Source organism: Halichoeres trimaculatus, unplaced genomic scaffold (assembly GCF_033239565.1).
Source record: "Halichoeres trimaculatus isolate MK-OKI-2021-1 unplaced genomic scaffold, fHalTri1.1 fHalTri1_scaffold_10, whole genome shotgun sequence".
Classification (NCBI taxonomy): domain Eukaryota; kingdom Metazoa; phylum Chordata; class Actinopteri; order Labriformes; family Labridae; genus Halichoeres; species Halichoeres trimaculatus.
This window is the reverse complement of record NW_027437187.1, coordinates 13,901,533-13,952,105: the sequence shown is the minus strand read 5'-3', so window position 1 is coordinate 13,952,105 and position 50,573 is coordinate 13,901,533. Positions and strand designations below refer to the sequence as shown.

At 40.1% G+C, this 50,573-nt stretch overlaps 1 protein-coding gene across 2 annotated transcripts; it reads left to right on the top strand.

Annotated features, from left to right (window-relative positions):
- The first annotated feature begins 2,204 nt into the window (after window positions 1–2,204).
- Window positions 2,205–26,414, top strand: trhr2 (thyrotropin releasing hormone receptor 2). 2 transcript variants are annotated; one of them, XM_074677590.1, is made up of 6 exons: window positions 2,205–2,340; window positions 6,791–7,475; window positions 9,798–9,930; window positions 10,170–10,321; window positions 11,955–12,078; window positions 25,488–26,414. In XM_074677590.1, the coding sequence occupies exons 2-6, from the start codon at window positions 7,093–7,095 to the stop codon at window positions 26,055–26,057; spliced, it is 1,362 nt and encodes a 453-aa protein (XP_074533691.1). In that variant the 5' UTR covers window positions 2,205–2,340; window positions 6,791–7,092; the 3' UTR covers window positions 26,058–26,414. The 2 variants fall into 2 exon arrangements, with proteins under 2 accessions (XP_074533691.1, XP_074533692.1); XM_074677591.1 differs by having other exon boundaries at window positions 2,205–2,345.
- The last annotated feature ends 24,159 nt before the right edge of the window (window positions 26,415–50,573 follow it).

The window sequence follows — 50,573 nt, the reverse complement described above, 5'->3', positions numbered from 1 at the left end:
GATAGTTAAAAACCACAAAACACACTGACGACACACCTCCCCATGTGCAATAAATCAATGTGCAGTATTTAATCAGCACTTAAACATTTTAGTATCAGCTTTATAGTATTTTATCTGTCTGTTTGTGCTGTCTGTTCTCATCTTTGTTGACTGCTCCATTAGCCTTAATTGCCCCTCAGGGATAAACAAGGATCACTCAGGTCCATCAGTGGCTGTTCCCTTGCCACCACAGTTTTAAGAATCTATGAAGGAATCGGACCACATCACAAAGATTATTATTTTTTAACCATGAAAAAATAAAGATGGCAAAGGCTTTGTTAAGTGTGCCTTCAGACTGCTTTTGCCACAAGTGTTATCAGAATTATCATCCAATGTTTGGACCTTAATACCTTTATCAGTGAATACTAGTAACACTAAACAGCAATATTTAATTCCCCTGAATTCCCTTGGAGAGGGTCACATGAGTTTAAAATGTTATCCAACAACAAAAATAAATAGATTAAAAAAAAAAAGACAATTAAACAAGCAATTATATTCAGTGGCCCTCATACAGCAAGGGACCATGTTCGGTAATGTATTTATTAAATGTTTATCATTATCCCCTCATCCCCTCATGATACTTGGTTTCCCAACTCAGTTCACACTGATCACAGTTCACATGACATGTTTTTTTTTTCTGAATTGATTTATCTCAACACATACAACCATAGATATGAATTACATTTACATCATCCGTGTACATACATCACGATGTTGTGTTACATGAACGTGCATGAATGGAACACATCAAGTAAGTATCAGGGATCTGTCTCCTCTGTTGCGGCCTACACCCACATGTACAGAACAGAAAAGAGATGTAAGACATCACTTTGTTCACAGGAGGGCGCCAAAATACAAGCACAAATTCTTAATCTAGTTTGAAAGTGAGAAGTACGCTCTAAATACAATAGAACAGCCTTTACTGTCATTGCACTGTTAAGGTATAATGACATTTAGGTTGCTCCCATTGAGCCTTCATGCACCATGTATAAATGTGAATTTGCAATATACAAAATATAAAAATATGTGAGAATATAAAAATTGGCAGGCTTTGAGTGAGTGTGTGTATCAGTGGATGTTTGTAGTTCGTTTGACCCGGTGGAAAAAGTTGTTTGTCAGTCTGCTGGTGTCGACTTTGTTGACCTGTAGCGTCTCTGGAAGGGTAACAGATCAAACAGGGGGTAAGCACTGGAGAAGGCCAGAAGGCAGCTTCATGTCCAGGTTGTCCTATTGTGGATGTGCAGGAAGTGTAACTGATGCTGAACTTTCTTCACTATGGTCTTGATGTTGCACGTCCAGCAATGATCAGCTTTGAACAGGGTCCAGAGAAGGGAAACAATTTGACCATTCCTGGAATACAGAGAAGTTGCTGAAAAGCTACCCATATGCATTGAATCAGATTAAAACCTACGATAACAAGCTGGCAGCTGAATGTGCATGTTCATTAATGCCATATTTCTAAGTTTAAAATTTCAAGTTTTTGCCCTTTTTCTTACATCTATGTTGACATCAAATATTCCCTCAAGGAAATGCTCCAAGGTGCCAAATCATTCAGTGAGCGACTCAGTTACACAGAGGTACGGTTAAATGAATTATATATATAGCCTAAAACTTACCAAAATATTTTCTGTTTTCTTTTACTTCGTTAGTGTTATAGATGGTAGATTTTGAACTTTTTGGTATTACATAAGTAAGGTTAATGCATCAGGTACACTACATCATAAATTTCATAATAATGGCCTAAAGGTACTGTGGTTTTTATCTCAAGTCAACATTAATGAAGGTTGCAGTGGTTTATTTTTATTATTATTATTAATCTATTTTCTTTCTTTCTTTCTTTCTTTCTTTCTTTCTTTCTTTCTTTCTTTCTTTCTTTCTTTCTTTCTTTCTTTCTTTCTTTCTTTCAAAAACAAACAAACAAACAAACAAATATCTAAATATAGTCATAATTTAAAGTCTAAACAATTATGGGCTAAACTGACAAGCGTTATAAGTCCCCAAGGAGGCTCTACCTCATTCCCCCCCACATTAAGTTTTAATTGACAGCTAAAACAAACTTCTCAGTCGGGGGTATCGCGCTTTTATTCTGAAGGCACAGGTGCTACTTCCTCTGCACGTGGGTGTAGATTTGACGGAGCTCTGCGAGAGGCAGCCGGACGCTGTGATGTACAATCTTCAGACAACAGCATGAGTGTGCTACCGACCCAGCTTTCACCAGCGACTGATGAGAAACACGGAGGAAAAATTTAGAAACTTATTTTGTGAGGAGGGAAGGGATCCTGTGGAGATCCAAAGACAGAGGTGAGGTGAGAATTTATATAAATATATATTTAGATTTTTAGAAATTGAAAGTTAACAATAAAAGCTATAAAATGAATAAGCCTATGTAAATATTATGTGAGAAAAGCGCATTTTCAATATGGTATTTTAAATTATGGTACGCAAGAAAATGAAACTGCCTTGACTTAATTGCCCCACAGAAATTATGGAATTATTTGTGGTCTTGTTGTATTGTTATATCAAGTGAGTTTAATGTCATAGTATATTGTGGGATGCACTGATATTTCCTCCGTAGAGCTGCATTTCTGAACGAAATTTAGTCTTTAAAATGCAAGTCATCATCATTATCATTATCATTATAATGATAATAATAATGATAATAATAATAATAATAATAATAATAATAATAATTATTATTATTATTATTATTAGCCTATTATTAGCAGAAGCAGTTGTAGTAGTAGTAGTCGTAGTAGTAGTAGTAGCATTTTTACTATTAGTCATGGGAAAGTCAGATGTAAGTCAATACAAAGCCGGATCAATAAAAGTCATCATCAAGCGTCCTCCTGACTCATGTAAAATTTACATTTCAAGTTTGGATGATTTTATTTTAACCATCAATATCTATTAGTCCCTGTCTTCCACTTTCAGTGGTTGATTTTTTTAAACTGACAGGGCTTTACACCAATGCCACTGATGCCACCCTGCTGTTAACCACTGACCCGTGTGTAAGAAAGCAGGTCTAGACATTTTACCTGTTCTGGTTAAACATATTTTGCGTATCTGATTACCCCAATTCTACCTCTTAACAATCAAACCGAAATTCTTTTCATCATGTGTCCAGTAAAACTACTCGGGAAGGAAATTTAGCATTAGTAAGAAGCTGTAGAGCTCATTTGAGGACTGAGGACTGAGTAAAAGTATCTAAGGGCTTAAAAATGAAAGCATCACTTTAAACTTTGATGGGTGAAAACAGAGATGAGTGTTCTCATAAAATCTGTTGCAACTTATTTGTGTGGGCCTTTTTTTAGATTACCAAAATCACCCTGTAGCACAGTTTGACTGTAGCATAATCTGTTGAGATATATAAATTGTGACCAATGGTGTTCTATGAAGTACAAATAGATATTTCTACACATGAAGAAAGTCAGTCCTATGTTAAACCCAAAATCTAAACATAACCTGTTGGGGTTACCGCAGCATGTCAGGTTTTGATGTAAGAGACTGATGTGATAATGAAAATTAGTTGACAGTTAACAGCATGTGAATCTGTCTCCTACATACATTCACTGCAGGCAGAGTTTGAGGTTTTTTTTAAAAATTTATTTAGGAAGAGTGCCCTCCTCTGGACAACACATTTTATGCCATTCCCAAATTACCCTAGTACTTTCTGCTCTGCCTATTTGTTTAGTCTTTGCATGCAAATTTCATTTACTGTCTGTGTTTTAGTAGCAGGAGGGTGTTGTTGTATGCAGTTAGATGTATTTTTATAAACTGATTTGGCTGTACCCTGTTACGCCTGATTGCAGGGTTGGTCAGAAAACTCACAGCATGTTTATTTCCTCTCTTAATGCATGGGCAACTTTTAACATTGTCATAATCCACAAAACCCCTTGTTCTGATAGTCACGAGTCTAATAACTTGTGTAAGGGTAAGTTGTTAGGATTGGGCTGGGGTTAGCATTCAGGGATAGGGTTTGGGTTAAGGTTGGTGTTCAAAGGATCAGGGTTGGAGTTAGTTGGTGTATTGCATGCCACCCTCAGATCTCATCCTATTTCCTGCCCTACCAACTATCCCTAGAGGTAGAGAAGCCCCTCTATAATTTTAATTTTTTTTTGTGCATTTTTCTTGCAATGCTTTCATAGGTTGCAGCAACTCCCAGCAATGACAAAAAGGGCACAAAACTTGATGCTGAATCCATTGTTTTTAAGTTGACTGCAGAAGCAGCTCTGTGTTCTCTGGTGTACACCTGCTAGTCCTGCAACGAAACACCATCCCCTTCTACCTCAGTCACGATTACCTTATCGTTGGAAACGCTGAGAAGATCAGCCCAGCTGGATTTTGGATGTGAAATGTAAAGGAGAGTTGTAGCAGCTTGATTGAGAGCAGAGCAGTTAAATTAAGTCACTTTTCATTTCACGTCCACCTCAATTTATTAGAGGCAGCCCTCAGGAGGAAAGATGAGACAAAAGAGCAAGAGACGCCTCGTAGAGCTTCACAGGCTTGCTGACTGGTTAATTAGCTTCCAGCAGAAGAAGAAACCTCAAACACAAGGCACAGGATTCTGTGGATTATAAAAATGGTTAACATTGCCCTCTTACAACCTTAGACAGTCTGAAGCATTAATAAATAGTCTTAATCAGAATATCTTCCATGTATGAGGAATATGGCTGTGGCTCTAACAGAAATGCTTTTGGAGGCATTATTAGTGCATAATGAGTAGAAGATAAACCCTGAATTTATTCTTGTGTTTAGCCAGAATATTAGATTTAAATGGGCTTAATGCACTAGTTGAGAGTTTTTCTGCCTTGAGTTCAGTGTCAGGATCTATTTGTTACACTGCATGCTCAGATGCACAAAAGTGGCTCATTTGAATTTTTTCCTGTTTACATCTCTCCACATCACGTCTTAATAAAGTTTCCTCAGGCACCTTTTCCGCTCTGGCTCTCAGTCTGACGCTAGCAGACTGACAAGGAAACAATAGGGTGCTTCTTAAGATCCTTAGGAAAAAATAATCTGTTTTTGTTGGATTAAGTTAAAAACAATAAACAGTAACAACAGGGGGCACCAGGCTGTGGAGCCTTGCTTGGAGTCATTCTGCAAGCTTTGAGGGGGAAAGCTTTTAGTAGGGAACCCCCTGTGAAGGACCCCGTAGGACGTGAAGTTAGGCAGTTTTCTTAAGAGCTGTCTTTTGCATGCTCAATATTTTTCTTTTGTTTCCTCAGACTTACTGATAGATTTATACTACCAAGCCAACACGCCAGGTTCCAGGGTCAGGATTGTTGATTGACAATGAAATCACTTTACTACAAACAAGCAGCAATGGGAACCTAAGTATTGCTGAAAGACTCCCCCTCTGTGACCACGATATTATTTATGCCTCACACTATAATGTGTGATGGAGGATGAGAAATGGCCCAAAAGAAAAATCATACAGATGAAGTATTTTTATTTCCAGACTTAACTGAGATCTCTATAATGCCATATCATAACCCCAAAACTTAGTTGTTTGGTATTTATCAGCTGTGCCAGTGTAATTTGATGAAATATTTATTCCCTGTTGAGTCATGGTTTATTTTGTTCACTAAGGATAGATAAATGAGTGTGTTTGCTTCTATCACACAAGCATGAAAAACCCAAATACTGCCAAAAATCCTCTTAGCAACATAACCATATCCATATAACACGCTAAAAGAGAAAGCGAAAGAAATGAACAGAAAAAGAAAAAAATATTAGAAGGATAAGAAGAGAGAGGATCCAACATTGAATGTCTTTTGCCAGCAGGTGTATTTTTGAGCTACAGGCTGCACTGAAATCTTAAAAGGAAAATGTGTTTGGTCAATCTGCTTCTTCCTAAAGAGATTTTTTTAATGGCACAACATGTTTTTTCTTTTAATCAGAAAACAAATAAGGATGCTGTTGAAACATGCCAGAAATGGCTTCTTTTCTGTTTTTGATAAACGCAAACCTTTTTTTAAAAAATCCCATAAACAGCCATGTCATTGCTCCTTTAGACAAAAGATGCAATTTTAGGTGACAAAAAAACATGGGAAACTTTACTCTTCTTGCTACCTGGAAATGAGGGTTATTTGTGCAAAGAAGAGTCTATTGCAACATTTCTGGCAGCTGGATGGACTGATCTACTGATTCAATTCCAAGAGCAGTTATGCACATTAGTTATTGAAACCTTAAGGCACATAAATGATTGGCTGACTTGCTGCTGAAATTATTGCACCCACATTGAAATTACAAGCTAATGGTGTGTACAAAAGGCTTTAAGGTTCAAAATCAGCCAACACACTCTTGGCCTCTTTGCACCAGAGAAGGATTAGTATAAGAGTAGATTTCAAAAATTTTTTTAAAAAATATCCCCCAATGACCTCGTTTGTGGCACCTTAAATGTTACATATTCTGACAGCAGATGCTCAGTGTTTTGAACATGGCTTAACACCAGTGTTGGGCAAATTACCTTGAAAAAAGTAATTACTTATAATTACTCGTTGCTTTACCCCCTAAAATAATTGAATTAGTAATTTAATTACTCGTTTATAAATACAATTAGATAGAAGGGAAAGTAAATCTTGTGTTAATTTTTTGAAAAACCTTCAACTTTGCAAAAGAAGCCAGATAAACCTGAAACAAACTCTGTCTTAACCTGTTTGACTTTGATATATTAAAGTCCAAACCCAAAGGTTATTTCCAATTCATATCCTAGCTCATCCAATTAATTGTGCTCATTTTCTGTTTCTAGGTGACTCAACAGAGACCTCAGAGGTGGAACTATGCTATTCTTTTTCAATTTGCTAGGAGACAGGTCAACACAATAAAAGAACATAGTGAGACAATTATTAGTGGTTTCATTTCTGTCGTGATAATTCAGACGGACTCAGCTTTAGATGAAAGCTAATGTTCCGAATGGAGAAAGAAAAAAACAGTACAGACAATACAGCAACAATACAGAGTAATGCCTCTCATTACTCAGCTTTATTTAAGTAGATTTAACCTGTGATTTACAAACAACTGGGATACAAAACAGGCAATCTGTTAGCAGACATGACAGACAACGTCAGCTCCAGAATCGACACCCCAACCAACATCTCCCTGAGTCCCAGCGTCACCGTCTCAGAGTCCTTGGAGTACAAGACAGTGTCCGTGTTCCTGGTATTGCTGGTGTGCTTTGTGGGCATCGTGGGAAACATCATGGTGGTTTTGGTGGTCCTTACAACACGCCACATGAGGACGCCCACCAACTGTTACCTGGTCAGCCTGGCAATCGCCGACCTGACGGTGCTGGTGGCGGCAGGGTTGCCAAACATAGCAGACAGTCTGACGGGAACTTGGGTGTTTGGCCATGCTGGCTGCTTGGGGATCACCTACCTGCAGTACCTGGGCATCAACGTGTCCTCCTGCTCCATCACTGCCTTCACGGTGGAGAGGTAAGGATTAACAACAGCCATTAACAACTTTTCCTCTTAATTGAGTGGTTAATGTTCATTGATGAGCTTTGACTTCAAACTGAACCAAACTGGATACTCAAAACAACACTGTTGTCATGTAACTGCTGTAAATGAAGCCCCAAACACAATTAATCTCCTACAAAGATTGGATATCTAGCATTTAGCTTGTTGTGATCAATACAAATAATGGGGTTGTATTGTTATAGGTGAAAGAACAGACAGGAGGAAAGGACACAGATACTGACAGTACAGGCAGACTGGTGATGCACCAAGATAAAGTTTCCAAACAAAAGACATCTGGCTTGATTTTGAAGGTTGGCATCTGGGTACAATGGGGACAGGAAACAGATGTGCAGGTAGGATGAGGGCAGACAGGTCCACAAAACAAAAACTCGAGGTTTGAAGCTTATCACAGAGGCACACATTAGAAAGAACTGGCAACCAAACATAGGACATAGCCCGGTGTCTGTGAAGTGATGGTGATGACGCAGACCCAGAGAGCATGTTAATGTTAGGTGACAGCAAGGTTGCTATAACTCAGATCAGGTGTGTGACTCTGAAAATGAAGAAAAGTTTCCCACCGTCAGGTTGAGAAGTCGAGCTGCAGGAGAAAAAAAGAGGGGTAGACAGTGGTTTGAAAGAAGAAAGCAGGAAAGTGAAAGTCAGAACTTTGAATATCATCCAAGATACACAAGAGCAGATGCACTTAATATAGAATAAACTATAGAGGGAGCAGATCTATTATAGATTGTTTTATTATACTATTTACATATTTCATCAGGCGTTCGTGTCCAATTGTGGGATTTTTTTCAGGGTCAATATCACGATTGATATGTCGTATATGATGTTGGTATCCAGTAAGTAAAAATGTATCATGACTTTAAATTCTCCTGTATCGCTTAAGTGTAATTCAGCCTAGGGTCCAGAGGGGGTGTTGTTTACGTTAGGTTAACAATGTCTGGTCTCAGCTATGGCAATTCATCTAATCCTGAGCTCTCACATTAACCATTGCCAACTTACAAAATGTATTTTTGCAAGAATCTTACCAACCTTACCAACCTGCTGTCTCGACCTTTTAATGGAAACGTCTTAGGGTGGCAACAGAGGATGTTGATAAGTTACAATATGGCATGGTACCCTATGATTTGTTATGATACAATATGTTAAATTATATTATATGACACAGTATAATACAGTGCGAGACATTACATTATAGAGCAAAAGATTTCAATGAAGTACGATACAATATAATGTGATGTTTTAAGTTTTATTATAATACAATATGTCGTTATTATCACATTTAACACATTACAACACAATCCATTACAACACAACACAATACAATATAACACAATACAGTACAATAAAATGTGATACAGTTGATATGATATGGTGTGATACAATCCACAACCCATGATTACAGTAATATTTTGATACAGTGACTCTGAAATATTTTAAAATTCCAAAAAAATAATGAAAAGATACAAGAAATCTGATTTTCCGAAAAAGGAAACTAGCCCCTCATAGTACAGGAGTGGTGTCTCTGCTAAAAGTAATTAAAGTTGTGCTGTAGTGGGTCAAATTGGAAGGGGAACTAACTTAAACTGCAGTATTATGTTTTAATTTAGAACACTGGTAGTTTGCACGGACAATACCATAATTATATGGAACAAGTCAGGATGACTTTATATGTACAGTGATATTCTGTCAATCCCCTTGTTTTAAGATAGTCTAGTCTTGAGATAAATGATCACTTGCATTAATGAAAATAAATAATAACAAATAATGAAAATAGTTGTCTAACGAGGTAAAAGTAGTTCGAGGAAATGCTCAAACACTTCACACTGTCACAACAAACCCCTGTGGTAATTCTTGAAATTATTACAAGAGGACACCAATGCGTGTTTATGTGTGTATGATAAAACTAACTGTCAACAGATGTTCAGGGAAAAACATGCCCCTGCTACATCTTTCTTACATTACTGTAATATTTTGAATATCTTAATCATCAAGTCATTCAAACAAAGAAGAAAAATGGTAATTGAACTAATAAACATTGTTAAGGAGCCTATTAAAAGATGCCCAGGAAATTCTTCACATATTAGATTCATCTGCCTTTCTTCTCTCTAAGCAATCAGAGAAACAGAGATAACAAATAAATCCCTTGCACAGCCCTGGTAATAATCTAAAGAACTGACTCGCTGTGTTTTTAATTATCTCAGCAGCTGCTGGAATGAATAAATGTCTATCCTGAATGTACAGTTCAACCATGTGAATTCCTAATTGCCTGTTTGCATGCAGGTACATAGCTATCTGCCATCCAATGAAGGCTCAGACCATGTGCACAGTGTCCAGGGCGAAGCGGATCATTGCCGGGGTCTGGATCTTCACCTGCATCTACTGCATGCTCTGGTTTTTCCTGGTTGATATTCAGGTTAGAGAGCATTAACTTTGTTATATTCTTGTATTACTCACTTATTCTGCAAGGGCCATGGATGAGAGTAGAGAAAAAAAAATCTTTGTCATTCTGTGGTTTCTGCTGTAAAAACCTGAGAGGAGTCCAAAGTGCTTTTGTACATGAGAAATAATAGTCCAATGAAAGCTTATTTTATGTGAGCTTATGAACAAGACCATGTTGTTACAGCGTCTTTATGATGACTGTTATTTTTTCAGGTCAGCCAGGATGGACATGTGCAGTGTGGCTACAGAGTGAAACGTGAGCTCTACCTACCCATCTACCTCATCGACTTCGCCATTTTTTACGTCATCCCGCTGCTCCTTGCTATTGTGCTGTATGGCCTCATAGCCCGGATCCTCTACCTCAGGTACAGCAACAGAGTCTTAAACCATATGAGTGTAGAGGAAAACTTGATCAGGTATAATGAACTAGAAAAATGGTTTAATATGTTGCTTGTGACTTGCTAAGTTGACTTCATACCTCACAGAAATAGGCAGATGCATGCTTATAGTTGTTACATCACAACCCCAGCGGCTCATTCAAGCCTGGAACCATCAACCAGTTCAAGGTGAATGGGTTTGACGATGCCACTACAGCCATTGGTTCCTGAAGTTTAATAAAACTATACTGTTACCAAGCAACACAAATATCCCCCTGCACTCCAGCTACTTAATATTCTGCTCATTTATCTGTTGATTCATATTTAATAAGCCAGTGAAGTAAGAATCTGTTTACTTTTCCTTTTTGGGTCTGTCTCATTCAGAGGTATCAGTTTGATCAAACAAAGAGCATTTGCTGGGAGGCTAATTGCTAATTTCATGACTAAGTGAATCCTGTTGTGGTTTATTGAGTTATGGAAGCAAAGCTGACCAGCTTCTACTCCAAAGGCAAGAAGAGTGAAGCCCAGTTTGTTGTGAGTTAAAAGAAAGGAAACTAAGTGAGATAAATCTGTAAAAGGACATGATTTAGTAGCCTAAAGTCCATGTTGGTACATCGCCCTGGCATCTGTGCAATAATGGTAACAATTTTTTTTCTCTTTCTCATACGGCGCCCTCCATTTCCCTCTGTACTGAGTCATCTGTCCTATATACAGAGCAACATGCTGGATGTTCTTTTCTCATTTACTGGATACCCTCTTGTGAAACAGCAAAGAAGCAGATACCCCAAAGCTCTAAATTTGGTGTGCCCCATTGTTTATGTGGTTTAAATACACACATACTGGCTGATAGGGATGGGACAGTATCGGTATTGGGCCAATACCAGCCTTATTTCAAGGTATCAGTGCTTATGAAGGCTGCCTGTACCAGCAGGTGATACTCAAGACAAAAATATCTGACGTTGACCAAGTCCTCTTTTCCAGTGATTGGCGCTACACTGCTACTGTTTGACACCATGGCAAATGTGCATCAGGTCCTGTTGAGGCCGTATAAATAAACCAGGAAAATACGTACAATTTTAACAGTTGTAAGTTTTAGTTTTGCACTTCTGTTAATTTGTTAAAAACAAATCATAAACTCAGAAAGACTTGTTTGGGTTTTATTTTGAACTTAACTGCAGAGTGACTGTGCTGTCTCTGTTCAAAATGATCTGTCACTGATAATTGAAATTTTATGTATCAAAAGTACAAATGGTACCGGTAGTGGGTATCAGTGAGTACTAAAGAGGGAGTACTTGTACTGGTATTGGCCTGAAAAAAAGTGGTATTGAAAATCCCTACTGGCCAACATAGACATTAAGGTGAAGTTCATTTCATCAGACCTCAAGTCCAAGTTGAGTCACAAGTGTAGAAAATCAGGACTTAAGAACTGGACTGGAGTTTAACAACACTGGTTATCAGGCTCTTCATTGTGTTGCTTTTGTTGTTATAGCTGATGGCATAAAGTTCAGCCACCAGGAGTCAGGTACTGAAGATAGGGAGGTAATAAGACTGTAAATCTACAAACCACCAGCCCTCAGTGCCTAAGGTGATGAATGCTCTGACCTGCTCTCTCTGCCTGCAGCCCTCTGCCCAGCCACCCGGACACCAGTGCCACCACCCTGCGGCGGAGCTGTCGGGAAGCCTCTGAAGCAGGCAAGGGGGGACGCCCTGGTCGGCCAAAGAGCGCGCTTTCTTCCAGGAAACAGGTGTGTCTCACTTGCTCTCCCACTCCCATTGACCCCCTCTGTGCTCTTCTTTCTTGCTCTTATCTATCAAATAATTGCAGTGCGATAGCCTGGTCACCTCTTTGGTTGTGTGGGCTCTGATGGGAATATGGAGGCCATGATTCCCTTTTAACAGCGCTGATGATGTTGTTGCCTCAGAGAAGTGTCCTCTTGTCAGTTTGTCAGCTCCCTGTCCTGGCTCTTACAAGGCCCTGGAGGTAATAGTGGTGGTAATGGCTTCTTTTCCTCAGGCTGAGCAGTCATAGATGCTTCTCTGAGAAACTTGCTCTCATCCAGATTGCACTGAATGCTCTGCAGTGTTGCTTTGTCTATGTGCTCTTGAACAGAGAAAACATTCTCACTGGCTTTTTTAGTCTTAAAAGCATTTACCTTTGAGTGCCATGAAAGAGGGTTATGTCAGGGTTCCTTTAGCCCAGAAGGGTTTCGTTTTCTGTCTGCATTTTGTTTGTTAAAAGGTACATGAAAACTAAAAAGCAACTGGTTCTCTGTAACACCAAGCTTTTTTGTGTCTTTTATACACATGGTTTGTGAAAATACTAATTTGTTCACATATCTGAACAACAGAATAAGAGATAGAGACTTATTTACACCCTCACCCACACACAAGTCCCACTGTATACATTACTCTATCCATCATTACACGTCAAAATATCTTTAAGTTGCACAAAATGATCACTTGTAAATTTTGATCATCAGCAGGTGTTAAAGTGGCGTTGCCCTCATAAAACCTCCAACACATCTTTGCTAGATTTTTATATTTCTCTGTTGTTTGATTTGAAGAACAGAGAGATTTGGGAAGTATGCGTTAGCCAACCTTCTACCCCTTGTAGAATAACATCACTGTCAAGAGAGTTTCCAATTACACAGCCAGACTCTCATTTAGGCTCTGAGCTCTGCTGGTACCTGGGCTTTAATACGTTACAGCAACATGTTTCTGGGTGCCAGTTCTCATAAAATCCCACTATCTTTCTGTTTCTGAGCTGGGGGATCTCACCGACATGCTGTCAATCAGCAAGTCTTCCCTGTAACTAACAAACCTCAAAGCATGACCTTTACAGGAGGGTGGTGACCTTTCAAGAAACTGGTTTGCACTTTCAGTTTGCTGTCTGATCCCTGGGAACAATTTATGTCGAGTATTGGAAATGCTGTTAAAATGTTCTGTATCTCACTTAGCAATGTACAAGAAAACCTTTTTAATCACACATATTGAATGCATGCATCACTAAATTGTACTGATTCTGTAAAACCTGCAAATTACAGGCTGTCAAGATTAATAGAGATGTGAACTGGAAAGAGTCACTTTGCATGTTTTTTTTAATCATAAATTTTAATTTATTAGAGGCAGGTCTTATGATGTACTCATCTATCTGTGCTGCATTTCAACAGCCCACCCTGAGGCTTCCTGTACATTCTTACCAGCTCTGCTGCTGTTGCTTAGATTACAGGACAGGGTTTTAGTCCACTTTGCCTTTTCAGAGATGTTTTTAAGGCCCTGTATCATCAGGGTGCTCTCATACCTGTGCTTTGTTACTGCAATTGTTTTCTCAAATTGCCAAGACCAGCATGGCACAGGAACTAATGTTCATGCAACAGTGTCAACCAAATTAAAGAGCAGAGCACCATCCTCTCAGCTTGTGTTTTTGCTTCAGTGACAACATGCAGAGATGATTACTCCTCCTTGATACCACCTGTGTGTTCAGGTCCTGCCAGGCAATGGCTTCGATTTTGAATAATGTAACTGTTCAATCACAGCTCAGTATTCAGACAGTGGAGCTTACACAGTAGCTACGGTTACATGAGGAGTTTTCTGTCTTTCTGAATGGAATCTTTCCGATTGACTTTTCCGAAAACAATAGTATACATGGAAAGGAACAATCCAATCTCTGGTCTACAAGCGCCGCTATAATCAAACAGAATAGTCAATGGAGCATGCGCAGAAAAACGTAAACATCACAAGATTTATCAAAGCTGGAGGATGACAGTTTGTTCATCACGGTGTTGCAATACTCCATATTGCGAGTTTGTCGTCTGTCCTGTCTTGAAATTATGTTCATTTCTTTCAAAGTTTGGATCAAAAACAAACTTTCCGCAGCAGTCCAGTGCTGACTGCTCGCCGCCATTTTTAAAATTGAGGAACGTCTCTAGTTGCGTCTTACGTCATATCTGAGCATGCGCTGAAAGAACGCACCCTGACAACTTTCCATTTGAGTGGATACATGAAACCTCAATTGGTGTGGGGAAAGGAATATTCCACCCCTGTGAAACCGATTAGATTTCCATCTAGATTGGCACTTTTCGTTTGGAATGAGGTGTACACAAAGGTTAAATTCTTTCTGTTTGAGCAAATAAACCGAATGCAAGCAGAATATTTGGGCGCGTGTAAACGTGACTACTGTTGCTAGCCAGTACTGATTGAGAACAACAGCTGTCAAAATACCTATTAGCAAAGATTAGACTGTGTTTTTGAGTTATATATGTTTTCATATGGCTGCTTTCTTCAGGAAATCATGATAAAGAATAACAAAAAATGCTTTGATGGGCAAATAATTTGAGAAGATTCCTTGTTTGTTTCACTTGTGATTCTCTGATGCATAAACTACAGACGACTGAGAGGACTAAGCGTGCTCTTCTTAACGAAATATATCATGACATACTCCTCCAAAGCACTTTTTTCCTGCATTATCTGCCTTTAATAAGTCCGGTTAGGGTTGAAACAAGTGAAGAACAAAATGTCAGAGGGGTTAAAAGTAGTCAAAAGCTCCTCACCAAACCTGGGACTCATATGGTAGTATTGTTTGGTTACTGTTTTGGACATAACTAAACTGTTGGGTGCTGCTGGTCTTGTGGTTTAATCCCCCCACCCGGTATACAAAAGTTATAGCTCTTGTAGAAGCTGTCTGACTCAAAGTTTGATCCCCGGCCTTGACTATTTGCTGCTTGTCTCCCCTCACTCTCTACACTCCACACTTCCTGTATCTCTTTCCTACAAAACAAAATAAAGGAGTATAAGAAGTCAAACTTGAATGAAAAACCTATTGTCTGTCCAGATCCTTCCGGTAATGTGATAAATCTAAGGTCAGCCTAAGTCACAAGCACGTTTCAGATGGCACACTTTAAATGAGATGATCTACCAGTTCAACTTTAAAGGTCCCATATTCTGCTCCTTTTCTGAAGTTTAATATGGATCATTGATGTCTTCATGAAATGGTAGTAACATGTTTTGGTCCAAAAAGCCAATAAATCAAGCACAGCAGCATTGTTTCCAGGCTCTCATAGCCCCTCTGTTCAGAACGCTCTGATTTAGTGGGCGTGACCTTCATATGTAAATGAGCCACCGCTGATACCGCCCCGCTCTTCCGCGTCACTGAGAGCGGCGCCATGAGCTCCGAGTGCACAATGTTAGGAAAACAGCGAAGATCGTTTACGGTAACATTACAGACTAAAACAACAGGCTAACTGCAGCTAAAGTTAGCATCCTGAAGCTAACACAGGGGCAGGGGGGACACTGAGGAAAAGCTCTTACATCTGCTCCACAGCACACAGCATTTAAAATACTCACATTTCCAGGGTCCGAGGTTTGTTGGCGGATGGTTGGTAATGCGCCTGGATTCAGGACCAGCCTATTCGTTAGCCCTCTGTTGTACTGTCCAAAGTTGGAAAAGAAGTCGGCCGTGAAGTGACTAGCACACACATGCACAGATTTACTGAGTGTAGCTGGAACATTTCCCTCATAAATGAACTCTAGCCACTTAGTCTTGTCTTCTTCTGAGATGGGAAGCTTGTGCATGGAACTATGTGGGTGTTTACAGCCAAAAACAGAGCAGTGATGGCTCTTTAACTTTGGCATTCTCCTCCTGGGGAGGGAAGTGGGCGGGAGGGGGTTCAGGGGTATCTGCTCCGGTGGACCATTGAGGTCAGACTTGCTCCTGATTGGTCAAAAAAGGGAATTGCTGTCATCGGCAAATCCCCAAATTCCAAACAGCTCATTTTAGGTCAGGATTTTACATTCACAAGCACTACTTAGTACAGGTTTTGTCATTAAATGTCACATTTTGTGGGCTGGGAGAAAAGCCAAAGACCCACAAATTTCACTAAAAGACTTAATAAAGGGATTTTTGCATAATATGGGACCTTTGAAAGCTCTTTTTTTAAACTTATGAGTCAGACCTTATAAGTATAAATGAAAATCATTCACACTTTGAAATTAGCTAAAAAAAAAAAAAAAAATGACACTTAATCTGTTAAATCTTTGATGCACTACCATCCTTTAGACCTTTTGCTGTGTATTATTTCCGTGTCACTGTGTTGATAATCAGGCCCAGGAGAGTCCAAACCCTCATGTGAGTACAGACAGGAGATCTTAATCTCATACGTTCAAGGGGCTCCATCTAGGAGCTGAACATTTGCATAATGTGATTTGGGATTTACATTGAAGTGTGATCAGCAGCGCAGATGATTTTACTCACAGTTCTTGAAGAGGCACTTCAGACTCTTTCATTCATCTTTTGATAGGCTGCCTCAATCTGATGGGAGTTTGATAAACTTGTGTATGCTAAAGAATGGCACTTCTGTGATTGGAGATTAACACAGTGTGGTGGGAGATTGTATCGTTGTGAAATCTGAGAGTTTTTTCATGCCTCTGATCTCCTCAAGTGCAAAGGAGAAATGTGGAAGCTTGTTTCCCCGGGCAGTTTGTTTGTCTCAGTGGGGTGAACTGTGTGCCTATAACTAGAATCAGACTTGTGGGATGCTGTGTCGAGCGAATAGTCTTATTCCCTTATAATGCCACAGTCAAGTATCTGCTGGATAATTATAGTCATAATATGCATGCTCAAAATGTCAACCACTGCTTTTCCTCCGATTATCACTGTGCTGAGGTAATTGGATTGCTCTCCTCCCCACCTAATCATGTTCAATTAAAGGCTTTGTTGTGCTGAGTTGTCCTTTTTTATTTGCTTGCTGAGGTAGCGCTCACCGGCTTAACACTTCAGGCATGGACACCAAGCCTTATCTCGATTAATTTTTGCTAAAGATAGGCATGAGTAGGTGTTAGCCTTTGTTTTTTAAGTCTGTCTCTGCAGGTATGGAAAATGAAAACCAGCTGTGCAAATAGAAACCAAGCTTTGGCTGAAGTGTAGCTGCAGAGTTGAGGTGTGTTGTAAACTTTGAAATGGCTGCGGCTGGAGGGTCAGGCAGGAAAGCAGGCAGGCAGACGGTGAGTAGCATTACTGCACTGATAAGAATAATCACTCGAGTCTTACAGGCTGACTGACTCTATTTTCTCCACGCTGTATCGCAGGGGTTCAGAAATGTCTGAGCTGTTTCCATGGTCACAAGGTGGTGGTGGGGTGGCATGAGGAGGAGAGTCAAGGCATCTCAGAGTGTGTAGTACACACAGAAGCACACACACACACAGACCTGCAACATGTTGACTAGGAGGTTAAATGTCAATGCGATTCATTCTGGTCGGTTGGTTGGCTTCTGTTTGAATGTTTCAGTGTTATGTTTCTATAACTGTATTTGCCTCCAAGGAAAGGTTATAAAAGATTGTTTGGAATTTTTGAAATCATCGTCAAAGAAGCCCCTTCACTTAAAAAACGTGTGTTAAAACACATTTTTCATTGAAGGCAGTTTAAACATCTTAGGCAGCTACAAACGTTGTCAGTTTTGAAACTGATCATTATCAAGTCTGCTTCCCACATACAGGCAGAAATATGTATCTGTCTTTCAATGAATAATTTGTCATCACAACCATCATCATACAGCAGCATAATTATCATCTCTGTATGACTGGATGTCAATGACAGTTCAGAGATGACAGGACTGTACCACTTGGTGGTTCAGTTGCATTCAGCAAGCATTTTACGGCGTTTCCACAGACTAATCCTGGGACAGATCCCCAAATAGCTGAGAGGAGCCATCCCACCTTTTGGGACCCTTTTGTTGGGGTGCCAGACTAAACCGATCTGATCCCAGAGGGTGGAGCTACAACACTGCAGCCGTTGACTGGTCGATACAATTGCTACTTAACGTGCAACACTGGCTGTATTTCTCCTCACAGCCCATAGCCTTCTCTGAAACGAAGCTTGATTGTGCTTTGTAACAAAGAGCCACATGGAAATCCCAAAGAAAGCAAACTCCTGGATGTCTACCAAAGTTGCTCTTTTTTTTTACTGTGCCACGTTTTTCTTCTTCCTTGGATTTATTAGCCAGGTACACTGTGTCGTGCTGCTATAGCATCACGCTATTCTGTAACTGATGCATCTATAGGCATCCAGCTTACACGCTGCCTTCCCTGAAGGAGCATTATTGGCTGTGGGAACCCAAACAGGACCAGGCTTAACCGCACCAGCTAGTACTGATCTAAACGCTTGGTGCTTGGTGGAAACGGGCTAAATAGCCCTCATAAAAACAGCGATAACTGTGTCCATCAAACACATGCTGTAGTTAAGTGAGGAGTTCTATTATTAATTTAAACAGGACATAAAATCCCTTAAAGTTGTTTTTCTGAGTAGTTTATGATCACGGCTTAATCAATCTTCCTGCCAACAAGTCATGCTGCCATTGCTGTTTCCTCTGTGACAGTCATTCTCACCTTATAATTGGATTGAGTGAGCAGGTTAACTAGTCCAACTTTATAGACTTACACCAACTACTTCCTCAACTTGACTGTTGATTTGTCACAAACAGGGCTGAATCTAACTGGTACAACTTTAGGTCAGTCATGTCATGTTAAAAGGGGAGTCATGTGTCTTCACTCGGTCTTTCTCCTTTGTAGACAGTCATTATTTTTATACTATATATTCTTAGTAAAATGTACATGCTATTTTTTAAGCTTATATTAAATTTTTGTTATGACACTTGTGTTTATATATTTTTTAATTGCTTATATGTTGCTTACATGTTGCTTATATACTTGCTTATGGGAGTAGCTGTAACAAAAAAGGGATTCCTTACAGTATTTCTGATTCAGATTCTGACAGGATGTGTGACTGAGAAGTTTTTATTTTTATTTTATTTTTTTAATCAATATGAATTTTCTTTGCATTGACCATCTATGGATGAATGTGGGAGTGTAGATGGTGGAATACAGTAATGATAATGGTAATGCACCAGTACTTCTATGGTGCTTTTCTAGTATCTTAGACAACTCAAAGTGCTTTACACTGCTAGTCACACTAACCCATCCACATACTGATGGTAAAGACTTCTAATGGTTTAACTAACATGGACACATCCATCCATACACCACTGACCAACAGTGAGCAATTCAGGGTTCAGTGTCTTACTCAAGGACACTTCGGCATGTAACTGCAGGAGCTGGAATCAACCCCCCGGCTGACCAGTTGAGAGGTGACGACTCTACCACTGAGCCACAGGCTGTTAGGAATCATTACCTTTTATTATTATTATTATTATTATTATTATTATTATTATTATTATTATTATTATTATTATTATTAATATTAATATTATTATTATTATTTTGTACACACTTCTAGTATAGATTCTATCACTCTTTTATTAATGAGACCTCTGGTGATTGGCTGTTATGATCACTGTTGCTCATTAATGCAGCTCTTTTCTCTTTTCTGATCTGTTTCTGAATGTTTTGGAAAGTGTAAAGAAGTTCAGTTACAGCATTAAATACCTGGTGGTGGACTGTAGTTCGCCCTAAATCCTGGATATCTTGTAAACTCTGATTACTGAAAGCAGCTTCTTCATGGCCTTGAGACACTCTTCTGCCAGACAAAGAACTTCACTTTCAATAGGCAACTTGGGAAAAGCTCATGGGCAAGACGTCCTTATACAAAGATTGCTGAGTCGCAGTTGTGTATAGACCAGCTGGAGGAACCAGTCTCAGACCCTAACGGAATCAAGGACATTGTCTGTGATCCTGAGCTGTACTTGGGGGGGTTTTAAGCACTTAAGAAACCTCAGCCTGGAGCGGTGTTGTCACTTTACCTTCTGACCTTTTGCCTGGGGCGAACAGCTTTAGCCACAATCTCGTAACACAGTGCTCTATATTTAAACAATCAATAAAACACGGCCCTAAGTGCATGGAACAGGTGCATGTAAGCAGGAATGCAAGCCGGTTCAATGGTTCATCGTCTTTGTACAAAGCAAGACACAGGAGCATGGCCTCCCATATTTTCCATCATATTTCTCTTTCTGGAGTCATGATAAGAAAGCAACAACAATGCACCTGACCTCTTCTCATTTTGAGGGGTAAAGTGGGTAAAAGTTGACAGAATAAAACAGGGATCAGGCAAACTGTGAAAACTGATGGTTTAGATACGCTACAAATTAGAGGAGTTGGTGCCCCAGGGTGATGATAAGACAAGAACAATAATTTACAAATCTGATTGACTGCAGATTAAAAATTCCCCTGAAAAAGACAGAGAGCAGGATCGATGTATCTTTGTCACTGCTCTTTGATTTGGTTTCATTTATGGCTGAAGAGTAAATAATCAGTGTATTCTGTTTAGCAGTTAAAGTCAAACCTTGGATGAAATATTCCTTCATGCAATGTTTCCAGTGACTGGAATCAGCATTAAACATGAAGTTCTGTCCTTTTGCTCATGGGAGAATAACTGACAGACTTTTTGAGCTGTGTCTGCAATATCCCAGAGATTTTCTCTTTCTGCCACAAGCCAAATGAAGAGACTGGGCTGGGTGCTCAGTGCCCCCTTAAGCACCCACAGCTCTCTCACGAGGGAGCCTCAAGCCTGGTGAAAAGATGCCAGTGCTCATGAGCTCTTCCTTAAGACTAGTCTGGATGAACAAGAAAACTACAAAAAGGTAAAGATTGCTGTTGTATGAGATAACAACAAACCATAGATGGCAGAAACCAAGCAAAGATAGTTGTTGAGACTTGTTGAGCTGAAAGTCTCAATGACACTCTGAATATCTTAAGGGCTGGGTCATTAGCAGTGTCTCAGTTAGGTAAGCTAATTTAACTCTACATGGGACTTGAAGGTCTTCTGCTGTATCTCAGTGGGTCAGAAGTGCTGACGATTTAGTTGCAAACAACTCCTGCTCCTTTAACCAGAGAAAATCACTGACAGAGCTCTGAGCTGTTTATGTAAGAACCAAGAAATCTACAAGTCTAGCAAACTGAGTCTGACCTTGCTTGAGCTCGCTTTGGGGCCCTGTGCCCAGTCAAGTGACCTGGATCCTCTGCAGAAGTGCCCTGTAGCTCCTCTACTGGAGAACCCAGCCCAGAGATGACACATCTTATGAGTCTGCCCTTGAGACAAGTTCAGATAAGAGGGAAAATACACAGACTGATGGTTTGTTTTTGTTCGCTGTCATTTCAAACTACAGTCTTAAAGATCATGGCTGTGTTGGTGAGCAGTGGCTGAAGGTGAACTGTGAGAAACTATCTGAGAGGAAAATTGCAAAATCTGTCTGCAATTTCTGTCAATGAAAAAAAAACAAAAAACAAAAAGCAAAACAAAACAGTCAATAACAGAATCACAGCTGCGTTTCTTTGAGCTCTGGCATAAATAACTATCCAACTAACTTAGGTGTAATTAAGTAAGAACACAGAAACTTTAGCAACTGTCAAAGGTCAGCATTATTTTTTTCTAATAAACTGTTGTTTACAGGAACAGCCTTCTTGTTTGATAAAAGAGTTGTTGAATAAATGACACCAATTTCTCAGGTGAGCAGACTTCAAACGAGACAAAAAATATGACCCATCCAAATATGAGTGATACTGACAGGGACAATGACACGCTGATTAGTGTGAACACAAGGACAATTCAATGAGCCGGAGTATAAAGAGAAGAAAAACAAACTGGACTCAATAGAGAGGGTAGAAACTTCTGTGATAACTGGAGAGCAGAGCTTCTAGAGGTGTAGACTGGTGAATTGTATGCCCACGTCCATGAACCAAGTGAGATACTGTTGTGTGTCTTTGGTTGGCACAACTTAATTAAAAAGTTAAGTAAAGAAAGAAAAAAAGAAAGGAAAGAAAAGAAGGAAGAGAAATGTCTTCTCCAAAGCCTAGTTTACATCATTAAAGAGACCAAGCTGATCATCTTTGCGCAGAAAAACTTCTATTAACCAGACACTTAACTCGACTCCACTCCAGAAAAAATGAACTCTCTTTAACTTTTTTGGAATTTTATTTTACAGTTTTTTCTCAGTCTCTTTGGTACATTTCTAAAATCATCCTTGGCATTTGAAAAACAGAAAGTGCATTTCTCAAAGTAGTTTGTACAAATGGAAAAACACCATGGATTACCCACAAAAGCCAGTCTTATTCTCAAAATCCTTAGTTCATCTCTCAAAAGTAAATTTCTGTGTCAGTGAACGTGTCAGTGCATCAGAATGACGAGTCCTTGTGTCACTGTGTACGGATAGGACAGTCAGATTGCTTAGTCATGTTGTCAGTATAACAGTTTACTCAGGAAGGACGTTCTGATGAAAACTACATCTAAAGTTTTGATGACAGCTATTGTAAATTGTAAGTTACATCTTAGTGTTTGTGGGAGATTGATTATTTTGGCTTTCACTGTTTGTGTTGTAATTTGTTGACTGACCCCATCATTGCAATAGAGAAAGGAGAAGAAAGCGCTGCATAGCACAAAGAAAAAAACAAGTAGAAATGTAAACAAAGAACAGTCTCTCAAGGGAAAACTTGGCTGCATCCTTCAACCAACCAAAATTACAACCATATCCAGTAAACTGACAGGCATCCCATTTGAAAATATGGACTGCATCTATAAACAGAGAACATTAAAAAAGGCATCCTGCATTGTGGGTGTGGATGATCAGAGGCACCCATTTGCCCCTTCATTTACACTGTTGCCTTCTAGGCGGCGTTACAGTGCTGCTCTGTTCACCAAGAACAGATCCAAGTTTTCCTTTGTTCCACAAGTGGTTACATTTCTAAATGAACAATAAGGAACAGGTCAAATCCCCACCTCGGCCGGTGGGTCTTTCTGTGTGGAGTTTGCATGTTCCCCCCGTGCATGCGTGGGTTCTCTCCGGGTACTCCGGCTTCCTCCCACAGTCCAAAAACATGCTTACCAGGTTAATTGGTCACACCAAATTGTCCCTAGGTGTGAGTGTGTGCGTGCATGGTTGTCTGTCTATGTGTCAGCCCTGTGATTGACTGGCGACCAGTCCAGGGTGTACCCTGCCTCTCGCCCAATGATTGCTGGGATAGGCTCCAGCCACCCGCGACCCTAAAACAGGATAAGCTGTATAGAAAATGGATAGAATAAGGAACAGGTAAAATTGGTGTAGCCGGTCTAGACCAGCCTGCCTGTCCATAATCACATTGCTTCCTTTGCTTTTGCTTTTTCCCCCCCTTCTCTTTGTGGACGCATTGTTTTTTCATGTTTTTCTACTGATTTTGTTGCCAAATGTCTGTGATCCCTGCCACACCCTAATTTCCCTATGGGGACAAATAAACTAAACTAAACTAAACTAAACTAAACTAAACTAAACTAAACTAAACTAAACTAACTAACTAACTAACTAACTAACTAACTAACTAACTAACTAACTAACTAACTAACTAACTAACCTAAGCCATTGTAAGCTTATGATTGAGAATATGGTCCACAGGTCTGATCTTTATCGTCCTTTTACAGGAAATTTGTTGCCACTGTCTGTACAGAGGAAAGTACACATCAACTCGCCAGTTGATGGTTCATGAGATGCAACTTTAAGCTATTTCAGAAAACTGGTTGATCATTGGTTGATCCAATGCCCCACACATTTCCATTTGTTAGAGAAAGCCAAGACTGACCAGGGAGCAGTTTACCAATCCAGACAGATTTAGAGAAAAATAGAATTGTGTGGAAAGATGCTTGATATATTATGGAAACTTGTTTAATCTTTTTGCAGACTTATGCAATGAACTCATAAAACGAGAGGCTGAAACAGCCCCTTGGTTTTGCCTTTTGGATTTTGTGTAACAAATTTGTTATTTTTCTGCACTTGGGTCCTACTCCTGGTTGTTTAACCCAGCATGACAAAGAGGCAGGGAAACACAATGACTTTCTACACAGAGGGTCATCTAACACAAGTGTGAGTCAAGGCACAGGAGAAACTAATGAATGTAATCCATCAGGAGGGAAACACACAAGAGAAGGAGGTCAAACTAAATCAGACACACAGAGCGCAAGAACTACAACGTAAACAAGAAACACATGTAAGGAGTACAACATAAGACATATAACACGAATAAACAAATAGACACAAGACAGTCTCACTTTGCCTTTTCTTTCTGTCTTAATCAGATTCAAATTTCACATCTCTGTTTACCCACAGTGATAATCCACTGAGAGACATACACACTGTGGGTAATTAATGATATTTAACCTTCAGCTACACACACCATGAAGCTCTGTCTCCAGTGCCAAGCACACAGACACACAAACTGTCTCTTAGGTAGGTATTTATGAGCACCCAGTGTGTGGATGATGATTCAAATAATCATGAAGTAATCACAGGTAATCACAGATACTGGAACCACACAGAGGTGGGCCTTTGAGCCATGGCACAAACATTTAGCTACTGGAGCATTTTATACACATTTCACATGCATGCATGGTTTGTTGATTGATGAAGATAAATATAAGAGTGAAATCACTGTGTGAAGATCTAGATTTTACCTCAGTAAATCATAATATAAAAAAAAAAATCCAGGCTAGCTCAAGCTCTACAGCATTTGTGTTTTCAGCTGCACCCAAGGAACTGATGGTGTCTAAAAATGCAAAGCATGAAAAACAGTGTCATACATAAAAAGAGCAGACCATGTGTAAGACCGCGCTGCAGATGGTAGTTGGAAAATTCTACTTTTTTCAAGTATGATCCTGTATTTTATGTTTTCATGCAGTCTGTGTTTTTTACCTTTAGCTTCACTGCCCGTCATCACCTCCTTGATTTGCAGTGGTACCGTAACATTTGGTCCATACCAAGTTATTATGAACGCAAACAATGTATGAAAAGCTCTGTCTGTATCTGTATGTGTATCTATCTAATGATCAAGAGGATGAATGAGCCTCGACACTCACATGCTGATTACACTCCATGAAGCTGTTGTAATATCAGCTGGATAATGAAAAAAACAGAGAGAGGCACCAGGACGACATCATCAGCATATATATTGCTGTTATTGCTTGAGACAATTACATGCCAGTTATTTTTTTCCATGCATCAGCTCAGTTAGATGTAAACTCTACATGTGCATTCCCAGGTTACAGTCAAAGGACTCAGATATTCTTAGGTGTGGAGTCTTCTTGGTAGTTTCTTGGTAGGGGCTGAATTTCTGAGTTGCACAGAGGCTCAAGAAGACCATTAGTTTAATGATGATTTTAATCAACCTTGTTTCTGCTTCCTCCATCCAGGTGACAAAGATGCTGGCAGTGGTGGTGATCCTTTTTGCTCTCCTGTGGATGCCCTACCGGACTCTGGTTTTGATCAACTCTTTTGTGTCCACGCCCTACCTGGACGCCTGGTTCATCTTGTTTTGCCGCACATGCATCTACGCCAACAGCGCCATAAACCCTGTGATATACAATGCCATGTCTCAGAAGTTTCGCTCAGCCTTTCGTGGGCTTTACCGTTGTCAGCATCCAGAGGTCAATCAGAGGACACTGTCGCTGGTCCAGACTGGATTCACTACCGTCCGAGATCCCCGAACATCCCAGGCTAACATCAATGGAACAAATGAACAGACAAGAAAAGCCATCCTGAGCACCACCACTGACATGACCACGATGCAGAACGGGAACAGTCATCACGACACTGAAACGGTCAGTGACAGGAAAGCAGACTGCGTCATCGGCATAAGCTCCACTACGTTTGGTTCAGCTCCGTCTGGTGATGATGAGTCTGTCTGGCCTTCATCAAATGATGCTGCAGTTAATGATGAGAAAAAAAAAAGTGTGAATGAAGTCATCTCAGAATCAGTGTAATTACTGAATTTCAGTGAGAAATGATCAATGGAGCAGTTTCCAGGAAATGACAGAGCAGCTTTGTCCCTCATGAGCGAGGTCGACTTTAGTTTGTGACTCAAGAGAGGAGAAAACTGAGACCTGCACGTTTTTAAGATTCAACAGCAGTAGACTTTGTCTTGACTGCTGGTGTTCTGGTTCACACATTGCACAGAAACAATATCTTTTCTACATCAATAGTTTCAGATTTGCATGTCCGAATGTTTGTGAAAGAGGAAGACTGTATAAATGTACATAAAGCTACTAGTTTAAATATTTATCCAGTAAATCCTCAGATTTTTATTTATTTATTTCTGGGGGGGGGGGGGGGGGGGGGGGGGGCAAAGGTCACATGATAAACAGTTTGCTTTCAAACAGACTGCATGTGATGTACACTGAACTTCTCCACCGAGGTTTTTTCTTTTCTTTTTTCCTTTTTTTTTTTTTTTGTACATGCAACACTTCGGTGGAGAAAAGAAAAACAAATCTATATTTTTCAGCACTGCACTGGCTTTTTCCAGCACTTAATATTATAACTGTTTTCTCGGATGTCGCAAGATTTCTGCTTGAGCTCAGTTACAGCATTTAAAAAAAAGCAGTCTTGCACAGCTGTTGTAGAAATGTATAGCTTGAACAAAAGATGACGACTTAATCTTCAAGGATTTGTTCTTTCAAAGAAATAGTAAAGATCATTATGGTTGTTTCAAAATGCTTACAGAGAGAGTCGAAGTGACCCTACTTTGGACAATAATCTGGCTCCAAGAATCATTACATAAACCTAAAACCTTGAGCTGAACATAATGTGACTTGATTGACATCTACTTGAAACGAACATGCTAATTGTAACAGCGGTGCAAGCTCGCCAAACACTTTACCACTCGTGGTTCACCTGTTATTAAATCATTATTATTAGTCATGGATTTTTAAAGCTGGCACTAAAAACTTGGTTAGATTAGGTAAGGTGACATTACAAAGAAAAGTTGACAGCTGCTGTTGCTTTTACATGCAGGTCCATCAAGTCTATCAAGTTAAACCCACTTATCTAATGTGCCTCATCAGTCTTCCATCCAATGTGTCCGTCATTTTGGCGACAGTGTTTGAATATGACATTTAATTAGTATCCAAAGCTTTTTTTTACTTTAAAGTTGTGGTCCAACTAACAAACATTGCAGTTTATAGACTTAAAACATAAGAAAAAGCTAAAGAGCTTGAGTTAAGGCCATACGTTTTTAATCTTGATTTAATGAAAAGGTTTGTCCCCAGGATGTGAATATGGTTAATTAAGCCGTTCAGATGTTGCTCTTTGGCTCTTTTAGCTTCTCAGCATGCCAACACCATGGAATATTCCATTGACAGTAATTATACAGAAATATAAATGTCATCTCTCGCTGTAGAAAAAAACTTTTTTTTTTCTTCTCAGGGAAGTTGGATATCAAAATAGCCACATGCAGAAACTATGAACTCATAGTACCATTTAAATAAAAGGATCAGTGAGTTGTTACATCTGTTAATGTTAATCTCAAGGTGGCTCCTCTCTGCTTTGCAGCTGATAAGATAAATTTGTTCATTCACGCTTTTTAGCCACTGACCTGCTGTTAGTATGTATTTTCCAGTTTAGCTTTCCCTCAATCAGTATATAAATGTGTCTCAGTGTGTCGGTGTATTTGCTTTGTAGCATTTTAGTATTTTAAAAGGTAATTCTTTCTTTGGGTTTTGTATGTGATTTTGCAAATTCAATGTCAATTACACTGAAGTGTTCTGTCTCTTTCAGAGGAAAGTGAACAAATGTGAAATAATTTTGCTCTTTCACAACAGCTTTTTTTTCCTGTTTGATTAATTTGAGGACTAGATCAAGTTTTTGGGACTTTATATGAAAGAAAAAAGCCATGATGTTTTGGCTCCATTAGCACTTACTTTTTTTTTTTTTTTTTTTTTTTTTTTTAGCTATTTTGAGGATTAATTGATTTTTAATTGAGAAAAAATGTGTATTTTCACTTGTTTAGTTTGGGAAATTATTTCCAGTGCAAACTCCATTTTGAGAAAAATGTATTTCAATGGAGCATTTTTGGAAGTGAATTTTCTGTATTTCAGTCTTAGTTGTCAGTGAAACTCAGTGAAAAATGTCAGTTACTTGCTTCCATAAATTCGTCCTACAAGTCAGCCAACCCTTTAATTAACCAGAAACACCAGATTCTATATGTACAAGCCCTTTGGGTCTATCAGGCTAATGCTGTCACACATCAGCTAATGCAATCACAGTTTGATCCATATGTTGAAGAGAATAGCATCCTGTCATTGACACATTACAAAGAGAGTGTATATAACTTTTTTTTTCCAAGATAAATTATAGAAAGTTGGTTCGACAAAGTTGCAACCCACAGCTCTGGAGGATTATGGGAAATTTAAGACCAACAAAATGTGTTTTAAATGAGTTTTAGCTCCCTACAGGAGGGAAAGTCAGCCTTTAAAAGGAAACAAAATCCTCAGAACAAAATATAGAACTTCTACTTTAATCTTGATAAGAGGTATCAATTTGACCACAGGGGGCGCCATGTATGGCACAAAAGTAGAGCCCCTGACCTGAGCTTAAAGAACATACTGCATGTATATACGGCCAACTTTACTGTGAATATGTTTTATGTTGTCGTATCTGTGAACTGTTGTAAAGAGTGGTGAATGGTTTTTTGAAGTTGTGGTTATATTTTGTTTTTATGGGATTTTGAAATGATCTGCATGCACGTGTTGACCCTGCTGGATCTTATCGGTTTATTTAACTAACTGGTACAAAAAGCACCAGTTAGCTTGTGTTTACCCATGTGGTTATTCATTGATTTATCTATTTACTTGCTTACTTACTGAATTGTTAATTTATTTTTACTTTAACTCACTCCAATGCTCATGTGGACAAATGTGTTACAAGTGTTAAAACATTTTTTTTAAGATGATAATGGTTTCATTTTGGATGTGATTCATAATCACTGCTCCAGTAAGTTTTTCTGCTTGTACTTATTTCAAAAAGTTATTTTACTGATTTAGAGCTTTATAGTGAAATTTGTTTGCACTCTTGATGTGATTTGAAAGTTTTTTAAGTTGACTTTTGTGTTCACTTTGTGGTCATAGCCTTGATGAAAATATTTGTGTTTGACTGATCCATCACACCTGGCCTTCAACTTCTTCACACCTTTACTACTGTTTGTACTACCTCACCTGATTTGTGCTTTTTCACTGGTTATATTTCCGAAAGGACAGATTAATCTCTGATAGAGTTTGATAAATATGGGTCATAATAAGCTTTTCCCCTAAAGAGGTTTGTCTTCTGACCTCATATTAAAAAATAACTAAAAGGCTGCTGTATTTGCTGACTTGCTACTTCATACATGGCTGCATTACTCAGTGTTTAGCCTGATTAGAAAACAAATAACAAGACATAAACACAACAGTAAAATATGATTGCCCTTTAACTGCCCTAGGCTGCCACAGACTTCCTTGCTTGCCAGAGATATCTTCAGCCAAATTTAACGCTCTGTTGGTTCATTAGAACCCATCCCCTCAAGAAGAGCAGCAGTCTGGATCTGTAATCCAAGCAGATAAATATAATTTGACCATTTCTTTGTTGACATTTTTGTTGTCAGCATTTTTGCAGTTGTCTAAAATGGTGAAGCAAGCAAACCTGCAACAGATTACAGATGGGGCCTTAACTTCCTGTAAGCACACAGTAGTGCACTCCCCAGCTGCCACTGAATTGTTTGATGCAGTGGTCTTTTCACCACAACCGGCTATGTCATGTGAGTAGCTTGCCATGTTCAGCCTTTCTGTGCGCCCAGGGACATGTTGGACCTCCATCTGTACTTTGAGAGGTTTATTGGTGTTACTTTGAAATTTATTTTTTCAGTGTAAATAAATGTCTACATTTCTAGGTATGCGTGGACACGTGCATGAATTGGTTATCAAAACAAAAAAATTTGATTTCAACTCAGGCACAGTCAGTTAACATTTCCAACAGTTTCTGTCGTTTTCAGAGAGATTTGAGAGGGGTAAGAATAGTTAAAATAGTTGTAAATTGTTAGCACAGAGCACAGTGACTCATCTCCTTATTCCTGCACTGTGTCCTTGATAAAACACTTTGAAACGTCTGAGACTAAATGCAGTGATCATTTCATTGTGGATAATAACAGTGTATGGATTGAGTGACAGATTGTTAGGCTCTCTTTGATAAATGGCCAACTTCTGTGTATGTGTGTGTGTGTGTGTGTGTGTGTGTGTGTGTGTGTGTGTGTGTGTGTGTGTGTGTGTGTGTGTGTGTGTGTGTGTGTGTGTGTGTGTAACAGAGAAACAGTCCAGTTCTGTCATTATTTAGCCCTGGAGAGCTGCGGGTTTAATGTGTTTTAAATGTGCTGTAATTGCAGCTTTTTAAGTGTTATTCAAAGTGGTTTAATCTGTATTGTTGAAACAAAATGTTCTTGTTTTGTTTTCAATTTGCTGTTTGCTCTGGTCTGTGGTTTTACAGTAGGTTTGTGCACTATGATGCTTTCCGTCTGTATTTGAACAAAGTCAATAAAAGAACATTGACAAAACCCAACAAACCCTTTCGATCTGTAGCAGTGCACAGTTTCCTACACAGTGGCACAGCATGCTCTGAATTTATAAAACCAACTCATAAGTGTGCCATTCGCTGGGAGCACAGATTCTATGAGCATGCATTCACAAAATAATCTCATTTACCAACTCTAGAACACACTCCATTAGACACATACTGTATTCAGTTGTCGGACACATGAAGGTAAATATAAGGGAAAATTGAGAGCACTATTTAATTCAATGCCACTCACCATACATCATCATTTTTCTTATTTGAGCCTCTTGCAGCCTGACCAGGTTGTTGATGCTGCTGCAGGCTCTTGTTAGAATAGAATAGAATAGAATAGAATAGAATAGAATAGAATAGAATAGAATAGAATAGAACTTTATTGTCACTGTAACAAGTACAACGAAATTGAAGTCACAGCAACAATCAAGAAAACAAAAGTAAGAAAGTGTATAGAAAGTGCAAAAAGGTCCATAAGAAAATAGATGATGACAGAATGTCCATCATTGTCCAGTTCAGCCAGCCTCCACCTCCACAGGGTCCAGGACTGAGCCCCCTCCTCTATCTCTGTCTCCTGCATCCCATCCGCCCACAGCAGGCGAAGCTCCCCCAACACGGCACCGATGTCCGATGTCAGCTCTGTTAGCCATGTCTGTGAATAGCATGATGCTACTCTGCCCTCTGGTATTCCCTCTGTTGCTGGGTTAGCATGGCTAGCTTGTCCATCTTACTGGAGATAGATCTTCTGTTCCCAACAATAATAATGGATGGAAGGACAGGTCCATGTCGTCACTTCTTAGCTCACACCTGAGAACCAGCACGTCGTCCTCACGTCCTCCTCCTCACCTTGTGGGAAGACATCAGGCCTTACACCAGTTAGCATTGACATGCTACAGGCTGCTAACAGCTGAGTTCACATGTAAACAATGCAGCCATGGTTACATGTAGGATCTCCAGACAAACACAGGAGAAAAAGTAGTAAAAATATCACTGAAGCCACAAAAAGTTTGGTGTCCATGACCAACAAATGAGCCATACAAAGCAATGATCCACTCCAAATACAAAGATTGCAAAAAAGAGATTAAAAAAACAAAAGAAACGGACAAAGAAGAGAGAGCCGCTGCAAAAGGCAGCCATAGCCAACAGGGTGACGCCTAGCTATGTAAAAAAAGTAAATAAATATAGGAAGAGCTTAGGAATGCTAAACCTGACTTTTAATCTTCTCCATGGAAGAAATTAAAAACACTTCTCAGCACTGTAGCCAGGCTGACAGAGAGGCATAGCGTCATGTTTTCCTTTTACCCCAGCAGTAGAGATTTTAAGAGCTACTTCAATAACAAGATCACAGATTCCTTGAATTAGGGTATCAAGGAGGGGGTAAGGGAGAGACCATCTACTTTACAACCTTGTGAAGTGGACATTTTTTATGCAGAGTGACAAATAACACTCAAATCATTGGGTTGCACCACACTGTTGATGCAATCATAGTCTTGCAGCAGTGCCGCAACATCCACTGTTATGCACAAGTGATTTTATGTTTGCAGGACCGATGATTTCACATAATGCTCTAACCTCTAACAGAGGTTAAATCTGTTAATACAAGTTTTAATTGACAACTCTGGTGTAAATCAGGGCTGCACTCATTAGCACATTAAGAGGTGTAGGTGTTTAGAAGAGTAATGAGAGGGCAGAGAGTGTGAGGCAGCCATTGGTCTATGGTCTGCAGTCTGGGAAGTTTCACTAACTGGATATTACGACAGCATGGCAGCAAATATAACAAAACTTAATCTGGAGCCAAATGGAAAATTGAAGATGAATGAAAGCTTGTGGCATTATTTACCCAGGATTTTCTTCTTTCTTTGTTTCTGCATGGCAGTGTGTGTGGTCCAAAGTTTGTCATGTTAAAATCAGTCAGAACTGCCTTTAAGTGTGTGATCTCCTGCAATTTTAAAAAGGACTACGATCTAAAAACCACAGTATTTTAATCTTTTTATGACATATTGAAAACAGCATGCCACAGCTCCAGGTACAATAAAAATATGTGATTTCATAAATATGTGAGTCTTTGTTGTAAAAAAAAAAGGGTGAAGAAAGTGCAAACAGTGCCAGTTTTGATACAGTCAGGTGACGTCACAACAGCAGGCAGGCTCGATCAGTCCTCTGAAATGAACAACTCCTGTGAACATCTGTTTACATATAGCAATAATCCACATGAACAGCATGTCGTCAAGCACTGCAGATGTCTTTGTAGTAATCACAAATAGGTGCTCTTTGGATAGTTCAGGTTAACTGTGCTTGTGGCAATAATCAATACTTATGACTTATGCATTGCCTGTGCGTGTCTTCTCAGCAGCTTGCATGGAGAGGGGCTGTTGAAAGGGGAAGCAGTAGCAGTTGCTAAGCAATAATGAAACATTAATAGCAAACATATATTTAGAGGTGAAAAACTAATACTTAACAAAAAAATAGTAACAATAAAAATTACGAGAATGATAATACATCAACAATCATCTCAGAAATATGAGTTGAATATAGAGCACAAGAAACATCATGGGCATGAACTCTTGTTACTGGGTCCAACCACAGGCTGTAAAAAAAAATAAATAAATTAAAAAAAAAAAAAAAAAAATGGTCCTCAAAGTGTGGTCCCTACAAACACTGCTCCCCCTGGTGGCTGGTTGCAGTATAGGTCAAAAAGTCTGGACCCCCAGCCATTCCTGATGGGCTGTAGTCAAACTTTTTGAAAAAGATTAATTTACCTTGTAAACTTGTTTCTCACATTCCATTGTTGTGGTGACTTAATATATCATTTGATTGCCTTGTATTCAAGTCCCCTTTTCTTCAGAAAAGTTTCATTTTCATTAGTTATTAGAGGTTGAAAACAAGGCTCTACGGTATGTTCAATGGCAATTGACAACTGCTACTCTTGAGAATTTTTTCAGGAATTGTGAAATATGTCAGGAGGGAGAGCCAAGAAGAGAAAGAGAAAAAAGTAATATATTATTTTCGTCCTTATAGGCCATGTCCACAGATAGCCGGGTATCTGGGAACCCACTTATATTTTCATACTGTACATTTACGCCTGTCATACACTTGAAACCGCAGCTTTACATCACTAAAAACTATGTTTTCCGAAAACTCCTGCCCAAGTGAAGTTTTTTGAAAACTCCAGTTTCATGGTTTCGTGTAGATGCCGGTAAATGGAGTTTTTTCTTTAACATCTGGAAAACACTGCCAAATACAGGTTTGGCATGCCTCAAGCCACACTTATTGCTGTCATTGTCTGGATGAAAGTATTATTAAAAATGGGGTTGGGTGGTGGTGGTGGTGGTGGTTGGCTTTAAAACTGTACAATGGTAAATGGCGGAGCCACACTGTCCACTCCATATACAGTCTATGGATCCAAAATGAACAACACACATGAATAAATACTGAAACACTGTAGGTTTATTAGGTTGTCAACATAAGATAAGGGTAGACAATAGTCAAGTTGACAAATGTAACACAGCAGATGTAAAATCATTTTTAACACTTTGCTCATCAACATTTGTTTTTTCTTATCATCTTTGTCAAACTGTAAACTGTGTTGAAATATGTCGGCTTGTTAACAAGTACAAAAACTACTGTTTAGCATAAAACAAAAAAATAAAATATAAAGAATACAACATTCTCAACATTGGTTGATAGTTAATTTGACAAATAAATATGTGTTTAAAAAAAGATATAACCACCAAGTTCCACAGAATTTCAGAATCTCTAAATGTAAATTTGTATCAAGTTGTACCATTCTGGATACCTCTATCTTTGCGTCACATTTTTCCCTTTGTTGGACAACCTAGCAAAGTCCTCTACCAATGCAGTGCTGCTGTGCTGTCTCCGTTGAACCATCAAGGTTAGATTAAAGAGCCCTGGTCCTTATTTTGAGTCAAAACACTCGTTCTAAGGCCTCTAGAGCTAGATTGATTAAAAGTGCAAACAGCGTTCAAAGTAATCTTTACCATCCCAAACTAGACTGAAGACAACTATATCTATGTATGATCTGAGCCAATGGTGCTCTCTGATGTATCCCTGCACTGTAATAATTGAGCTTTGACATAGGGGCAATAAAATTTAACAGTGAAAAAAAAAAAAAGAAGACGAAGAAGCAGATGTCAAATATTGAACCGATGTAATCTTTGGAAGCTTGTTGTGGCTTTGTTACTGCATCCTGGAAAGAACATTAGAGAGACTGTAGGAAACCTGTATGAAGGCCATGATAGTAGCTAAGTTCCTGTGGTGTGAGAGGTAAGTGACAAAACTTTGGTTGTTAATCTGTACTTTTTAACAAAATTTTCACAGGCAAACAGTACATTATGCTTGAAGTCAGTAAGTATTTTCCTCCCCAATTTTGTTGACTGACCTTTATCAGATCAATTTGACAAAATTGAGAAAATGAGGTTTCCCCTGCTGCATCAAACGGAGCTTCAATCGTTCAGACACCAATAACTCAGTGAGGGAAAAGGCTTCCTGTGCTTCTTTTCTTTTGACAAATATAAGCCCCTCTCTCAGATGGTGACCTTGGATGACTTGATAGTGTTGTTTATTTGTCTCAGAGTTTCACTCAGCCAGAGATCAGCCATCAAGAGCACCGTTTCTCGCCACAGAGGAGCAGCGATAGAAATAAAACACTGCAAAAGGACGGGTTAGATGGTGATAAAGAAAAGATGTTTTCATGTACTGTGTGTGTATCATACGAGTGTTTCTGAGTTTGTGTGTGTTTGCAGTTGTAAGCCCCACTTCAACAGAATCATCCATCTCTATCCGCCCATCTTGTTGACACAGCAAAAAAAAAAAATCTTATCTCTGCAGACAGTAATCAACACCTCGACACAGAGACTGAGACGTTTCATCCAGATAAAGCCGGACAGAGATTTGTATTCAATGAGTCACCTCCTGAGAAGTCAAATAGCTGGAGTTGCAATCATTTGCATGTTCTTCTTTGTGTGCTGTTAAATTAAACATTATGGATAACAACTTAAACAACAAGCAACATCAAAAAAATCAATAACAAACAGGGAGTACTTGCTTCTGAAAATACTTAAACTGGGGCGGGGGGTGTTCTTTATAATATTTTAAACATGAGTATAAAGTAACAACGCTGGGTGTTCACAGTAGACCCAAGCAAATTTCCAAATCTTCACAAGATTTGCCAATGAATAAAGATCAAACTAATAAAACGGAGTCATGAGAACAAACAAGTTATGTCCAACACTGCAGCCTGTAGCTCTGCATTAGAGATGAGACATGCAGTGAAGGAAGGTATGATTAACACTTAGTATTTTCTTAGATGGCTCTCCAACATGGCAGGTGGTAGCATGGGGCATGCATAATGTATGAGCATTATACACGGTGCATGAGTATGAATATTACATGCTGCCATACAGTATGTGCAAAGATGAATTTCTGTCTCGTTGAAGACAAACCTGCAGCATATGTCCGACATGTTCTATAAAACATGTATCAGCATTCAACAGCTGTTCTATGTTCATTTAACATTTGTTCAAGGCCAAAGAAAAAAAATGATGGAGGAAGTTAGGGAAAAGTTTGTAGAATCCTTCTGCTTTTGGACTTGGATGTTTCTGATGTTACACAAAGCTGCAGTCCAAAAACACAAAAAGCTTGGTGCATTCTTTCAGTGTTGTTTAATTAAGCCACATAAACAGTAAGAAACTAGACAGATGGGACATCATTAAGGGTAAGGTCATGAGGCAGAAAGGCTTCAGCTGCAGTGTAGTCTAAAGATCTGAGAACGCCCCCAAGGTTTTAGATTTCTAAATGTGAGCTTGATTAGCTCTGTTAATAGTTTTGAAGGTCCCATGTTATGCTCCTTTTCTGCAGTTTAATATGGATCATTGATGTCTTCATGAAATGGTAGTAACATGTTTTGGTCCAAAAAGCCAATAAATCAAGCACAGCAGCATTGTTTCCAGGCTGTCATAGCCCCTCTGTTCAGATCGCTCTGATTTAGTGGGCGTGGCCTTCATATGTAAATGAGCCACCGCTGATACTTCCCCGCTCTTCAGCATCACTGAAAGCCGCGCCACGAGCTCCAAGTGCACAATGTTTAGAAAACAGCGAAGCTCGTTTACTGTAACATTACAGTCTAAAACAACAGGCTAACCGCAGCTAAAGTTAGCATCCTGAAGCTAACACAGAGACAGTGGGGACACTGAGGAAAAACTCTTACATCTGCTCCACAGCACACAGCATTTAAAATACTCACATTTCCAGGGTCAGAGGTTTGTTGGTGGATGGTTGGTAATACGCCTGGATTCAGGACCAGTCTATTTGCTAGCCCTCTGTTGTACTGTCCAAAGTTGGAAAAGCAGTCGGCCTTGAAGTGACTAGCACACACATGCACAGTTTTACTGAGTGTAGCTGGTACATTTCCTTGATAAATGAACTCTAGCCACTTAGTCTTGTCTTTTTCCGAGATGGGAAGCGTGTGCATGGAACTTTGTGGCTGTTTACAGCCAAAAACAGAGCAGTGATGGCTCTTCAACTTTGGCATCTGACATCAGCAAATCCCCCAAATCCAAACAGCTTGTTTTAGGTCAGGAATTTACATTCACAAGCACCATTTCGTGGGCTGGGAGGAAAGCCAAAGAGCCACAAATTTCACTAAAAGACTTAATAAAGTAATTTTTGCATAATATGGGACCTTTAAACTTAAAGAGTTTTCCAGTATTTCTTTTATTCACTCAATAGTATTCCAATGTTTTCTTTTAATACATGATTATGAACTTGGAGGCCAGAAGAATTAAAGAGTGGATAAAAACTATAGTCTACCTCACTATGTAACCAGCACAAGTGTGGTGGTGGAGCAGGCACATCAAAAGAGGTCGCTGAGTGTACTGCAGCTTTGGCTCAGGTTAAGCAGGGACTGTGGAGAAGAGGACGCTCTGCTGGAGAGACATGTGGAGGCTAATCTTATTATATTCCTGACAGGGCTTTCTAAAATTGTGCTGCCATCACTGCAGAACCTAAAATATCGGATAGAGGGGAACCATTGTGCAGATGTCGGTCAGAGACAGCACCTTAAAGACTGATTCTCTCAGGTTGGTTAAGACTGTTGCAAGGCCAGTACACCTGGCAGCATAACCACATTTTAAAAATCTTAGCACAGAGACTAGAGGAGGAAGGTAAATTCAGAATGTGATCTAAACACACTCATTCTGTTTGTATGTGAGCGTGAGAAATCTGAAAGCAGTAGGTTATTTTAAGCAGGCACAAGACAGGCCACTCCAAGGGAGCTAATAATTGGGAGATGCAGACAAATATGGAAGGACCACTTGTAGCTAGTTTGTGCTAATTCAAAGCCTGGCATTTATGGTGTGAGAGTCAGCAGAAAGCTAATTTTAACAAACTGAAGGTGTCCTGGGAGGGACAGAGAATGAGGTATGAGCCAAAAGAGCTTAGATATGCAGATAAACTGTACTGTAAGGAAGGAAAGTTGGAGTTTGAGGAAGTGGGAAGGAGGAGGTTCATAGCCCATCAACTATCTCATTACTGGGAGAACTCAGAGTGCTTGGGCAGAGCTTGTGAAAGATGATAAAGAAGATGCCAGGTGAAGCAGTTAAAAAAAAAAAAAAAAAAAGTGCTCTGAATGAAGAGGAAAAATGTCTGAGCCAGAGATTGACGGAAATAAGTAGTTATCTTTTTATTTCTTTTCTCTTCTCTTCTCTTCTCTTCTCTTCTCTTCTCTTCTCTTCTCTTCTCTTCTCTTCTCTTCTCTTCTCTTCTGAAAATGGTGAAGTAGGAGCAGGAACAGTGCCTACACAAGCTTGAGAGACTTTACTGGGCTTTTCTAACATTTGTTTACAGACTCTTCCCTACCTGTTAATGGCTCAGCCCTTGCTGGGGGCTGTTGGTAGTTTTGTGTCACAAATAAACAGAAACAAAAATCAGAATCAGAATCAGACTTAACTTTATCGATCTTCGAGGGGAAATTTGATTTCAGTTACATCCCTTCCAAGACATGTAAGAAAACAGACAGTCACATGGGAAAAACAGGAACGGGATAAACCTAGGAGCTGCTAGTGTGCCAAGCACTCCTTTGTAATAGATATGAAATGAAAACATTTGGAGAAGAGAGGGGAAAAAAAGGTCAATTCCAGACTATGCCCCAACAGGGCCTTACTCAGGACTTTATGTGTGTATGAGTGTAAGTGTAAGCCTGTGGACTTCATCCCGGCCCAGACTCAACAATGTCTCTGCTGTCTGATGGTGCCAAGGCGACGGCTCACTCCATGGAGACAGCCTCGAAGAGTTCTAGACCAGAGACAAGCCCACAGGATGTGTAGGATTGGAGGGGGAAGAGCATCTGTCTGCATACCATCCAGGAGAGTAGAGCATTATCAGCCCACCAAGGCAGGCGCAGAGGAGCCGAAAGAGAGATAAAGATTGTTTTGGTCAGGCTGACTTTGTGATTGTTTCAGTCTGCATTTAAGTCCAACTGGTCAACTCTGTGGAGTGCCAAATGACCTTATTTGGTGGCCTATTTCAGCTGAGCTGAGCTGACAACTTTTCCAACCTATCAATCCTAGCCTGGCTGCGATTAAGTTTGCATATGGCTTGAGTCTGAGGGTGCTTCTCAAAGCTCCAAAGTTCCATCCACGCCTCCTCCACTCGCCTCCTCCACTTGCGTCTTAGTCCCGCCCACCAGAGATGCATGCCAGAGACGCGAGGAAACGAAGAGAGGAGAGAGGAGACGAGGAGGTTCATTTTATGAGCATTGAGATGTCCTCTCCTCCGGAGCGTCACATGACGTCAGTCTTGTAGTGATGGCGGCGTCACAGCTGGATAAACCGGTCTGAACGCACGGGAGAAACTAAATTAAGGAAAATAATGTAAACAACAGGGCGCTCGACCACGGAAAATTCATATTCACTTTTACATCAGTTTAACATGAATATGTTCATGAATGAACAAGAAAAATGTCACGTTTTCCCGGGCCCAGATTGATAGTTTTCAATTCTTATGTTGGGGCCACTTTGTGTTCATAAATAATGTGTTTATTCTGCTATAAGCACTGCTTAGCGCACTGGTGGGACAGGAGGAGAGAGAAGCGGAGCTGTCTGCAGCGGTGCCTTTCATCCATTACGCACACGCAGAGGGACAGAGGTGAAACTGTTGCTGTATCAGCCAATAATGGCATGATCTCACACCCATCACTGATAAAACAACAGTTTGCTACTGTATGAAAATGGCCTGGTTATGTGTTATTTTAAGGCATTATTGAAATGTCTCGAGTGAGCCAGTGGAGTGCGCAGTCAGCTGACCTGGAGCCTTTCAGTTTCACTTTAAGCCTTGTTGTCTGTTATCCGGTCTCTGGGGCTGTTTCTAATCGTCTGTTGTCATCCTTAGTGAGAATGAATGTTGTAATCATCCAGATAAATATCAAACATGTTGGAAAATTATCGAGGCAGCTCCGACGAGTCTGTGAGACGATCGTGGGGCTAAAGATTCATCTGTCAACCGCTCACACTAGAAGATAATCTTCGCCGAACGTCGGGGCTGATTTTTGTCCCCGACCAGATTTCTTCCCTGATTGTGGGGAGGACCGAATCTGGGTTAGATCGGGCGAGATGCCCGAAGTGCGAGCCAGGCTTTACACTTAAACAGCGTATCTTGCTCCATGGTGCTCACGTTTCACACATGTGGACAGCTGACGCTTTGTGGCCGGCTCTGATACGTCACAAGGGGGCGTGTCTGTCAGTGAAAAGACTACCGCGAAGCCTGCACTTGTGTTTCCTCGATTATGCCTCCTCCAGCCCAGTCTCCTCTCTCCTCTCTCCTCTCTCCTCCGAGCACATTTGGCGCTTTGGAATGTCCTCCAATATGGCTGCTCACAAAGTACTTCCGGTGTCGCGGAGGAGAGAGGAGATAGGAGACTGCATTTTGGCACATTGGGAAGCACCCTGAGTGTTGACAGCCCTGCACAATCCCTTGATGATGTGCAGCTTGTCAATTGCCAAAAGTGTTGCCTGCACCTTCTGAAGTTTAAATCGGGAAAACCGCCAGCTCCAAACAGCAGAAAGCCTGTTGTAATAAATTAAATATGTAGAAATCTTCTTGTTGAGAAAATTTGATCAATTGCATTACTAGACCAGCTGATCAAATCCATGGTTTTAGGTTTTAGATATGATACGAATTAGGTACTTTTACAGGTACCGAGCAAATTCTGTCAAAAGTGCCAGGTACTGATTCACGTAAAATCAAAAGGTACCATGTTTAGGTACCTAAACACATTCTTATAACTGTGAGGGAGTGGAAGAGTGGGTGATTTTCCATGCTGGACATGAACACAGCATTGCAAGGTTATATACTGAAGACTAAATATGTTGAATTGAAAAGAATTTACATTTTATCATTGAACAAATTGATATTTTTTACCACAGAAAAGGAGAAAAGTACCAAAAGTTGGTACTGATGGGTATCGATACCGATTGCCGGGTACCAGGAATCGGTACCGTATCGTTTCAAATTTGAAAGGTACCTATCCCTAGGCAGATATGGAGGAGGGAGCTAGAAGAAAAGCATTGCTTTGGTTAAACACAGGAAGAGAACATGGCTACAGTCAGCACCATAGACTAGTATCCAGTTTTTGTACTTTTACTTTCTCTTCAGTTTGAGATGAGGCAGGATCACATGATGCGTTGCTCTCTCTAGTCTGATAATCCTGATAAAAATCCTGTAGAGTGTGATGATCAATACTTTCAAATCTTGTAGTGCAGGTGTGTCTAAGATTTAAAAGAAGATAATTTGTGAAGGTTCTCCTTATTTGTGAGATACAACCTAATTTTTAAAATCTTTTAAGGTTGTTAAAATCCTGCAGTATGAGCCAGGCTTAAAGTGATACTCCGGGATGGAACAAGTTGGATCCCATCACAAGGTTTAGGGCAGAAATTACCCCTACAGCAGTGTTTTTGTGCAGCAGAAGCCCAGGGCGCACGCACCAAACACCCCCTCCCTGCTACTCTGCCGGTTTCCTCTGCACTCAGACGGGGCCAATTTTTACTTGACCAAAAACACAAATAAACGGACTCCCACCGAAAAAATCTGATATCGATCTGCATTCACGCCTTATTTAGCGATGTTTTTGTGTGAAAGTAACGCACTGAAAATTCTCCAAATAAAGCGTGAATGCAGACCGATATCAGAGTTTTTCGGTGGGAGTCCGTTTATTTGTGTTTTTGGTCAAGTAAAATATGGCCCTGTCTGAGTGCAGAGGAAACCAGCAGAGGAGCAGGGAGGGGGTGTTTGGTGCGAGCGCTCTGGGCTTCTGCTGCACAAAAACACTGCTGTAGGGGTAATTTCTGCCCTAAACCTTGTGATAGGACCCAACTTGCTCCATCCCGGAGTATCACTTAAAAACACACCTACATAATTAAATGCATATCACAAAATTTTAATGGTTGACGTTGTACTCTACGAAAGAAAGTCCCACTGTGGGAGAATCAGCGTGTTCCCACCTGGGGTGTGCTCATGCTGAGTTTCCTTCAGCTCCCTCCCTGCACTGCATTCATAGAGTTTACTTCAGAGAAACGGAGCAGAACAAAAACAACTCTTCATCCTAAACTCACTCTCCTCTTACCTGTGCACTGCTGGCTCCGTCACTGCATGAAAAGCTGCTGTAAGCTGACTATGGGCTCTACAAGAGTCTCACTGTCCAGCAGCCATCACCTAACGAAACATGTGGCCACAGTGTGTCACATCCATTACACATTCTCCATCCGGATTGTCTCTCCCTGAGTCACCCACCTTTCACCCCCCTCTCTGTGAGGTCTTTTGAGTCACAGCCATGGACCAAAGTTGTTTTTGTTTGCTGAGTCTTTTCATTCTCCCTCCGCCCTTACAAACCTGACATGCTAGTCAAAACATCGATACGCTGTTAGCTTTGTTGTTTTCTTCACATAATTTGTAGACCTTTATTAACCCATGGGAAAACGAAAAGCAGAAAGGAAAGGTCATCATATTTTCTTGAGATGATGACTTGCAACACAATGTTTTGTAATTTGTGGGTCATTATCCAGAGAGAGCTCATCATTTTTAAGACTTCTTCTTCTGTCTTTTTTAAAAAGAAACTAACAACAAAGAGAACAAAACAGAACAAAACAAAGATCAATGTCTGAGAAATAACAAGCCTGCAACCCCTACTCCAGCAGCTGTTGTGTCTGGTGTGTCAGCAGTGGGATTTTTAAGCCTCTCATTAAATGATCAGTATTTGCTGCAGAAGTCAGACAATGGAAAGAGTGAAGGGACAAACAGGGTGAACACACAGCCGTAACATTCATTTCCTAACAAACAATGGGCAGGAAAATTGCTGTTACTGTTGGGCATAAATCAGACCTCAGGTGCTTGCTCTAACCTACCTCAGCAACAAAAGTAGAGCGACAAAAATAGCACTGATGCTTCGTGCAGCACAATTAATTTAGCTAGGTCAGTAGTTAATGTAGGTTTTCACTGAATGATGTCTCTGCTTGATGCTGCAACAGCTCCCTCGTTGGAGTTTCACTTCCAAAAATCCACCAGACCACTTACTACGAGGTGTATCTAACAAGGGAAAACTTATCTGCTTGTAAAGTTCTCGAAAAAAAAGTTGAACACAAGAACAATATCAAACTGTGTGGCCCCTCGCTCTGATTATCTGACGACTGCTTCATTTACTGAACACCTGTCTGAAGAGGTGGGAGCAATGTAAAGAGGGCATGGTTACTACAAAACAACAATGTGGTCATGGAAATCACAAATTTGGAATCAAACACTTTAGCCCATCTAATGCACTTTAATTAGGCTCCTGTACTTAAATTCAAAGTGACTTGATATACAGTTTCATAAAAAAACAATACATATATATATATTTTAAACAGAAGTATATTTATGTGTCCTTTTTTTAAATTTCAGTCCTCTATATCTGAACAGTGTTTTTGTTTGAGGGGACTTTGACCTGACAGTAGTGCTAGTAGAGTTAATGTTGGTGTTCTTCACCAGAATGGGGCTTGAGTATACATTCACCATCCACTCTGTTAGGTACACCTGTTCAACCTCTAGTTAATGCAAATATCCAATCAGCCATTTACATGACAGCAACTCAGACGGTTACATTAAATAGTGATAGCTGTGATTGTTTATTGCATTAAAATGTGCCTGACACTCTGGAAACCTGCTTCTGAGGCTTTAAAGACCTGTGCGCACATGTGCGCTTGTCCCCAAATTACAGCTGCGGAGGGTGCACTCCGAGGATAGACCAGGTTGGAGCTGGCGAGCTTTCAGCGCACTTTCTGCACTGTTTTTGGCATGAAATTGTCACTGTGCCAACAAGAATATGCCGACACCTCCCCCTGACGTGCCGTCACACCCATCTCTGCGCAGACGGTCTACCAAATTATCAAATTGGCGGCGCACAGCGGTGCGCCGCACAAAATTAACACTGCACAGGGTGCACCAGGCTTGCGCCCCCTGCGCTGCGCTACGAAATTAGAGCCCTTTGTCTTATGCCTAAAATACACCAGATACTTACACAGTGCGTGGACAGTAAGAAGTGTCTTGACTGCGTTTGTCAACTTTCACTGGCTGTGTGTTCAGTCCGGCAAGCAGCGTGACTGACAGACTGCTGGAGCCACGAGACCGAGGAGATACCGTGCTTCCCACTCCATTGAAAAGTCTCTCTTCATTCATGTTGGGCTGTAAAACCTAAACCTGTTGACTTCTGGTCTGGCTTCACTCACTATGTGTGTTTATCATTCAAGTTAAATACAAACTGATTTTAACATGGTCTGTTTTATTTTGAAAGTAGTTTCTGGTCAGGACTTCCGTCCCGCTCAATCTTCCCTACGCTGAATTTATGCGTCACAGCTCCGTGTCCGTCAAAATAGGATAGCTGTGCATAACCTGCAACACACTGTTATGTATTACCTTCAATCTCATGTTGCAGCAGGCCCAAAAATATGAGCAGGTAAAGTCCACCTCAGGAAATGACTTTAAGGCCCCTTCCAGTTTAACTGGGAACAATAAATCTTTTAGAAATGCTTCTCCTCTTTCTGTTATAAAACGGAAACTCAAGCCATGCCGTTAGAAAGTGAAGCCACACTTTTGGTTGTTGTCTCTGATGAACAGCTTTACTGAGTGCCATGCTCTCCCTTTGATGCCTTTTGCTTATCAGTTGTTGTGCAGCCACATAACCTGTAAGCCTACTACTGGTCTTCTTTTGGCAGAAATGGTTTGGTTTCTTAAAATAATCTTGGACTACTGCTTATGTATCTCGGGTAATTAACTTGAACAGTATTCATAACAATGTTTTCCAACTGTGAGGCTTGGAAATCTTCCCTAATCCCAACAGCATTGAACAAGTTGGCAGAAGAGGAGAGCTTTATTGAAAGCTTTTTGGACCAGTGGTGGTTGTCCCATGGGGATGAAAAACAACACAAAAATACCAGGCTCATTATTTTAACTGACTATCCTTATGAGACATTTTTGTCAGATGAGGAGGTTCTCATCTGTTCATGTGCAAAAACTTGTTTTACTGTAGAGTTACTCACTGAAGGTCACTGATGAACTTGTCCACAAGTTCCCTGGGGTCGACTGTTATCTACAATTTCAACCATGATTATGTTGTGTTGTATTGAGCATTAAACTGTTTCATAGAGCAGAAGATATGATGACCAGTTACCTATAAGTGTTGTTATGGTGCAAAAAGTCAAACTTCAGAGGCAATCTATTATCAATAGCCTCTATTGGTATAGATCTAAAGAGTAAGAAACTTAATGAACTGTGACACTGTAACAAATTCATAACAAATGACCAGTGCCCAGCTGACAAAACTGAGTGTGGTGTTGTGATTCAACATTTACTGAAAAACACATGAATACACATCAGGATCTACATCGGCTAAGAACCAAACACGCATCAAAAATTTACCAATAGGCTTCTTTTTGGACTGAAGCTCAGCCCTGCTACACTAAACAGTCTTTCACAAGCTACTGAGGCAGGGAGTGCTGTATTAAGCTTGAGTGATAGCTACCACAGAGCTGGGAAGGTCTTCAGTACCTGAACTGTGTCTCCCGGGTACCCCAGGTATGCATCCAAACAGAAGTCCACTTCCTCAGATGACTAGGAGCCCTCACTGACATGAGTCTCTGCCTAACAGTCCAAGTGGCTCCTTCACATTGTTCTCTTAGTTTTCTCACTTTTCTTTCTACAGCTGAGAAGAGGGAATTCCACTTTGTAGCAACAGGCCTTATGCATTGGAGTATGCAGTGGTCTTCAGTGACTTCAGATGCAGTGGTTGATCACGAACTTTTGTTCCCCAAGCTCGAGCATTAAGTAAATGTTGACCTTGACGTGTGTGTGTACAATGGGTTGACCTTTTTTTCTGAAGCATCAACTGCAGACACTAAATTGAGGCGGTGGCAGGTGCAGTGATGGTGCTTGCGTAGCTGGAATTCCAAGTCGTCATCTTCTTCCAACAGGGCTCCTGCATCAACAAACTGAACAGCCTCAACGCTTTCCTCTTCAGTGAAGTCATCATTTTGAGCCACCATCATCGTCTTTTTTCATCACCCTCTCCTACAGATCCAGGATTGTTGTTCTCAGTCTGCCCATAAACTCTGAAGGCTTTGAAGAAGTTTGATTCCTTGTCAGTTCTGACTTAACCCTACCCTTTCCCCTGACCCTTTAAGTTGCTTGCATGCCAGGACAGCACAGGATCTCTGCATAGTCTGAGGGTCAAACCAGTGTGCAGTGACACCAATGAAATGACAGTGTGCCATCCAGCTGTCTGTTGCTGTTGCTTTGAACTCAATTTCACAAAGGGCAGCTTTCAGCTTTTTTTTTCATTTCAACAGAGACCTTTGTGACTTTGTTTACAACATGTGCACCATGTATTTGTGTTTACATTTGTATTTGACTGTAGATGTGGCACAAGATCCACGAGGCTATGTTGCTGAACAATGTGTGGTGGGTGCAAGCCTAGGACAATAAATATGAGGACCACTTTACTGCTGCTGAAGAAAGTTGTGTGTGCCTCTCTAGATGAGTAGGGTGTTTCCTCTGTTAATAAAAATGAATGCACAGGCAGTGATTGGGATTCATATAACTTCTCTCTAACAAGAAGCTCAGACTAGCTAGGACTTCCGCTGTATGAAATGTCATGCCTAAAGTTCATCAGTGAAGGTCCAACTACAAGTTAGAGAGCGGTTTCACTAGACTATGCAATTATGTTGAGCAGACCAGAATATTGCCACTTAAAGCTTTTTTAGGACCACAAGCAGCTGCTGGCATGACTGACAAGAAGCATCATTGATGTAACAGTTTGACTAAATTCATTTTAACTGCATTTGGCTGGTAGTTCGGCTTAACCTTAGACTGTATAATTAAGGGACGGAGTCTCCCTGACATCACCCATCTGTTTCTGAAACACATTTTTGAAGCAAATCAGCCGGCGCGGCCATATTGTCGGCTTTTAGTCTCCAATAGTTTCCAATGCCGGATTTCTGCTGTGAAAACAGCTTTTGGCTTGGTGTGTATGTGACTTCTGTTATTTCTAGAGCTAGCATCAAGCAGATACTCAAGAAAAAGCAGATTTTAGCACTAGGTACACCTTGCTAGTACTGGATTGGACCCCCTTTTGCCCTAAGAACTGCTTTTAACATTGCACATTTTAATATTAATGATTTATTCATGCACTGAGTATTAGAAGCATAATTTGATGGGGTGTCAAAATTTGCTCCCACCCTTAATAACAGATAAAATTACATCAATACAAGCTGGATATTGAAGTGAATATTAATGACTGATTCATGTGTTGAGTACTGGGAACATAATTTCACAACTATGGACTATGCTTTTGATGTATGTACAGTAAAACATAAACAGCCAAAGCAAAATTTCATAAAGCAGCAAAAATTGATAAACGCCTTTAATCAGAAAAAGCTTGGGTAGCAAAATCTGACATAACATGCTCTCTGTCCGATTTTGCTACCTATTGAAAATTGCAACAATGTGGTTCTGCGCATTGGCTGTACATCATTATTGTTACCCCCATAATTTTTGGCTCCCAGTCTCAATGCTGGAGTTAAAAAAAAAAAAAAAAAAGCTTTCGTAGCAAAATATTACAAAGCAGAAAAATCTGACAGAACATGCTCTCTGTCCAATTTTGCTACCAATTTAAAATTGCTATTTTGTGGTTCTAAGCATGCACTAAATGTCATTAGTGTTACACCCATAATTTTTTTGCTCCTTATCTCAGGGCTGGAGTTAATCCTATGTGGCATAGATTGAACAAGGTACTGGAGAGTTTGGTCCATACTGACATGATCGCATCACAGTTACTGCGGTTATGTTGGCTGCACATCCACGATGGGAATCTCCCGTCCTCTGTGTGTGTGTGTGTGTGTGTGTGTGTGTGTGTGTGTGTGTGTGTGTGTGTGTGTGTGTGTGTGTGTGTGTGTGTGTGTTTTAACAATGACAAGCTGGAATAAAGACGAGCCAAAATTAATTTTTAAAATGTAAGGAGGTTAAGTATTGTTAATAGCATGAAAATAAAAGGAGTAAAAGTAAAACTTCAGCTGAAAAATAATTACTCCAGTAAAGTAAAAATACCCCAAATTTCTGCTTTAATAGACCATGAGAAGGATCTGTTTAAATTGGATATCAGCGACACCTTTTGCTCGGAGTCGCAATCACACTGTCTATGTGACTTTTATCAAGGCGTGCGTTTGTTTTGGAAATGAATGGAGGTCAGATTTTTTAAAGTGCTCTAAAATCCCTGGAGACTGTGGAAACTTTCACAGAAACCTTGGATTCTCCTGTTCACTCCAAGTTACTTTTCTTCTTAGCCCAGGTGAGTGGTCAGGATGGTTTTAAAGTGAACTTCCAAAGTCTTACATGTTGCTTGGAGAATACAAAGGGGGCTGTGGTGGTCAGATTAATAATTCCTACTCTAGGTTTTCCCAGCTAACATCCTCAGCAGGGGCCGGGGTAAGTCCTTTTAAGGCAGAACAAGTGATCACAGCAGGGATCTCCATCGTCTTAGAGGGAGAGCGACAAATTATTTTTCTCTCTGCGCTCTCTGCCCTCTTTCTGTGTTCCCACTAGAAAATGTGATGGCTGCTGTGATAGTTGGAGGTCGTTCTCACAAAAGTCTCTGCTCTCTCAGCTTACACAAATCTCTGCACAAAGCAAGCCCTGCGATCCCCCTCCTGTAGATTACTGAGAAACCAGTCAACTGCTGAGCAGATGAGAGCTGCCCAATCTGAACATCAGGGAGCAGCAATCTTCAAATCAGTAGAGCGGCAGCAGCGGAGGAAGAAAAAAAAGGGGGATTGAGAAGTGTCTCTGATTTCTGCTCCCCCCTGTGCTATCACTGAGCTGCAGACAGGGCTTATGGGATAAGGCCACAGCTGAGCGATGATAAATAAAGGTAGCATTAATATGCAGTTATGAAGTTAAATGGTCTTCTCTGTTTAATCAAAACTATGTAACTAAAATAAACATATTCTTTGCTCATCACAAAAAGTAGTTTGTATAATTTTTGACCCTGAAAATAATAATGAAATGTATCTATTCAAACAACTTTTTTTATTTTAGCTTTTACAGCCTTAGTTTAGTGACCCAGGCCTGCATGCATGTTAGCCATGAAAATGGACCGTTTGTACAAATGATGAAAAAAAACAAAACAAAACATATATGAGCGGAATGCATGGGCCAGGTTAACGCCCCAACAAAGCATTTAATTTAATGGTGGTAGAGCTAAGGGGAAACACTTGGTTGAAAAAAAATGAAGCCACTGCGCAAGTGCCAAAAGTTGCTGTTCAACAAGAATCTGCATGAGGATGGCTGCAGAAAGACTGGAAGACTGGAAAACACGTAGGCCTACACACCCTGCCAAAATAAATAAATAAATAAACAAACAAAACTGACTGTCCAGTTGGAGACACAGCTCACTTTATGTGACTGACGGGTGCCCCACAGCTGAAAAAGCCAACTGATCAAAGCCTAAGTCATATCCAATATGGCTTCCGCTTTTTGGCTTCATTACACTGTATCAGAAACAGACCGGTGACGTCGCAAAGCCCACATCCATGTTTTATACAGTCTATTGGTGGACCTCACTATTACAGATGCTAACAGCAGGATAACCACACTTGTTTGGCTGTTTAAAGGCAGGCATTGCACTTAGTATGCTAATTTGAAGTGATACAGCAAATTTAGATTTAGGAGACACAGCATTTTCAGTAAACAGATAAGATGAGGGAGGCAGTTTGTGTCAAACTGGCGAGGCTCACTGCTGTCTGTTTTGCAAGTTTGCTTTGCTCGTCACATTTATGCATCTGGGTCTACACAAGATGTGGGAGGTGAAATAAAAGGAGTTTATCAAACAACTGGGGCAATCCTGTGGTGCTTGTTCCGCAAAGCAGCTTCCACACTTCATACTTCAAACATTTTATTTTTTAAGGTCATCTTAATGTGTGTGATGTTTCCTCTTGGAAACATCACATGCATTTAGACCCCGCTTACAGGACAACGTTTCACCCCAAAGTGCAAAAACGTAGAGAAATTTTTTATTTTGTTTACACTGAAACGCTGATGGACATGCTGTAGTAAGCATGCCAGACCTGTAGTTGGCGCTATAGACCAATCCTGAGCAGTGGCGTGGCGTGGAGATTTTTTTTGAGGAAGCCAAGTGAGACAAAGCCTGTTATCTGTATTTTTTTAGGGAGTGGGGTACATAAAAGGCTATGTTGCAGTTTGTATCGCTATTTCATGTAACGGACCTGTTAGAGCGCCCAGAGTGCGCTCGTTTTACTTACTTTGAACACCGACACGTGCCCTTTAGCTCTCTCACCCTCACTCACTCATTCACACATGTACAT

Excerpts from the sequence above, each read along its gene's own strand:
- trhr2 (XM_074677590.1), top strand. The coding sequence starts at position 7,093 with ATGACAGACAACGTCAGCTCCAGAATCGACACCCCAACCAACATCTCC. Across the intron at positions 9,931-10,169 it reads TTTTCCTGGTTGATATTCAG|GTCAGCCAGGATGGACATGT; the intron begins GTTAGAGAGCAT and ends TTATTTTTTCAG. Across the intron at positions 12,079-25,487 it reads CGCTTTCTTCCAGGAAACAG|GTGACAAAGATGCTGGCAGT; the intron begins GTGTGTCTCACT and ends TCCTCCATCCAG.